The sequence below is a fragment of the Trichechus manatus genome, unplaced genomic scaffold (genome assembly GCF_000243295.1).
Source record: "Trichechus manatus latirostris isolate Lorelei unplaced genomic scaffold, TriManLat1.0 scaffold00016, whole genome shotgun sequence".
Lineage (NCBI taxonomy): Eukaryota > Metazoa > Chordata > Mammalia > Sirenia > Trichechidae > Trichechus > Trichechus manatus.
Window position 1 is genome coordinate 14,813,160 of NW_004443952.1, and position 72,089 is coordinate 14,885,248.

Here is a 72,089-nt window from a genome sequence, read left to right on the forward strand (position 1 = left end):
AACTATAGGCATGATAAAAAGATCAGTGGTTCATGTGGAGGAAGGAAGGGAATGAATAGGTGCAGAGCACATGGCATTTTTAAGACAGTGAAACTATTCTGTATGATACCGTAATGGTGGACACACAATTTTCGCATTTGTGAAAAACCATAGGACTGTACAACACAAAGAGTGAATCTTAATGTCAACTACGGACTTTTATTAATAGTAATGTTTCAATAATGGTTTATCAATTGTAACAAAGGTACTACACAAACGCAAGATGTTAATAATAGGAGAAATAGTGGGCAGGGAGAGAGGGAGTATTATGGGAATTCTCTGTACATTCTGCACAACTTGTCTGTAAACAAATATGTGTATCTAAAATTTCTCTAAAAAATAAAGTCTATTTAAATAATAAATTGCTGTATAACAAGAAAGAAAGAAACATTGTAAGAATCTCACCATATATTTATCACACACACACACACACAGATTGTTTATAGCAGGGCTAGTCGTAATAGCCCCAAACTGGAAACTACTAAATGCCGATCAGCATTACAATGGATCAATACATGGTGGAATATTTACACAACGGACAGCTGTAAAGCAATAAGAATGAATGAACTACAAGTACATGAAACAATATGGATGCATCTCATAAGCTTGAGCAACATAAGTTAGGTATAAAGAAATGCATATTGTATAATTCTACGTATAGAATTTTTAAAATTTTAAAATGCTTTAAAGAGGAAAAACAAATCCACACTGTTAGGAGCTGGAATCGTGACCGGAGGGCAGCTTGAGAGCAGCTTCGGAGGTACTGCAGTATCCTGGTTCCTGATCTGGGTACTGGTGTTCATTTTGTGAAAACCACTGGGCTCTACGCTTGATTTGTGTACTTTCTGTATGTATGGTATACTTGGATAAAAATATTTAATAATAATGATAAGTACAAATTGTCTCCCCAAATGAAAGCTCTAGACTGGCCAAACATAAATGTTAGCTGGCAGTGTTTGTTACGTATTTATTTTTCCCACTACCTTCTGTGTCCCTTGAGATTCTGCTCCCTCAACACTGGTTATAGAACAAGACAAAATCTCCCCATAGGTCTTCTTCAGAATCCCCTAAAACAACCTCCTAGGCCTTTTTGTCTTATGGGTTTTCCCAGTAAGCAATGAGGAGGCACAGACATGGCAGGAGTGCAGGGTGGATGACTAAATATCACATTCAGGAACCAAGGTTTGAGAACTGTTGTCTGGATCTCAGCTATCGCTCTGGCTCTACTGCTTCCGTGGTCCCTGCAACATTGCTGTACTTGGCTTCTTTTTGTTACTCTGAGTGTGTGTGTGGTGTGGAAACTGAGCAAAGGAAAGATGAGCAAACTGCTCCCTCCCTTGGACCCCAACCTTTATCCTTGGACCATGCTCAAGAAAGTCCTGGATTCTCAGTCAGGAGCAGCATGGGGTGGTGGGGTGTGTGGGGAAGGCTGTGAGCAGGTGGCTGTCCAAGCGTCCCCGAGATAAAAGTGGGTTGTTTTCATCCCTGAGGAAGAGGTTTCTACAAGTTAGTAAAGCATCACATTCAAATCAAGAATTTCAGTCAATGCCAACCATAGATGCTGAGGTTGAGATCATATACCTGTTTCAAAGAAAAGGAAGCTATAGGGAAATAAGTGCAATATTTCACTCCGCTACTTTCTGCTGAGTGGCAAGGTCTGGATTTTAACTCAGATCTTCTGAACTCCACAGATAATAACCCGTTGCCGTCAAGTCTATTCCAACTCATAGCGAGCCTATAGGACAGAGTAGAACTGCTCCATAGGGTGTCCAAGGAGCGGCTGGCAGATTCTAGCTGCTGAAGTTTTGGTTAGCAGCCAAGCTCTTTACCACTGCACCACCAGGGCTCCCCTACAGACAATAGGGGACAGTAAATGAGACTGGAGGCCCTACCTTGGGGCATTTTCTCATTTCCTCTCCTTCTCCCACTCCCTCCCCCTCCCCCAGCCTGAAGCTATTCAGGCTCCACTTTCCTACCATGCCAGCATTTTGAGTGAGTTAGAGAAAAGCCCAGATCCTGCTTAAGGTACTGACAGATCTTCAAAGGACTTCCTGCAGCTGCAGGAAGGGCAGCTGCTAAAGAGAAATTGGAGGCCATACTTTATAATTTCCTTTTCTGGGACTAACCAGCAGTGACAGCCTCGGTTGACTGGGTCCCGCTGGTCTACAAGCAAAAGCCTTTGCTCATTAGAGGAAAGCCACTGGGGCTCCATCAATGCCCTCTCAGGGAAGGGCCATCTGCTTCTCTGCTTAGCAGCCATTCTGAGGCTCAGACCTGGCCCTGCTTTGCTAACAAGAGAGGAGGAAGTGTTGGGGGTGCCAGGGCCCTGAACAGTAATGAGGCGGATGGGGCTGATGCAAGAGCATATGCTTTGGAGCAGGCAGAACTGAGTTTGAATCTTGACTTTATTATTTCCTCACTGTGTGCCTTTAGCTATGATTCTTACCCTCTCTGAGCCTCTGATTCCTCATTTGTGAAATCAGAATTCTAATAAGTAACTGTGCAGAACTGTTCAGGGGATTTCATAACACTTGATATATAGAGTCTGATGCATAGGAACAACAATTTAAAACTGTGGTCCATAAACTACCTCACTCAGAGTCATCCAGGTTAAAATGCAGCTTTTATGTGCTTTTGATTATGGCAGCCTGGAATTCCCATAAAACGTACCTGCTTAAATAAAACTTTAATGTCAGTTAAGTCATATGGCATGGATCTGTTTGTCTATTAAAGTAGAGGTGGAGCCCCATGGGGCTATATTTAGAAATATAAAATCCATCTTTCCCCCAAACCTATTCATCTTATGTTTTTATAACTTCTAACTCCTATGCCTTCTATCTCAGCAAATGACTTACAGTGGGCAAAAACCTGGAGACAATCATAATTTCCTGTCCTTCCCTTACTTTTCAATCTAATCAGTGTCTTAAACCAATAGTTTTGACAAATTGGTGTCTTCGAAGTCTTCTCTATGTTCTTAATGAAACAGTATTAGTTCAGACCATCATCGTTTCTTTTCCTTGGGTCCTGTAGTGACTTTCTAATGCCTTTTCTGCTTCTTGACTTCTAACCTTTCTCTAGTCAGGTGCCAGGCCAATCTTTGTAAAAAACGTTACTCTCACCATTTCCCTCCCAAGTTAAAACCCTTCAATGGGTTCCTATTGCCCAAGGGATAAGCCAGGAAACACACGGAACCTTCTTGTCCAAGTCCTGCTTAGTTCTCTAGTTCTCTGTACCAGAGAGCCATGACTTGTGGTTTTTAGCTGGATCACACTCATATATGTTTCTGTCTTCAGACAAGCTTCTCCCTTTGTCTAGAATGCCCTAACCTCTGCTGATTGCCACTTCTTTAATGAATCAATTCTTACTTGTTTCAAGCTTCAGCTCAGACATCACATTCTCTAGGATGCAGTCTTTATTACTCCCTGGGGGATGCTCCCTAACTTTTTCAATGGCTGATTTTTTCAGAGGTAGATCACCAGGCTTTTCTTCTGAGGCACCTCCCAGGGACTCCTAGGCCAGAGATAGCAAACTGTTACAGCCTCAAATATTCATTCCTATCAGTGGATAGTGGCTGCCTGGAGCATGAGAGAAGGATTTTGAGGCACATTCACACTCAGAGATAGAGCCTGCTATGCTTGATTAATGACGTCTGATATGAGCACAGGTAGTGAGGGAGAGAGAGTGGCAACTTACACACCACATATTAGTCTCTAGTACTCTATGCTTTGGACACTCTTCACCCACAACCTTGCTTTTGCGTCCAGAAGAGTGAGTTTGGTTTGGCTTTGACACTCGATTCTGGTAGAGGTTCCACAAGGAGGAACACCCCTCTGGTCATGTAGGGAGTCCTTTTAAACTCATGTCAGATGATACTCAGAAAAGTTCAAATGCTTGCTTAAGCTCCCTCTGCTAGGAAATGTCAGATCTGAGATACACATCAAGGCTCCGGAGACCAAATTCTTCCCTCTTTCTGCTGCCCTCAGATGTCACTCCATAGGCCTTATTATGGTTTATAAACCAAGAATTCAAACACTTGATCTGACAAAAGATTTTTTTTTTCTGGACTGTGACTATTTTTATATAAGAAGCCAAGCAAGATTATAAAAATGGAATCACATGTAGTTACACATTTAATGACTCACCTCCTAGATTGAAAAGAATCATGTTACATGAAATCAGGATGGTCCCTGAACACCAAGAACGTATCTTTTGCATAAAAAAATATGTGAAAGAGGAGAACCAACTTACATCACCCACTTGACAGTGGTTGTGGGGAAACTGGAGCAGGTTTTCCCTCTTTTTTTGCCTCCAAGGTATTTTCTTACATGTCTTTCCCCCTGTCTTCAAGTCCCTCTGTAACAAATTCCTAAGTTTTCAGTTATACTTTCTCTGCAATGTCAATCACTTTCTTCTCCTTCAGTGAAGAGTTTGAGTCAAATTTACAACTTCTAGCTCTGAAACTTCCAGAAAGCAGTTTAGTGTCTACGAACTGAATTCTTCTACCTTTACACCAGAGAAATGTAGCTGTTCATTTACCTACATTATATAGCATTATATTTGTTAAGCCAGTGGAAAAACGGAGACATCTGTGAATATAGGGTGCTTACAAGCATGCTGAAAAAGATAAAGCCTTAGACGGCTGCAACCAGAAGGAAGTGGAGAGGTCGTAGAGTCTAGCCCATTCAGTTGAAACGAGAGCACAGTGAGGCTGAGTGAGTTAAGCAGAATGCTGATGAGCATCCCGCAAGTAAGTGGCAGGGGCAGAATTCAAACCAAAGTCCCCAGATCAAAGCCCGGTGTGCTTTTCTCTATGTTATCCTATCTGCAATGATCCCTGACATTGTTCTCTATAGGATATATATTATAAATCTGTCTTTCCTTTTAGAGTTACAGATTGAATATTGCTATCTCAAGATTAGGTTGAGCTATGAGTTACATTAAGCAATGACTGAAAGAACACAGAAGTTTATCTCTCATTTAAAGAAGTCTGGAAGTAGCAATAGAAGGCTTAATTGGCTGCTCCATCATCCTCAGGAACTCAGTCTTCACCTCACTGCTTCATCTACCCTAAGGAGTGTTCCTCATCCTCATGGGCCAAGATGGCTATTCTAAGCCTAAATGGCATTTTATAAATAAAATCCAACCCTGGTGGCATAGTGGTTAAGTGCTACAGCTGCTGACCAAAAGGTCAGCAGTTTGAATCCACCAGCTGCTCCTTGTAAACCCTATGGGGCAGTTCTGCTCTGTCCTATAGGGTTGCTATGAGTTGGAATTGACTCGACGGCAATGGGTTTTTTGGGTTGATAATATGTAAGTAGATGTTCAATTTTCTAAGAAATATTTTATGCCTTGGTGCGTTTAATCCTCAGAACGATGTTATGACGTAGATACTCTAATTTATCTCATTCTACAGATAAGGAAACTGGGGCTCAAAAAAGCTTAAATACTTGCCCAAGGGTTACACAGCAAATAACTGGAAAAGCCTGGATTGGAGCCTAAGTTTATCTAATGTCAAAATGCAGTGTTCTTTCTGCTACACCAAAGCACAGACAATGGAGTTAACAGAGACAGCTGAACATACTTGCCACCATAGAGTGGTGGAAGGTCAAGGAACTTGGTGTGTCTCTATCTACCTCACTGTCCATGTAGAATTACTGGCCTACTACTTCTCCAATCTGCAATCAATATTTCAAGGCCTCTGCCACATTCATTACGGACTTCATTGTCTTGTTGTTTCTAACGGAACTAGTGTTCATTTATAAGTCAGGACAGCACCTCCTTGCCCACTAAGCAATGTCAAAAACAATGCCTGTTCTCGGCTGCGAAGGGAAAGGGAAAGCGGAAAGAGATGACGGGGCAATAATTGTGTTGATAAAGCTCTCAGCACAATGTTTTCTCTTATTTACTCATTGCTGCATCAGATCATGTCCTTCCAGCATTAAAACCCTAGTGGACTTTCTCTTTACCTACATGACTAAGTCCAGTTTCCTCATCGCAGGACACAGGCTATGCACAGTACGGACCCTGGCTACCCCTTTAGCTTCATTCCCTGCTGTCATCGCATATTTATATTACCCTGCTGCAGTAAATCATAGTCATTTGTGGTGTGTGCTACTTCTCTTTGGCTTATTGGCAATAAGAAAGGGTTGGTAGACATATTCATCAAATCCAAGGAGGACTGATCAAATGATCTCTCATAGTTACTTCCTGCCTTAAAAGGCCAGGTTCCATGTTTCCTTTTTTTGCATCAAGAAGATCACATTAGTATTCTTGTTGACTATGTCATTTACATAGTGCTCCCTTGAGCGGTCTGTAGCAGTCCAATTACGAATTGGAGGGCATTACCCCTGAAAAGTGAGTTTTTATCATTGGTCTGTGGTTGCTGATTCTTTTCTCCAAGCCACAATGTATACTATTCAAAACACAGTAGTTTTACCTTTGTGATGGTCAGATTTATGTGTCATCTTGGCCAATCTATCATCCCCAGTTATTCAATTAATCACTAATCTAGATGTTGCTGTGAAGGTATTTTTGTAGATGTGATTAATGTTCATAGTCAGTTGAAAGGGCTTAAGAGCAGAACTGAGGTTTCCTGGGAGAAGAAGAATTTCCACCTGTGGATAGCAACTTCAGCTTGTGCCCAAGAGTTCTAGCCTGCCCTTCCTGAGGGCTTACTTACAGATTTTGGACTTGCCTAGCCAGTCTCCACAATTGTATAAACCACTTCTTAGCAATGAATCCCATAACACATATCTCCTACTAATGCCATTTCTTTGGTTGAATCCTGACTGATGATACCTGTTTATCACAGGAAGTTGAAGTATGTACGTTGTTCAAATTACCTAGTGAAATGACTACACAGAATCCATAACATTTTGTGGACTTGACCTTTCAGAAGTAGTCCTCTGTTACACAATTCACAATGTTCCAGACTTGGCTGTGCGTGTGTCCTTTAGCATAGTGATTACTAAAGCGTACTAAAGTATCTCCACAAAAGAAAGATGGGTTTCTCATGGTGCATTTATTCTTGACCTGCAAACATGTGCCTTGAAATATTTTTTTCCCTAAAACAAGTCCTCTTTTCCTTTAAACATTTTCTTTATAGAACAAAGCCATATCATGACTCATTTTCCAGCTCTCTTTCCTCTGTCTAGTTTCAGACAACACTTTTATTTTCCTTCCATTTATCAAAAGAATCTGAACCTCTTTGCATTCTAAAACACTCCCCATATACAGCAGACATCATAATTAATGGTGAATCATTAGAAGCATTCCTGTTAAAGTCAGGACGAGGGCAAGAATGTCTATTATTAATATTCTTCTATTCAACATTATACTAGAGTCCCTACACTATGACATAAGGCAAGAAAAAGAAAGATATAAGGTTTGGAAAGGAAAACAGTCTTTTACCATCAAGTATAATGTTAACTGCAAGTTTTTTGTAGATTTTTTAAATCAGGTTGAAGAAGTTCCACCTCTGTTCCAAATTACAGAGAATTATTTTTTATTGTACTTTAGATGAAGGTCTGCAGAACAAACTAGCTTCTCATTAAACAATTAGTATGCATATTGCCTTGTGACATTTGTAGCCAATCTCATCACATGTCAACATTCTCCCCTTCTGGACCTTGGGTTCCCTATTACCAGCTTTCCTGTCCCCTTCTGCCTTCTTGTCCTTGCCCCTGGGCTGGTATGCCCATTTAGTCTTGTTTTGTTTTATGGGCATGTCTAATCTTTGGCCAATGGGTGAACCTCAGGTGCGACTTCATCGCTGAGCTAAAAGAATGTGTCCGGGGGCCATACTCTTGGGTTTTCACCAGTCTCTGTCAGACCAGTAAGTCTGGTCTTCTTCTTCTTCTTCTTCTTTTTTTTTTTGTGAGTTAGAATTTTGTTCTACATTTTTCTCCAACTATTTCTAGGATGCTTTATTGTGATCCCTGTCAGAGCATTCAGTGGTGGTAGCCAGGTACCATCTAGTTGTGCTGGATTCAGTCTGGTAGAGGCTGTAGTACTTGTGGTCCAACAGTCATTTGGACTAATCTTTCCCTTGTGTCTTTGGTTTTCTTCATTCTCCCTTGCTCCAGATGGGGTGAGACCAGTGGCGTATCTTAGATGGCCACTCACAGGGTTTTAAGACCCTAGATGCTCCTCACTGAAGTAGAATGTAGAACATTTTCTTTATAAACTATGTTATGCCAATTGAGCTAGATGTTGCCCCAGACCATGGTCCCCACCACCCTAAGCCCAGTAATTCAGTCCCTCAGGGAGTTTGGATGTGTCTATGGAGCTTCCATGATCTTGCCTTGGACCAGTTGTGCTGGCTTCCCCAGTATTGTGTACTGTTTTACCCTTCACCGAAGTTACCACTTATCTATTGTCTGTTTAGTGTTTTTCCATCCTCACGCTTCCCCTTGCTTGTAACCATCAAAGATTATTTCTTTTTGTGTGTAAACTTTTTCATGAGTTTTTATAGTAGCAGTCAGAATTCCTTTTGTTTGTGGATTTTTTTTTCTCATTTCTTTTGTTTTTGTAGATTTTGTGTTTACTGAGACTTTATGTTTTTTTTCTTTATTTTGATGAGTACGTTTGTTACCTTTGTGGTTACCTTGAAATTTACCCTTATATTCCTAAGTCTGAACCAGTCTTTTATTAGTTGGTATTGCCTTGCCTTCCTCTCTGTTTGGAAGTTCTATACCTACACTGTTAATTCCCTCTTTTATTGTTCTGACATTGTTGTCATTTACAGAATAACCTCTCTGGTTCCCTGTTGTAAATCTTTAAGTTTTGTTTTATCCTTGAGAGTTCATTACCTAGGTTGGTATCTAGCTGATGTGGTCTTGCGTCCTAGGTTCTGGCTGTTGTCTGATGTTGTTGGTTCTCTAACTGATGGAATTCCTTTAATAATTCTTGTAAGTTTTATTTGGTTTTTATATATTCCCTCAATTTCTGTTTATCTAGTAATGTCCTAATTTCACTGTCCTATTTGAGCAAGAGTTTTGCAGTATATATCATTCTTGTTTGGCAATTTTTTTCTTTCAAGGTTTTATATATGTCATCACATTGCCTTCTTGCTTGCATGGTTTCTGCTGAGTAATCAGAGCTTAGTCTTATTATTTCCCCTCTGTATGTGACTTTTCATTTTTCTTGAGCTGCTCTCAGGATTCTTTCTTTGCCTTTGGTTTTAGCGAGTGTCATTATGATGTATTGGTGATTTTCTTTTGGGGTCTATCTTATATGGGGTTCTTTGAGCTTCTTAGATGTTCAGCTTTTCATCTTTCATGATATTGGGGAAGTTTTCTGCCAGCAATTCTTCAATGATCCTATCTGTGTTTTTCATTTTCTCCCCCTGTTCTGGAACTCTGATCACTAGCAAATTTTTGCTTTTGATCATATCCCACATCGTTCTCAGAGTTTCTACATTTTTGTTAATTCTTTTCTCTGATTTTTTTCTCAAACAAAGTGGTATCTAAGGATTTGTCTTCAATTTTGCTGATCCTGTCTTCCATTGTTCCTAACCTGCTCCTCAAACTTTCTATGACACTGTCCATTTCTGAAATCTTGTTGTTTATCTTTTGGATTTCTAATTGCTGTTTTTGTATGATTTCTAGTTGTGACTTTATTTTGACATTTTGTTCCTGTATTATTTTCCTGAATTCTGCCATTGTTTTGTCTGTCTTTTCCATGATTTTATCTGTTTTTTTCCTCATTTTTGTCTACTTTTCCCTTCATCTCTTGGATAGCCCTGAATATTAGAGATATAAATTCCCTATCAGGTAGTTCCACTGCATGTCTTCTACTGGAAGGTCATCTGCTGTTTTATTTTGGACGCCTACTGGAACAATCTGTTCTGTTTTTTAATATGTTTTGATATTGCCTGCTGTCTTTGGGACATTCAGTAGTTATTTTCCTTGTTTACTGATTGTAGATTTGTTTATTTCATCCTGCTTTTTTGTTTTATTTGGTATGTCTGAGCAGGGGGGCTGTGTGTTCTTTGTTGTCTGCTCGTCTGTGGGCATGATACTTTTCGCCTCCTTGTCCAATGGGCAGGGTCAGTCATTCAGCTATGGTGCAGCAGGGCAGGTCCAGCAGAGGAGGAGGGGCTGGGATGGGTTGGTTTGGCACATACTGGGGCTGATAGGGTGGGGCTAGGGGCAGAGCAGGGCAGGTTCCAGTAGACTATGCCTGTGCTACTCGGGGGTATGATGCTCAGTGCACGGTGCAGATAGGCAGGAGGGAGGGGGAAGGGTGGGCTGTGTAGAGCTAAGTTGGTGTGGGAAAGAAGACAAAGAGGAGAGAGAAACAGAAATCAAAAAAAAAAAAAAAAAGAGCTGTGGGAGCCTACCATTGGAGTGGCACAGACCCAGGGAAGCTGTGTGCCAGTGGCTTTCTAGCCAGGTAGTGTGGCACAGTTTGTCAAGAAGGGACAGATATGGCACACCCAGCTAGGTAGGCAAGAGAAAGGAAAGGAAGGAAGAGAGAGAAAGATAAGAAACTAGATTTAAAAAAAAGAGAGAAAGGCACACACGGCCAGGGGATCGGGAGAAAGGAAAGGAAGGAAGGTAGAGAGAGACAAGAAACCAAATAAAGAAAATAAGAGAAAAAATCTCCAAGGGATCCCATTGTTGTGGTCACATGGACTGGGGAAGGGGCTCCTCAGCCGAGCAGTGCTGCACAGACTGTCAAGAAGGAGCAGAGATGGCACACAGCCCCAGGTGTCTGGGAGAAAGGAAAGGAAGGGAGGTGGAGAGAGACAAGAAACAGAGAAAAGAAAAAAAAAATGCCCCGAGGGAGCCCTCTGGCTTGGCGGTGTAGACCAGGGACGGGGCTCCACTGACACTGCATAGCCTGTCAAGAAGGATCAGAGATGGTTCAAGGAGCCAGGTGTTCGAGAGAAGGAAAGGAAGGAGGTGAGAGAGAGAGAGAAGAAACCAAAAGAAGCAAAAAAAAAAAGCAACAACAGCAATAAAAAAAAAATGGTACTGAAGGAGCCAGCCAGTGTGGGCAGGGTGAATCCAAGCGGCAAGGAGCCTATGCCTCCCTGGCGAAGTGACCATAGCTCACTGGTAAGTGGCAGAGGTAAGCAGGGAGTAGAAGGGTGGGAGGCGGTGGGAAAGTGCATATCACTGGTTACCTGGTGCTCTGTCTCCTGCTGGGAGCTCTGTGAAGCTGCCTTCTGGTATTCCCTGTCCACCATTCTTGGTGGCTGAGGGGTCCAAGATGGTGAATCAGTGCCATGTTAGCTGATAGAGGACCTCCACTTTATCTCTATCCTTGCTCTCTGCTCTCTGTCAGTTTCTTATTCCATTTGGTGCTTGGATGAGTTCTTTATCCCTTCATTCCAGGATTGATGTTTACCTCTGTTTTACTTAGTTTGTCAGATCTTTGCTGTGGAGGGATGGCATGGTGCTTTGTCTATAGCGCCATGTTGGCTCTGCTTCTACAGTTTTTATCATGAATTGGTGTTAAATTTTGTAAAATGGTTTTTCTGCATCAATTGATGATATGATCACATTATTTTTCTTTTTTAACCTGTTAATATGGTGGGTTATATTGATTGATTTCTGAATACTGAAAAAGCCCTACATCCTTGGAAAAAAAGAGCACTTGCATGATGTCTTAGTTATCTAGTGCTGTTATAACAGAAATACCACAAGTGGATGGCTTTAATAAACATAAATAAATTTATTCTCTCACAGTTTAGGAAGCTAGAATTCCAAATTCAGGGCACCAGCTACAGAGGAAGACTTTGTCTCTCTGTTGATTCTTGGGAAATGTCCTTGTCATTAATCTTCCCCTGGTCCAGGAGAGTCTCAGTGCAGGGACACCGGATCCAAAGAATGTTCTCCACCCGTGGTTCTTCCTGCTTGGTGATAATGGGTCCCTCTTCTCTCTGCTTGCTTCTCTTTTTTATATCTCAAAAGAGATTGCCTGAAGATACAACCTGATCCTGTAGATCGTGCCCTGCCTCATTAACATAACTGCCTCTAATCCTGCCTCATTTGACTTCATAGAGGTTAGGATTTACAATGCATAGGAAAATTATATTAGATCAAAAAATGGAAGACAATCATACAATACTGGGAATCATGGCCTAGCCAAGTCGACACACCTTTTTGGGGGATACAGTTCAATCCATAACACATGTTATAGAATTATTTTTGTGTATTGCTGAATTTTGTATACTAATATCTTGTTAAGGATTTCTTTGTCCATATTCATGAGGGATATTGGGCTGTAGTTTTTTTTCATTGTATCATCTTTGTCTGGCTTTGGTATCAGGGTAATATTTGCTTCATAAAATGAATTGAGGTGTATTCTCTCCTCCTCTATTTTCTGGAAGCAGTTGTGTAGATTTCATGCTAATTCTTCTTTAAGCATTTGGTACAATTCTCCAGTGGAAACATCTGGGCTTAGAGATTTCTTTCTGAGGAGTTTTTTTATTCTACATTCAACCTCCTTAATAGTTATAAGGCTTTTCAAATTACGTATTTCATATTGAGTGAATTGTGATAGTTTTTGTATTATGAAAAATTAGACTATTTCATCTAAATCATCAAATTTATGTTTGTAGATTGTTTGTGGTATTCCCTTTAATAGCCATTTGAGGTATGCAGGGTCTGTAGTGATATACCTTGTTTCATTTCTTGTATTGGTAATTTGTATCTTCTTTTTTTTATTTTGCAAGTTTTGCTAGAGGTTTGTCAATTTTATTGATATTTTCAAAGAACCAGCTATTTGTTTCATCATTTTCTCCTTTGTTTTTCTGTTTTAATTTTCATTGATTTCTTATGTTACCTACATTTTTTCCTTACTTCTTACTCTGCATTTATTTTGCTCTTTTCCTCCTAGGTTCTTGAGATATGAATGTCAATTATTTATTTGAGATTTTTACCTTTCCACTTTTCTAATGTAAGTATTTAACACTATAAATTTTCCTCTCAGTGCTGCTTTAGCTGTGATCCATGAATTTTAATATGCCATATTTTTCTTTTCATGCCATTCAATGTTTTTCTTTTATTTCCCTTAAGACTTCCTCTTTGACCCATGGCTTATTTAAACGTGTGTTGTTTAGTTTCTAATTGCTTGGATATTTCCTGTTGTCTTTCTGTTGTTGATTTCTTGTTTGATTCCAGTATGGTCAGAGAGCACCCTCTGTATAATTTCAGTTTTTTTAAAATGTTGAAGTTTGCTTTATGGCCCAGGAATGGCCTATCTTGATGAATGATCCATAGCGCTAGAAGAAAATCTGCCTTCTGCTGTTGTTGGGTGAAATGTTCTATATATGATACTATTAGATCCTATTGTTTGATTATGTTGTTCAGTTCTATATTCTTTCAGATTTTCTATTAGTTCTATCAGTTGCTGAGAGTGGGGAGATTAGATTCCCAACCGTAATTGTGAATTTGTCCTTTCAACTCTATCAGCTTTGCTTCATATGTCTGAGGCTCTGTTGTTTGGTGTATACACATTTAGGGTTGTTTTCTTCTGGTGGATTGATATTTTCATCAATATGTAATGTTCCTCTTTGTATCTAATAATTTTTTTTTGCTCTGAAATATATGTTACATGAAAAATAAAATTAATATTTGCATGTATACCTTTTATCACCCTTTTACTTTCAGTCTACCCATGCAATTATATTTGAAGTTAGTTTCCTTTTAGACAGCACATAGTTGAACCATGATTTTTTTTCTTAAATTCACTCTGCCAGTCACTGCCTTTTAATTTGTACATTTAGACCATTTGTATTTAAGGTAATTACTAATATGTTAGGCTTAAATCTTCGATTTTATTATTTATTTTCTGTTTCCTCTCTTTCTTGTTTCCTTGTTTCTCTTTTGTTGTCTTCTTGGGGGTTACTTAAACATTTTTTTAAGGATTCCATCTTGATTTATTTATTTATACAGTGTATTAGTTTGCTAGGATTGCTGTAACAAAGTACCACAAATTGAGTGACTTTTATGAACAGAAATTTATTGTCTCAGAATTCTGAAGGCTCCTACTCTGAATTCAGGGCATCAGCAGGGCTACGTTCTCTCCAAAGCTTCTAAGGAAATATCCCTTATTTTCTCTCTCAGCTTCTTTGAGTCCTAGGCATTTCCTGACTTGCAGCTGCTGCATAACTCTGCTGTCATATAGTCACCTTCCTTCTGTCTATCTCTTTGTGTGTGTAAGTTTATAACTTTTTAAACACATAAAAAATATTTCTATTTCTTTATTCATTAATATGTAGTAAAAAGTAAAACAGGCATAGGAAGGACAAACACTAAGTTCAAGAGTTTACTTCTGGAGAAGGAATAACAAAAAAGGGACTGAGGAGGGTTGCAACTCTATCTGTGTTATTCTATTTATCTTTATCTACTACTTTTTAATGCATCTTGGAAAATATGAAAAATTGTTAATATTTGTTGCTTATTTTGAATGCTTAAAATATTTCTTTAAAATAAATTGTTATAATAAATTCACAATTTTGGTATCTTGGAGGTTTAAGATGAAAAAGTGTCAGTTTGGTTGGGAGATAGTTTGGCAGGATTTTTTTATTTTTTATTGATACTGACATTTTTGTAGGATTATTAATTCATTTATTTTTTCATCCATCACAGTACCAAAGAAACAGTAGGCTCTGTCCCAGTCTAGAGGATGACATAATGGATCAACATCTGAAGCCAACCTTTGTAAGCATTGTCTCCAAGGTGGTGTGGGCCCATTTCCTTCCACCTTAAGAGAAACTTCACCACTAACTTCCCAGTGTGGTTTATTAGGGAAATATCTTATGTTCTTAATAGGCTCTTAAAAGCTCCCACTCTGTAGTTCCTTTCTTCCTTTTTTTAAATCTCTACTTTTTCAACTTCTTAAATGGTCTGCCTGCTAGTGCAAGTAAAAATAATTTGGCAAGGTCTGTTTTGTTACCTTTCTCTTTCTTTCACTTCCCTCTTGATTACTTTTTGAGTCTGATAGGCTAATGTTTGAGAAACCACATCAGTTATATCTAGAGTTTTGAAATTGTGCTCATGTATGACATACATATACAGGCACAGAGACATGCATGACTCCGTTCATGTAGTAAAGAGATCATAGAAAGCTCATAAGCTAGCCAGAAGTTCTTTGGTGAGCAGTCATGCATGGCATGCTGAGTCCATCCCAGCCTGTGGTTGGGATGCTACTTCAGAGCCTGCACAGACTCTCATCTCTACAGAAACCTGGTATTGCTGGTTGCTACAGTTCAGTCCAGTTGAATTGTTGAGTTCCCAGCTTTAAAACTGCACCAAGGGCTGAGAATCAGAGAAGAAAAAGGTTTTCTAAAAAGGGACAAAGAGCCAAGAAATGTGAGTGGCTTCAAGAGGCTGGAAAAGACAGGTAAATGATTCTCCCCTAGAACCTCCAGAAAGGAATGCTTTGATCCAAGCCTGTGTAAGACTTCTGAACTACAGAAATGTAAAATAATAAAATAAATAGTAATTTATTATTGAGTTTGTGGTAATTCATTACAGCAGCAATAGAGTATTAATATGCCATCTTCAAGTTTGAAAGTAATAGTAAATGAGCTATTTTCGAAAGCATTTATTTAAGGTACTCATTCTCCAACCCACTAGCACTGTCTTAGTTCAGGCTTCACCATCTCTCATCTGGACTATTACAGCACTCTCCCCTGCCTCTGCCCCACTCCACCTGTGAAGTCTCTATGTTGGCACCAGAAAAATCAGTCTTAAACCAATTATTCTAGTGTAATTTATGCAATAGCCCATCTTTACTTTTTATGATCAGTTGTGTATTGAGTTTTCATTTATTGAGTTTCACCTGTTTCTGGACTATTCTGTTCCATTGATCTCAGTGCCTCCTTCTTAAAATCCTTCAGTAATTTATTATTTCCTAGACACATGATTTTTAACATTGTGCATGTTTGCAGGGGCAGGGGCATTGTCAGGATGCACTGAAGAATAAGTAGATACAAGGAAACCCCTCCTACTAATATTGGCTTGCACATAGACATATAAAAACATATGTGTAATTTCCAGAGACTATGGACACTTGGGAGCTCCTCCACTGACTCAAAGATAAGATACTTTGGTCACAGAGATAAAATACAAATTCCTTTACTGGAAATGATAAGGACTTTGGATACCTCTTCATCATATCCCTCTCAACTCCAACAGTACCCTCTGTCACACCAACTTCTTTCAGTTGCCCAAATGTACTAACCTGATTTAGGCCTCAATGCTATTGCATTTTCTAGTATAACTCTCCCTCCCCACACTCATTACCTAATAGGCAAAGAGCTATTTGCCTTCAGCTTAAGGGTCTGTTCTTTTCCTGATTAACTTCTTCCCTTCTTCCCACCCACCCCACAAGTATGACAGACCATGCCTTCTTTTGTGCTTCCACAGCATTCTGCCCACAGTCTAGCAGTCAGACCAACCCTTCAGTGTGCTGATCTGTTCAAACATCGCCCCCTTTCTCAACTACGTGGTGCACACTGAGTTGCAGGGGAAGGGCCACACCTCACTCGCTCTGCAATCTTTAGCACTCAAGCATGGCTCACAGCAAGAGCTGGAAGCACGTGGGTAGATGACTGATTCTGGAATCAACAGCTACATCAGGGTGTTTCCTTAATTTACTCAACCTCTTCCCTATACAATGCATCTCTCTATGGCCACCTACCTTTGTTAAATTGCTTAAGTATTTGTCTTTCAGAACAAAGCCATTTAATTTCAGTGTGGAGGTGCGAAGGATGAGAATCCATTTGCTTCTCCTCAAGTTTGGTTCATTTAGGGTAACTAATATCCATTTTGCCCAATGCTGTACAGTTGTGTTCTCAATTTTCAGCTCCTTCTCACCAAGGATTATCTCCCCACTGACTGGAGTGTCTATTTTCTGCCAGGAACAGATCTATTATCTGGAACATAACACTGTGCTCTAGATTATGAAATCATCTTGTGTTAACTGTGTAAATTTCATCTGAGGATCTTAAAAAACGTGGCAGAAATAACACTAAACTGGTGGGCAACAGATCTGAGTTCTAGTCCAGGTGGCTACCACGTGCCCTCAGACCGGTCATACACATTTTCTTAGTTTCAATTTCTTCATCTGTACAGTGGAAGGTTTGGACTCTGTTAGTGTAGAGACCCTCCAGGTTGAATTGCATGATGTGTAAAGTCATATATCTTCTTAACTCTCTCTACATGTTTGCTAGTCTAATGTATTTTTCCTATTAGCAATCAGGAAAGTTAGAGCTCTGAAGGTGATGTAAATTGTCATATATTTTTCAGACACCAGAATATTATAAATGTTTTACACCTCATTCATTCATTTATGTAGTCAGTCAACATGCATTTATTGAGCGTCTATTATATGACTGGCACCACATCAGGGGCAGATAATTCAAAATGATTAGGAAGAGACCCTTGCCTTCAGGGAGCTGATAGTCTACTGTGGGAAACAGTGACATAAATACCCCGCACTATGGTAAACATTATGTCAGAGGGAAGCTCTAGGTGCTTTGGGAGAAGAAGAGAGAGCCACTAACTGCCTGGTAAGTGGTAGATGGAGTCTGCTGTTTACAAAATCCTTTCATACCCATCATCTTTCTTGATCTTCACAACTATCCCATGAGTTAGAAAGGTTTTATTTGTTTCTCTTTCTTAAATTAGAAAACTGACATGAAAAATGACTTCTTGGAGGCCACACAGCTGGGAAGGAGCAGATTCCAGGAGTGGAAGAGTGCTTTTGGATGCCTGATGTGGTGTTGTCTCCATGGCACTGAATTGCGGCCTCTTTTTGGACAGTAACTTCAACGCTCAGACAAGTTGTGACACGGTAGAAATTCATCGGCTCTACCAGATGCTTTGAAAGTTGGGATCAGGTCTTATATTTATCTTTGTATTGAGGAGTTCCAGTGAGAAACAAGTTGTCTTCACCAGAAGAATTCCACTGAGGCAGGGTGTATCTGGTGGGCTGGTGACAATATGCGTGAGCACTTTGAAGGAAGAATAGAGAAGTTGGTGAGGAGGGCAAGTAGGAGAGCATAAGATTTGTCCCAGAGGTTGGTTCTCCATTATATCCCTATGAGCAATTTCCAGAGTCTTCCATAAGCAGAAGATGAAGTAGCTATTTTTAGTTAGAACTTCATGAGACTTCTTTAGGTCTGTCTTAGTTATACAGTACTGGTATAACAGAAATATCACAAGAGGATGACTTTAACAAAGAGAAATTTATTTCTTCACAATAAAGTAGGCTGAAAGTCCAAATTCAGGGTGTCAGCACCAGGAGAAAGCTTTGTCTCTGTCGGCCTTCTCATCAATCTTCCCTTGGACTAGGAGCTTCGCTGTGCAGGGACCCCAGGTCCAAAGGATGCACTCTGCTCCGGGTGCTGCTTTGTTGGTGGTATGAGGTCCTCGGCTCTCTGCTTGCTTCCCTTTCCTTTTATCTCTTGTAAGATAAAAGGTGGTGCAGGCCACACCTGAGGGAAACTCCCTTTACATTGGATCAGAGGTGTGACCTTAGTAAGGGTGTTATAATCCCACCCTAATCCTCTTTAACATAAAATTACAATCACAGAATGGAGGGCAACCACACAATATTGGGAATCATGGCCCAGCCAAATTGATACATACATTTTTGGGAGGACATAATTTAATCCATGACAAGGTCCTAGGTTACAAAGTGTGGCAAAAGATCATGGTGGAGTAGGGCTTTCTCTTCACTTTTATGAGGAAACCAAATGGCTTTGGCACATGAAGACTGCAGGGGCCACTGGCCCTTTAGGAAACTCAGGAGATGTCTTATACAAGCAGAGGAGATGGTGCTGTTCAGGGTGGTTATGCTCAAGTCTTATAGGGTCTTATGACAAGTCATGTGCCAATGGTGGGTACAGGAGGCAGAAGTAAGGTATGTTTCACAAGGTAGCAGGTAGAGGACGCTTGCCAAGAAATATCACTGAGGTAGGCCAGAATAAGACATTCATGGGCCCCTATAAGATACTACCTAGGTCATGCATAAAGAATTAGGGCAAAATTTGTTGGTTCACAGAGGTCAGTGAAACATGAATACATTTGTATCCTCAGCACCTATCACAGACCTGACACATAGCAGGAGCTCAATTAATGGAGGTATTTTTTCACCTTTGACTCATACCCCTCACTCCACCAAAGGGTACCCCACACATGCCTCCTGGGGGCCTTTCCCTCTCCAAGATGGATCTTCACTTCAATCCTTTTTGTTCTCATCCACTCTTCTTCTCTATCAAGGATTCTCTAGAACTCCCACATCTCTTTACATTTCAGTTTAGAACTTTGAATTCAAAAGGCATTTGAGACTCAGTAGTTAATTTCGTATGTAGTAAATGCATGAAGATGAATCATAGCATGATTTGTTACAGAGTTGAAGTATCCTGAGTGCCACTGGTATCAACTGACTTTATCTTCTTCAGGTTTTCAACATTTTTTCTTGCTTGCTTAATCAACTAACTTGAGAAACATGGTACAGTTGTCTGAATCAGACACTGAGTTCTTGAGCAATTGCCTAGAGAAGGTCACTGAACAAGAGGGAATTGGAGGCTTAGTTTCATTCTTTCTTTAAACAAACATTCATTGAGCCTCAGGTACTCTGCTGTAATGTTTTATTGCATTTGTTTGTTTATCTGTTGTTCTCCCACCTTCTGCCTCCTTGCTATTGGCATAAGTTCTTCAAGGACTTTGTATCTGCAATGCCTTCCCACAGAACTAGTGAGTGCTTAGTTTTCTGACTTCTCTAATTCACAAGTGGTCAGGCTTCTGGAAAGCTCTTCAGATGTGTTATAGCCCTAAATTCTCCCTTTGGCATAAGGCCTGGTATTGTTGCTGTGCGCCTTCAAGTCAATTCCAATTCATAGAGATACTATGAGACAGAGTAGAGCTGCTCCATAAGGTTTCCTAGGCTGTAATCTTTACGGGAGCAGATTGCCAGATCTTTTCTCCCCTGGAGCTGCTGGTGGGTTTGAACCATCGACCTTTCGATTTAGCAGCCGAGCACTTAAACATTGTGCCACCAGGGCTCCTTGGAATAGGCCTAGAAATACATTTTTTGTTAGACAATGACCTTCAGAAAGTATTTCAGTTCCTCTTTTGCATTTGATTCAAGAGTTTTTTGTTTTGTTTTTTACTCTCCCCAACCCCATTTGAGGTTTGAAGGATTAAAGAGGAAAGAATTACTACTCAAGAAAAGTTGGGCTCTTTTCATTTTACTGTCTATACATGACTCTGATTAAATAAGTATAACTATTCATATAAACAATTATTGATTGAATTTGTTCTGAAAGATGAGAGGGATTCTAACTTAAGAACCCAAAACCAAACCAAACCCATTGCCATCGAGTTGATTCCGACTCATAGCAACCATACAGGATAGAATAGAACTGCCCCATAGGGTTTCCAAGGCTGTAATCTTTACATGTTGCATTGGGCAAATCTGCTGCAAAAGGCCTTTTTAAAGGGTTAGAAAGCAAAGATGTCACTTTGAGGACTAAGGTGCACCTGACCCAAGCCATAATATTTTCAATCGCCTCATATGCATGCAAAAGTTAAACAATGAATAAGGAAGACCAAAGAAGAATTGATGCCTTTGAATTATGGTGGTGGTGAAGAATATCAAATATACCATGGACTGCCAGAAGAACGAACAAGTCTGTCTTGGAAGAAACACAGCCAGAGTTTCCTTGGAAGAGAGGGTGGTGAGACTTCATCTCACATACTTTGGACGTGTTATCAGGAGGGACTAGTCCCTGGAGAAGGACAACATGCTTGGTAAAGTAGAGAGTCAGTGAAAAAGAGGAAAACCCTTGAAAAGATGGATTGACACGGTAGCTGCAACAATGGACTCAAGCATAACAATGATTATGACGATGGCTCAGGACTGGGCAGTGTTTCATTTTGTTGTACATAAAGTCACTATGAGTTGGAATCTAGTCGACAGCACCCAACCACCACCACCACAACAACAATATTTCAGAAGCAGACTGTCACATTTTTCTCCCATGGAGCAGCTGGTGGGTGTGAGCCTCCAACCTTTCCATTAGCAGCCAAGCACTTAACCATTGCATTAACCAGGGCTCCTTAACCTAAGAAAGGGGTATCAAAATCTGGAACCAGGCTACCTAGCTTTGAATTCTGGTTCTACTACTTAAGGGCTGGATGACTTTGAGCAAGTTACTTAAACATTTCATGCCTTATTTTCCTTAATGGTAAATAGAAGGAGATAATAAACGTATCTACCTCACAAGGATGTTTCCAGGATTAAATGAGTTTACAAATGAAAAGTTATTGTTACATTGTCTGGATAATAGTAACCCCTCTATCTGCTTGCTTAGTAGTGGTAGTGATAGTAGTACTAGTAATAGAAGTAGAAGTAATAGTAGTAAAAACAAGATGTATATTTACACACTAATAATACAGAATAACAAATGAAATGGATCTTCAGACTAAATTTTCCTTTAAGAGCATTCATTGCTGCGTGGCAATTTCTCCACAGATGAAATTTTCAAAATTGCTCACCTCCTTTTGCTGTGTTTCCATGCCCTCCAAGCAATCTTCTGAGGACTAATTCAACTTTCCAGGTACCTTAATACTGGGAAAATGGGTGCAGTAGACAGAAAACACGATGGTTTGGGCCACAGGAAAGTGGTAGATGAGCATTCTAAAATCAATGTTGTGTGAAATTAGTATCAGCATGTTACAGAGAATCTATCATCTCTAGGTGTACTGATAAAGGTAATTTCTGGACATCCAGGGCTGTGAATCCAAGACCCTAGACCATGGTGAATTCATGAAAATGATGCTCTCCTGGGGGTTCATTGTCACCCTTGCCTCGGAGTTATTGCTTCTGCTTCGCCATGTGGTAGGCTCCTTCATTGCATTCAGACTTCCAATAGGTGGAATCTCTAAACTCTCTAACACACAATGAAATAATCTTTCTTCATGGTAGGCATGCTTTAGGTGGTAGGATTGGAAGCTCCAGAAGATCAAAGGCTGCATCTGTCTTTTTCACCTAGCAGTGCCAAGCATATGGTAGGTACTCAATTAATATGTGTTGTACAATTTCATACAATCTTAACAAGGCCTTCCAGGAAGATTTGGCTTACCCTCCTCTTTCAAACAACACGAGCAAATTGTAATTAAACAATCTACAGACATTTTAATGTGCTGCATAAAGTCTTTACTTTGAAAAAACATTAAACTCCCAGTCAGCTAAAGCAAGGATGCTCCTTTGCACGTATCCCATTTCCAACACTTTCAAATCATTTCAATCTACCGCTGGGGTGGAGAAGGTCATGAAATATCTCATTCCACAAAGCCAATTTAAAAAGAGAAAAAAACAGAAAGTACATTCAAAATCACGGATATTCTGATATCTATTTTGAGAAGGTCAGCTCAAGGTTAGAAGACAATCTAAGGAATTGCCAAAAATGAAAGACTACATTTCCTGCTCTTTAGGGATTATGCTAAAAATATGACCTGCTTGAGATACCCTTAGACTTCCGGGGCCTCTGGTCCACCTAATCAAGCACAGTGTTTAGTTAAAAGATGCCATTTTTTCCTCAACACCAAACCACAAAGCAACTCCACAGACCCATCTGAGTCTCAGACTCCACCTGGGAGAACTAGCAAGACACTACCAGCGACATTGGACAGGTCCTCTGTTTCATTAATTTCTGCTTTTATATTTACTAATTCTTCCCTTATATTTTCTTTAAAATTATTTTATTATTCTTTTTGCATTACTTTCATTAGACTAAAAACAGTTTCCATTTACATTTTTCTTTAATCTAAAAATTACATAGAAATGTATGTTTATATTTGTATAACATATAAACATATAGTTTTAAAGGATGTATAATCTGTTTTCTTGGAACAAAGTTCTCTGTATATTAAATCAAGCCATTTGATTTTGATATTCATATTTGCTTTGTCTGCTTGATTTTATTTCCTGAGAGGCTTATTCACGTTTTTCACAGTGACGTTTTATCTTTCAGTGTATTATCGTCCTTCTCATTTTTGCCTCAACTAATTTGTAGTTATATTTGGGTATATACAGTTATTTCTTCTTTGCTGCATTTATCAATATGAAGTGTATGTATTTTTTTATTAAAAATCATTTATTTTATTTTATTGTTGTTGTGTAGAATATACATAGCAGAACATACACAGTTCAACAATTTCTACATGTACAATTCAGTGACATTGATTACGTTCAAGTTGTGCAAACATTCTCACCCTCCTTTTCTGAATTGTTTCTCCCCCATTAACATAAACTCACTATCCTGTAAGTTTCCTGTCTAATCTTTTGAGTTGCCATTGTCAATTTGATCATATATTTGTTTCTTTTCATGTTTTCACCTTGAACTTTTTAATGTTAAATGATACTAATATAGTTATATCTACTTTATGTTTGTTTAGCCATCTCTAACTAAGTACTTTTCACTACATTAGTCTCACTGGAAATTTTATTTTGTCTGACCCTTGCAAATAGCTAATTGCTAGATTTTCAAACACAATCTGAAGGTCTACCTCTTACTGGTAAGTTTAACCCGTTCATGTTGATGGTGCTTACTAAGTTTAGATTGTTCTTGCCTCATAGTTTGTGTTTTCAATTTACCATGATTTCTAATTGCTTTTCCCTGCCTTTAGTTCTTGCTTTGTTTTGTCTTATCAAGTTTTATTTCCTTTAAAAAATATAGTCTATTCGTTTGAAAATTATTCAGTCTATATATATTCTAGTAACTATCATTAAATTTTTAAGAGCTTTACTGATGCACAATTTACACACTATACATTTCATCCAATTAAAGTGGGTAATTCTGTGGTTTTAAGTATATTTACAGAGCTATGCAACCATCACCACAATATAATTTTAAAACATTTATATCACCCCAAAAAGAAACCTTGTCAGCAATAGCAGCCACTCTCCATCCACACCCATCTTCCTTCTCCCTCAGCTCTAAACAACCACTAATCTACCTTCTGTCTCTACGGATTTACCTATTCTGGACATTTTGTATAAATCAAATCATATATTATGTGATTTTTGTGACTGCCTTCTTTCATGTAGCATAATATTTTTAGGGTCATGTTGTAGCATGTATCAGGACTTCATTATTTTTCATGGTCAAATAATATTCCATTGTATGGATACACTACATTTTGTTTAACCATTCCTCAGTTAACAGGTAGGCTGTTTCTACTTTTTTGCTATTATGAATAATACTGCAATGAACATTCATGCGCAAGTCTTTGTGTGGATCTATATTTACATTTCTTTTGGCTATATATCTAGGAGTAGAATTGCTGAGTCCTGTTAATTCTATGTTTAATCATTTAAGCAACTAGCTAACTATTTTCCAGAGTGATGGTTGCACCACTTTACATTCCCACCAGCAATGTATAAGCATTCCAGTTCCTCCACATATTCCCTAATGCTTGTTATTGTCTTCTCCTTTTTTTTTCCTTCTCCTTTTTTTTTTTTTTTGCTAATAGCCATCCTAGTGGGTGTGAAGTTGTATCTCATTTTAGTTTTGATTTGCATTTCCCCAATGACTAATGATGTTGATCATTTTTATGTACTCATTGGCCATTTGTGTATCTTTTTTGGAGAAATGTCTATTTAAATATTTTCCCATTTTTAAGATATCTGTTCCTTTGTCTTTTTATTATTAAGTTGCAAGTGTTCTTTATATATTCTGATACAAGCCCCTTAGAAGATATGTGATTTGCAAATATTTTCTTTCAGTCCGAGTTGCGTTTTCATTTTCTTGATGACGTCCTTTAAAGCACAAAAGCAAAAGTTTTAATACTGATGAAATCCACCTTACCAATTGTCTCTTCTATCACTTAGGCTTTTTGTTTTGTATCTAAGAAATTATTGCCTAGCATTAAGTCACAGAAATTTACTTCTATGTTTTCTCTTAAGAGTTTTATAGTTTTAGCTCTTAAACTTAGGTTTATGATCCACTTTAAGATCATTTTTTTTTGTATATGTGTGAGGTAGGGAGTCCACATTCATTCTTTTGCATACAGATATCCAGTTGTCCAAGAATCAGTTGTGGAAAGGGCTATTCTTTTGTCATCGAATTATCTTAGCCACTTTGTTGAAAATCACTTGACTTTAAATGTTAGGATTTATTTTTGGACTCTCAATTCTATTGCACTGGTCTATGTGTCTATCCTTGTGCCACTACCACATTGTCTTGATTACTATAGCTTTGTAGCAAGTTTTGAAATAAGAAAGTATGAGTCCTCCAACTTTGTTCTACTTTTTAAGATTGTTTTGGCTATTGTGGGTTTATTGTATTTCCATATAAATTTTAGGATCAGCCTCTCAATTTCTGCAAATTAGCCAGCTGAGATTTTGATAGGGATGGCTTTGAATCTGATTTGGAGAGTACTGACAGCTTAACAATATTAATTCTTTCAACCCATGAAAATGGGATATTTTTCCATTTATTTATATAGTCCTTAATTTCTTTAAAAAATGCTTTATTGCTTTCAATATGAAAGTCTTACATTTCTTTTGTTACATGTATTCCTACATACTTCTTTCTTTTTTATGTTATTGAAAATGGAAGTATTTTCTTAACTTTATTTTCAGCAAATTTAATGCTAGTATATAGAAATACAAATTGATTTTTGTATGTTGTTCTTATATCCTGCAATCTTGCTGAATTTTTTTTTTTTAATTCTAATAGTTTTTTAGTGGATTCTTTAGGATTTTTTTTTTTTTTAATACACAAGATGGTATCATCTGTGAATAGACTTCTTCCTTTCCAAACTAGAAACCATTTATTTCTTTTGCTTGCCTACTTGTCCTGGCTAGAACCTCCAGGACAATGCTGAGTAGAAGTGGCAAAAGTGGACATCCTTTTCTTGTTCCTGATCTCAGGGAGAAAGGTCTTTCACCATCAAGTATGGTGTTAACCATTGGCTTTTCCTAAATATTCTTTATCAGATTGAGGATGTTCCTTTTTTACTTCTAGTTTGTGTGTGTGTGTTTCATCATGAAAGGGTGTTGAATTTTATCAAATGCTTTTCTGCATCTATTGAGATTATCTTGTGGTTTTTGTCCTTTATTGTATTAATATGGTACATTACATTGATTTTTGCATATTAAAGTAACCTTACATTTTTGAGATGAATACATTTGTTCAAGGTATATAATCCTTTTTATATGTTGCTGTATTCAGTTTAACCCTTTGCTGTTGAGTCAATTCCAACTCATAGTGACCCTATAGGACAGAGTAAACTGCCCCATAGGGTGTCCAAGGAGTGGCTGGTGGATTCAAACTGTCCACCTTTCAGTTAGCACCTGTAGCTCTTAACTACTCGGTATTCAGTGTGCTAGTATTTTGTTGAGAATTTTCACATCTATATTCATGAGGGATATCAGCCTGTAGTTTTTTTGCGATGTCTTTGTCTAATTTTGGTATTGTGTTATTAGGTGCTGTGGAGTCGCTTCCGACTCATAGCAACCCTACGTACAACAGAACGAAACGCTGTCCAGTCCTGTGCCATTCTCACAATTTTGATATATTTTTAAATGTATTTTTATTAGGGGAAAATATATATAATAGTATATTTTCCATTTCAACCATTTTTATGTGTACAATATCTAACATATTTTTTGAAAAACCATGTAAGTATTTATATGCTGTCCTTTTGCAAACAAAACAAGATCATTAGTATAATTTTACTTCCTCCTTCCCCTCTTAAACCATCTACCAATCTACAATCAATGTTGAAACAATCAAAACATTAGGTTTAACAATGTTGTTGTTGTTGATAGTTGCCATCCAGTCAATTCTGACTCATGGCGACTCCATGTGTGCAGAGTAGAACTGCACTCCTTAGGGTTTTCAAGGCTGTGACGTTTTGGAAGCAGATCATGAGGTCTTACTTTAGAGGCACCTCTGGGTAGGTTTGAACCACCACCCTCTTGGTTAGTAGTCTAGCATTTAACCATTTGCACAACCCAGGGACTCCCAGTTTACTGATAAGTTTTACTTGTTTCTTATTTCTTTTATTCATCATTGCTTTGTGCCTCTTCCTTCTCCCTCCTGGAATATTTTTTCTCCTTATAAGACATTCTCTATTGATTACTTTTGTTTTTTAGAGAATATGGCTTGTAAATTTTTCTGAGGCAACGCATCTCTGAAAATATTTTGTTTTGTCTCTGCGCTGGACTAAAATTTTGACTGGTCATGGAATTATGGGCTTGAAGTCATTTTCACCTGGAACGTCTTTTCATTTTTCATTCAGCTAAAGCAATGGCTGATGGCAATGTATGTGGCTGTTCTCTCTTTGTAGGTTAATTTCCTTTTCTTTTTCTGGATGCTTTTGTGAGTTTCTTTAACCCTGGTGTTCTGAAATTTGTATGTATGCGGTTGTTTGAATCTCGGTGGGCATTTTCAATCTGTGAATTCTTGTCTTTGTTTAGGTCTCAGAATTTATACTATTCTTTAAATATTCATGTTAGAAATTTTGTATCCATTTTCCATGACTCTTAAAGTTTATTAAACTAGTTTGTTTAAATTTAATTAATTATTAAACTTTTTTAACTAGTCTAATACTTTTATTTCTTCTCGCTGCATTCTCTGAGAATTCCTTGGCATAATCTATGAGCTTAATAATTCCCTTTTGACTTGTGTCCATTCTGCCTTTCAACTATCTGCTGGGTTTTTCTTTTTATATCAGTGACTAATTTTTTAATATTCATGATCTCTTGTTGATGTTTTATGGATATAAATTCTTTTACCTCTAACTGGGTGATTTTAATTTTCTTTATTCTAAAGATCTGTTCTGCTTACTCTTGTTCCTCTTATTTGCTAGGTATATGCTTTCTGGATTGCTGATTTTGAGGTTCTCATTCTTGTGTTAGGTATCCTCAAATTATTTGCTGGGAGTGGATTGTGCACTCACCTTTGTACCGAATTTCTCTGTTTGACTCTGCTCTACTTGTTTGCACAGCCTATTTGGGAGAAGGAGTGGGACACGCTTTGCGGCTTGTACGCTGTCCTTTTCAGAGATGTTTGGAAAGGGTGGGACTGCCTCTGGATAGTGTATGGTGAGTTGTCTTCTGGGCATGGATGCTGTCCTTCCTCTTGGGTGTTGTCAGCCATCTGTGGTCCTGCCTTATTTCTCCGATCCAAATTCTCACGACATCCCTTTTCCCTGGAGGCAAGCACCCCTGTAGTTGCTGGCTGTCCTGCAAGGGGAGAAAATGGGAATCAGATTGATGCACCTGACTGCATCAGGTCAGTCACCCTTGGTCTCCTCTTCTTTTCTGTATCTGCCACTTCTGGGGGAACAGAACTTTTGCAATACAACTTACACCATGCCGTTTGGGTTACAGTTTTCCTTTTCAAACCAATCCTGCTTTATAAGAATTCTTCATTGCTTCCAGATCCACTGAGAGCTTCACTTCTTGCTTTGGGGGCCTCATTTTGGATTTATTTTTTCTTTTATAGCTTGTCTATAATTTTCAGGGGTTTGGTATGAGAAGAGAAGCTGTAGCAAAGTTCAGACTGTCATCCTGAAACACAAGTCAGTGACACTTTATTGGAACCACAGAGTTCTGTGGTCACCACTATCCTCCTTGTTCAGTTGAATTCTCTGATTGAAAGAACGAGGCAGAGTGAGAGAGAGAGGAACTTGGAGAGCTGTTTGAGACTCATTTGAGGAAGGGGCATCTCTTAAGTAGCTCAGGGCTGTTTATCCTATTTATATGTCCTGTAATGACAGGTGCCACCTGCAGCAAAGGAACAAAGAGGACATTTTTCAGGAGTAGGGGACAGAATCAGAAGCTCAGCTATAGACAAACCCCAGCTGGCTTCTTTTTACCCTCTCAATAAAAGGCCCTGTGCTTGCACTGTGGCTCCATTATCCCCTGCAGCATCAAAGCCGGGACAGGCTCCTCCTATCTCGGATGCTGACTACAGCTCTTCAGCTGAGCTCTGCTTCCTAGTGCAAATGCAGCTGCACATTCTCCACATGTTCTTTGAGTGTCTTCCTATTCTTTCTGCAAACTTACCAAGGGCAGCAAGACATTTCTTCCAAATGAGTTGTTTCGAGGCTGATACAGTATCTGAATTCCCAGCCTAACACATTATTATTCTTTTTCTTTAATCCTCATATTTTGCTTTTTTAGATATGCCAAAATAATCACCAGTAAACATTCAGAGGAGATTCTACATGCAAATCCTCCTGGATGAAGAGAAAGTCAGGAAATCCCTGGCATTCCCAAAGAATCATCCAAGGTATTCTGGGAGGAGGGGAATCCACAAATGAGGTAGACATCTGTAGTTCTGTCTGTCTATAACCTTTTCCCATCTTATGGCTGCAGTAACCTACCTTCCTTTGAGGAACTGCTCCTCCCTTACCCTGACCATGTGATTTGGGAGAGATCAGTGATCTTGGAGCCCTGCCCTAGGCTTTTACCCAAAATGATCAAACATAGTCCTCTATAGTGGTGACAAAGGGTTAGTCCTTGAAGTGGGCACATGACATAAACAGGCCAACCCAAGTCCTTCCTCTTGATTGGCATACACTGAAGCACTGAGAAAGAAACTCTTTCCTCAGAGTTCCTTCAGCTGGGATGATGTAAGCCTGAAGTTGCCTCTATATATGCCACCTTCTTCCCCTACTCACTATCATGGAAGAAGCCCCTCTGTATAAGAGAAAACAAGACCAATGTCAAGGAAGAAGAGACAAGAGAGATGGAGAGAGAGAGAGAGCTGACCATACTACCTAAATTCTTGTATCTGCTCAAATCTCTTACCTCCCCCCACCCACTCTAATTATACCTTTTTTGCAAACATTCCACATTCTGTCATCTCCAAGCCTTTATACATGGTTCATGACACCCCGAAGGCTCTTTCTCTTTTCTTCTTCCTAGGAAATGCCTATCATCCTTCAAGGACAAGCCCAAATATCCTCAAGTCCTCCACATATAGTTAGTTTCTTCCCTTCTCCTCCCCCTGGACCTCCAGCACTTTAAGCAGACTTACAGACTTCTTGGGTAACATCTACTTCCTTGTCATAATTGTTTGTTTCTACTTATTTTTCCTCCATCAGGCTGTGAACTCCTTGAGGGCAAGGACTGTGATCAATTTATCTCTAGGTTCTCGGTGCCTCAGGTAGGTCTGGGAGAACTGTTTTTAGGCTCATTTGAGGAAGGGGTATCTCTTAAATAGGTCAAGGCTGTTTCTCCTATTTCTATGTCCTTGGTTATGTATTATATACCTTCAGTGTCTCAAACATTGTGTGCTGTCTTGAATTGACTTTTCTGTGAGAGGAAAGGGGTGTGTGGGTGGGTAGGTGTAGGAAGCAGGGTGGTTCTTTTAGAAAGAAGGCTCACTCACTTCTGCCATTAAACCAACCACTTCTGTCTCCTAATTCTTTTCTTTGACAGAGCTTCTCTGGCCCACTTAGTGAGTAAAAACAAAATCTCCTCTTGTGGGAGAAAATGGCTACCTTTGAGCATCAGGAAGGAGCTTAGGGAAGTCTTGCATGCCATCTGAGGTACTTGGATTTTATACAAAGTAACAGGGAGACACTGATGGATTTTAATCAAGGGCTTTTGATTGATTATGAAAAGACCTTCTTGATGGCAAGTGTGGATACTGGACTGGGAAGAAACAAGGCCGAAGACAGCAGGGGAACCAGTGGGGACAGAGGTGATAAGGATATGGACAGTGCAGTAGCGATGGAGTGGAGGGGATGGTGACCTTCTTCATCATTCCCTTTCCTTGCTCTTCCCACTGAGCAGCTGATACTTCCTCTCTGGTGGCCCGCAGCCCTGGCTTCTCTCATTCCTCTCTGTCTTGTCTGCAAACCCCATAATGCCTCTAAATCAGGAGAGAATGATGCTTTCTCCTTGCCCCATAGAATCTTTGGGAGTTACATCTTTGTCAGCACTTCTGCTTCCAGCTCCCATTGGATCGGTTAATGTTTCTTTTATGAAGTGAGGACACCTGATTTTTGTCAGTGCAGGACTTAAGACTGCCTTGTCAGCACTGTCTTCCTGGCCAGCCATATCAAATACACAGAGGAAGAAAGCAACCAAACTGGTGATCAGATTCCAAGGCAACAACCAGGGCTGCAGGCTGTGATGCCACTGTTTAGGAGAGTGAAGCTAGACAGAACTAAGAGGTCCCATAGTGCTAGGATGATAGGGGTTCAGCTGGTGTGGGAAAAGCTCAGGACCAGCTGCTGGTCATTTGGCCTTCTACAAGCCTCTTGCTTTATCTGATCTCAGTTTCTCATCTGAAGGTGTCAGTGATCCCTGAAGGTCTCTTTCAGGCTCTTCAAGTTCAGACTCAGCGATGTAAGGGGCCTCTTCATTGTTACAACTTGTGGCAGTCTCAAGAGCTAAGGCAATCCTCACTACTTGGTACATTCACTTGCTCACTCATTCATTTACCAAACAAATTACTCATTCATTCATTCATTCATTCAATAAATATCCATTGCACTCCTACTCCATGCCAGGCTCAGTGCTATGGACATAGACAAATAAGAGATGTTTTTTCTTAAGGAGTTTACAATCTAGAGAGAGATAAGGAAGTGCAAACTGATAACACCATGAAGTGACAAGGTTAGGACCATAGTGCAGTGGAGTACAAAGGCCAGAGTCATTACTAACAGATCCTGTTTGAGTTATCTTCCAAGCATCTGACATTTTTCCTGGAATACTGGTTGTTGTTATTGTATGTCAAATGGATTCTGACTCATAGAGACCCTACCTGGCAGAGTAGAACCGTCCCATAGGGTTTCCTAGGCTGTAATCTTTACAGAAGCAGAGCGCCAGTTCTTTTATCTCAAGAAGCCACTGGTAGGTTCGAAACACCAACCTTTTGGTTAGAAGCTGAGCATTTAACCATTGTGCCAGCAGAGCTTCTTGGAACACAGTTTAGGGTCTCACTAAATGAATGGAGAGACAATTTGGCTGAGAAAAAAAAAAACCAAACCGACTGCGTTTGGGTTGGTGCTGACTCATAGTGACGCCATAGGGTTTCCAAGGCTGTAAATCTTTACCCATGTAGTGGCTGGTGGGTTCGAACCACTGACCTTTTGGTTAGCAGCCAAGTGCTTTCACCACTGCACCACCAGGGCTCCTTACCTGAGCCTATAGGATAAGTAAAAGTTTCCCAGGTAGAGAAGGCAAGGAGAAAAGGGGAAAGCATTCCAAACAGGGAACTACATGGATGAAGACTTGAAACATAAAATAGCTTGACCACCTTTGGAAAGAGTGAGCAGCTCTACAGGCTTGGAGTGCAGGGTACTGAAAGTCCTATTGGAGAATCAGGTGGAGGGAAAATTGTAAAAGATCTTCCTCTCAGGTCAGGGAACTTGGCTTTATCCATGGCAATGAGGAGCCTTTTGAAAGGTTCTTATGGGCTTGATAGGTGTATTAGGGCAAGAAATGCCTCAGGTAGGGAGTCCTGTTAAGGAACTATCATTAAAATGATGTTGTTCCTGGCTCAGAAACAGCTGGAATAAACAGGCCATCTCTAAATCTGATTTCCCCTCCATCTCAACAGAGCAGGTTGGGTCATTGATTCTCAGAGACTTTAATGAGGGAGAAGTGGATCATTTGGAGAGCATCTTGACCTCAGAAATATCCCTAAGGACTGAATGTAACAGTAAAGTAACTGAAATCCAGTCAGAGACCAAAGAAAACAAGACAACAATGACTCTTAGAAATTCCCTGGCTCACTCTTCCCAACCTCTTCTAACCTGGGTGCCTTTGATTAACAGAAACCTTGCTATCTCTTTTTATTTTGGCTAAAAACAAACCAAAGTAATGGGACAAAGGTCTGCTTTGTTTTCCCACCACATACATTACCTCTACACTCCTAGTAGTTGCTGCTGTTGTGTGCCATCCAGTCAATTCCAGCTCATAGAGACCATATAAGACAGAGTAGAACCACCCCATAAAGTTTTCTAAGCTGTAATCTTTATAGGAGCAGATTGCCGGGTTTTTTCTCCTGCGGAGTGGCTGATGGGTTCAAACTGCTGACCTTTCAGTTAGCAGCCATTCACTTAAGTATTGTACTGTTTGTTCAGTTTAATTATATGGATGAGGAGCTGAGGTCCAGTGAGGGAAAGGATCTGGCCCAGGTCCCTCAGCAAGTTAGTACCTGCAGTAGGATCAGAACTTGGGTCTCCTGATGACCAGGCCACTGGTTTCCCCACCATGACATAAGGCCTCTGGCTGTGTGTGCCAAAGGAAGAGTAAAGTCATGTCTTAGTAAGCACTGGTGGTCAGTCCCTCTGAGAAGATGAAGCCAGCATTCTCCTGAGTCTTATACTACCACAGTTTCATAACTATGCTGACTCATTTCCAGCATAAGGCTACTTCCCTGCTTAAAATCCTTATATGCCCACAGGGGAGGTTCAAAGTGCTTAGAGTGGCATCCAAGACCTTTTGTCTTCCTATTGTTACTCTCTGGACTCCTCTCTCCCTCTGGCCCCAATATACTTGGGTAGCACACCAGTGGGTCTCAACCTGAGTTACACATGAAAATCACCTGGGGAGATGTAAAAAAAAAAAATGTACTGATGCTCAGATTGTGCCTCCAGAGGTTTGAGAGTTGGGCCTCAGGCATCTGAATGTTTTAAATCTCCCCATATGATTCTAATGAGCAGCCAGGATGAAGAGCCACCATCAACACACAACTAACTACTTTCTATTCCCAAATCTGCCTTGCCCTTTCTTTACTCTCAGGCTTTGTGTATGGCTTCCTTCCTCTGCCTTGTCCTCATTTTTCCACCTGGCCTTTCCTGTAAGCCCCAGGATGGATCCCTCCTTCTGCTTTGAACCTCTAGCACTTTGCATACACCCCCATCATAGCATTTATACTCCTTTGCATATGTCTTTCGGACACCTTAAGGAGACAGTGGAGTCCTTGGGTGATTAATGCGAACAGCTGCTAACTAAAGGTTGAAGGTTTGCGTCCACTTCGAGGTGCCTTGGAAGAAAGTCCTAGTGATCTACTTCCAAAACATCAACCATTGAAAACCCTATGGCGCATATGTCTACTCTGACACACATGGGGTCACCGTGAGTCGGAATTGACTCAATGGCAACCGGTAAGGAAAGACGCTGTATTCTATTTATCTGTCAATATCACAGGGCTTGACACATAGTAGGTGCTTAGTAAATAAATGGGGTCTGAGAAAGAGTTTCTGAGCCCTAGAGTTCACTGTGCTCAGAAAGCTGCACACACTCCTAGGACATTGAATCACGGGACAGATCTTCTAAGAGGTCCCCAGGGTGCTGTGGTCTAAGAATTGCTCCTTTCCATCTTGTCTCCAAAGAAGGGAAATGATCGAAAAACTTCCACTTACCTGTAATTGAAAATGGGAAGCTACTTTCATCTTTGGGTGGCTGGGCAACCAGCCTCATAGTTACAAAAAGGAGGCAAAACTAGTTAGGCCCAGATAGACCTTGGTTGAATACCTTCTTCCCTTTATAGCTGTGCGACTTATGTGACAAGTTACTGAAAATGTCTAAGCCTCTTTTCTTCTCTTTGAATAAAAGATAGCATCTACTCCCAAAGGAGTGTTGTGAGGACAAAATGAAATAATGTATACGAAGTCCAGTACTTTGTCTGGAGTATAGTGAATTCTCCATATTTGTGAATTCCCTTCCTTTCAGAAGAAGTGGGCTCAGAATTATCCAGTGTTTTATCCAACTGTTCCCTTCTAAGTATACTCAATCTCTGCTTTTCCTCACTATCCCTTCCTCTTTCCTTCCCTCTTTTCCTCCCTTCTGATCCCTTTTCTTTTTTTCTGTTCCCTTCTCACTTTCTTTCTCTATTTCCCAGCTGGTTCTGTTAGGATTCATTCCAGGAGAAGTAATGGATTCCTCTGGCACCTTCTATTTTCATCTCTGTTATTTGGAGATGGGCGTACCCAACAAGTTGGGAGAAAAGTCCAACCCCAAGTTTTGTGACAACCCAGTGCCAGAGCAGTGAGGGCCTACTTTCTCTGCACCGGGGCGGGAGGCAGGGAAGGAGAGAAGTGAGGCCTCTGACATAAATACTGTGCAGTGTGTTTTTATTACTGCATAATCCATGCTCGTGCCACTTGTTCACATACCAACCTTTAATGGAAACCTCATGTTCTCCTCATCTGGGCTGGCTTGTGGTTAACTCTTACAGAGCCAGGTATGCAGCTAGGCCAAAGGAAATCCTTTCCAGAAGGAAGTCAGGTTATCAGACAGGCAGGCGCTGCCTCACATGTTGAAGGAAGTCACCATGGGGTGCGGTTAATGATAAAGGCAGGAATGTGGCAGGCGCACACTCGCCTGGACCTGTCTGCAGAGCGGCTGGTGAAATGCCACACATGGCATTCAGGCGCATGCAGCCCTTGGAGCCTGAGCTGCCACTGGACAATGGAACTGGCTGCTCCTCGCTCGCTGCTCATGGTCTTGGAGCTCTGGGATGAGAGCACTGTATTACAATACATTGTATACAGTGGGGTTGTGCAAGGGATTGTGAGAGCTCTGAGAGAAAGCTACTAACTCTGCCTGGAGGTACCAGGAACAGCATCCCAGAAAAGGTGATGATCTTGATCCTGAAGGCCTTGGTGTACAAAGAGCTATTTTTTTTACACCAGGCAAAATAATGGGAAAGGCCATTTCTATGTGGAGAAAGCAGTGTGTGCAGGGTCTAGAGGTGTTTTCTCATACAGAAAAGGAGGCCTGGGTGGTGAAGTGGTTAAGAGTTAGCAATGGAGTCACATTGCTTTCTAATCCCAGTCTTCTTAATAGCTTTGTGACCCAGTTTAATGACCTCTTTGCTTTTGCTTCCTCATCTGTAAACTGAGGACCACAATAGTGTCTACCTCAGAGATTGCTCTGAAGATTAAATGATAAAATGCATAAAGCACTTAGCCAAGTTCCTGGCATTTTAAAGGCCTGGATAAATGTTGGCTATCATTACCATCAGGGAACAAAGAACAGTTTGGAATGGTTGGGACACATGTTGTTTGGGGACAATGGAAAGACCTAAGGTTAGAAAGGGGCCAGATGATGAAGGAACTAGAATGTTGTACTAAGGATTTGGACTTGATCCTGTGGGTCATGGGAAATCACTGAAGGTTAATTCATTCAAACACTGTCCTTCCAAGGAAGTCCTTTTTACCTTCCTATAGGGAATCCAAACTCTCCTGGGTGACACCCACCTCCCTCTGAAGGGAAACATCAGCCCCATTATGGCTCAGCCACACTCACTAAGCTCCTGGCCACAGTCAGACTGCCTTATTTTGACATCTTTGCTTTAGGGTGTCAGATTCCAGAGCCTGCACCTACGTTTTCCTTCTCACCACTTTCAGTGAATATCTATGATTTCAAAACAAGGAGCAGGAACCAGGTCTGGCTCTGTCCAAAGTTCTAGGCCCCAAAGCAAAGTTTGTAAAACAATGTCTCCTTGTCCTATTTAGGACGAGCCGCTTGGCATGTGAAAACCTCTGGAAATTTGCCACAAAGTAGTGATGCCTCCTGCAAGTAACGCTGATGGGATTTGAGCAGCAGCTCACCAATGGAGGCTGCCGGTCTGTTTGTGGGGTTATCAGGGTAATGGATCCTGGCATTCTGCGCGCACCATCTTTACAAACGTCACTTTCACTTTATTGTACATTAACTCCAATCTCTTCACAAGCTCCGAAATAAAATTTATTTGCAAACAACCAAAGCCCATCTGCTGTGCTGTTAAAAATACCCCAGCATGAAAATACTGAAGCATTAGATAAATCCATGATCAGAGATGTTATGGTGGACACATCTGAAAACGCCTGCCTTCGACTGAGAGACATCAGTCATTCTCTCGTAGGTGAGATTGATAAAACCCCTGATGGTAACAATAGAGCCCAAAATTTCCAAGACTGATCAGATTTTCATATTGTATCCCATTGTCCTTATGAGCCCATATATACCTGCTACTATGTACCCTCAGTGGAGTGCAGCCTATCAGCTGCTGACAGGTTAACTCTCTAGTTGGGAATGAACCATCGAATGATTAACAGGTAAAGGTTCTATGCTGCCACTTGGAGCACATGAATTTTATTCACTTCTTGCTTCATTCCTTGATCAATTATTCATTGCAGAGAGAGAACACTTCTGCACGTTATTATCAACAATCTGCAGATTGGGCCTCGTTTCCTCTTCTAAAAGAGCAACCCCCAACAGTGGGTATTTAAATTGATCCAACTCTGCTGCCATACTACACAGCCCATCTATCACAGCAATTTGTGCAAATGCCACTCTAGGATCCCACTCTATGTATCATGTATTTTGAGACTGCACAGTTCCTGAGGCCTTTCATGAATAAATCAGGAAACACCCTGATGCATGCTTTATATAGAGGAAGATATTCTATTTAGGTCATGGAAGGAAGTTCTGCCAAGTTTGCTAAAATGAACAAATCCCCTGAGTGCAGTCTACCTCTGCACATTCCAAAACACAAGCAAGTATCTTCTAGGCCCCCGCGGCTGTACTCTATAGACGGCGAAGACTCCCAGACTATAAAGTATTAGTTTGATCACCTGAAGCTCCAAAGACTTTCAAGTCAGGAGCCAGGCAAGGAGTTTTACTAGTCCATGGGAAGAATTTTTCAGATGGAAAATTTGTCCACTGTGGAGCCTCGGGCAATGGGGTTTCTGCAAGCAAAAGAGGAAGGAACAAGAAAAGTTACAGTGAACCCGTTGTCTTAGCCTGGTTTATAGAATCCACTTAAGAAAGTCCCTGACTTTATTTGAGACCAAAGCATTGCAGTTGACTCTTTCCAGTCTCTCCCAGAACACAGGATGTGGCCTAGTGCTCCCTCCCCTTCAGCAATGGAACTTTTCCTGATAAGAATAAGGATTTCCAGATTTCCAGCCAACCTCGAATTAGAGAGGGTTATCTCAGGTAGAACAATGCAGAACAAAATGCTGAATGATTCCCTTCCTCTTAACAAGGGAAGGCAAGCCCATCCACTTTTGCCCAGAAAAAATTGTGTGAGATTAAAGCAGGGACGGATTACCCAATAAGCAAGGTACACATGGGTGTACTTGTGCTTTCTTACTAATCTGTAGTGCACAATTTCATATTCTGCACTATAGATTAGTAAATAAAGACAAGTAAACCCATGCATACTTTGCTTACTGGTTAATCTGCCCCTGGATTCGAAGACCTTGGGTGAAGAAATAAAGGGAGCTTTGGATATGGATGCTGTGTGGTCAGAGCACAGAGAAGCCTATATGTCATTGAGAAGGTGGACAGCATACTTGGAAAGGGCCTCTCAAGATAACAGGACCTTGTTTGAATTAGGGGCTGATCTTTGCCTTGTGGTTTCCCAAACTTGTCTTGGGCAGTGCAATTAATGTCATTTAGCCATCTAGAGACCATCTCCTTTTAACCAAAATCAAAAGAAACAAACTCAAAACAAAAATTTTCAAGCAGGTAAGGATGTTGCTAGCAGCATATGGGCCTCTATAACCTTATCCTTTGGGAAATCAAAAGATAATCTGAAGGTTACCTGTGAATATGGAGTCAGAACAAAGGGACTTTGTTCCTAATCTGAGAGGGTGCCTCTTCTGCAATTTTACCCCTTTGATTGTGCTGAATATATAAAGACTGTATCCTCTTTCCTTCTTACTGTTTCCAGTACTTTCTTCCAAACATCTGTCTTTGGTTGAAGCTTACTTGCTTAGAATTGTTAATGCCCTGGCTTTAGAAAGTTGGACTATTCAGAGGGTACACTTTAAGGGTCTCATTTGCTGGTACCAAATCCTTTTAGCCTCCATGTCATGGTAAAGGTTGTGTGTCAGCTTGGCTGGGCCATGATTCTCATTGGTTTGGCAGTTATAATGTAGTTTGACAGCTATGTAATGATGTAATCACCTTCATAATGAGATCTGATATAATGTAATCACTCCATGATGATATCTGCTATGAGCAGCCAATCAGTTGAAAGTGGGTTTCCTTGGGGATGTGGCCTGCATCCAATATATGTGGACTTTCTGGCAAAGTTTGTGGGCTTTTGCTTGCTCTGGATCCTGCATCTGGTTCCTGTTCACCTGATCTCTGGTTCTTGGGACTAGCAGCTTACCTGACAATCTTGGGATTCATCAGCTTCTACAGCCTGTGAGCCAGCAGCCTGCCAGCTTACTTGTGGATCTTCAGTTCATCATCTCCTGCAGCTACATGAGTCAGGAGAAGCCTCTAGCCTGACCCACAGACTTGGGACTTTCTAGCCTCTACAACCATGTGAGCCGTTTCCTTGTTATAAATTGATCCATCAATCTATCAGTGATCCATCAATCTATTATCGATCCATCGATCTATTGATCCATCGATCTAGTGTTCTATATATGTATATACACATACTTGTTTTGCTTCTCTAGAGAACCCAGCCTAAGACATTTGGTACCGGGAGTGGGGTCTAGAGAAATAAAACATAAGGATGAGTTTTCTAAATTGGTTCTCAAGTCTGCTTAGCCTTAAAGATGTTGATGACTCTGCTTCCAGTAGTAAAGAGGGCACTGATAAACCATGGTGTGAGGTGACAATAGAAATAGGCAAAATATCACCACTATTACCCTAGTGACCCACTCACTAAATTTTTGCTTCCTGTCCCCACAACCCTATCCTCTGTGAGTCTAGGGGTCTTAGTTCCCAAAGGAGGAATGCTTCCACCTGGAGACACAACACTGATTCATTGAACTGGAAGTTAAGAATGCCACCTGCCACTTTAGGCTTCTTATGCCTCTGGATCAAAAGGAAAAGAAGGGAGTTACTGTATTGGCTGGTGTGATTGATCCTGATTACCAAAAGGAAATTGGATTGATATTACATAGTGGAGGTAAAGAAGAGTATGTCTGGAATACAAGAGATCTCTTGGGACATCTCTTAGTACTACCATGCCCTGTGATTAAAGTCATTGGAAAACTACAGCAACCCAATTCTGACATGACTACTAACAGCCCAGACCCTTCAGGAAAGAAGGCTTGGGTCACCCCACCTGGAAAAGAACCATGACCAGCTGAGGTGCTTGCTGAGGGTAAAGAGAATACAGAATGGGTGCTGAAAGAAGGTAGTTAGTTCTAAATACCAGCTGCGACCATGTGACCAGTTGCAGACATGAGAACCATAATTGTTATGAGTATTTCCTCCTTGTATGTATGTATCAAATATTTTTGTTTTCTTCACTTATAAAATATAAGATGTAAATGGGGCTAATGCATTTTCGGTTGTACGCGCGTTAGTTGTACCGTGTTAGGCACATGACTTCAGAATTGTCTTTATTTACAGATTGTGTATGGTTTAGGGAGATGTGCATGGGTGCCAAGTTGACAAGATGTGGATTGTCATGGTTAAGGTTGTGTGTCAACTTGGCTGGGCCATTATTCTCAAGTGGTTTGGCAGTTATGATGCAGTTTGGCATGTATGTAATGATATAATCACTTCCATAATGAGATCAGATATAGTGTAATCACTTCCATGATGAGATCTGCTATGAGCAGCTAATCAGTTGAAAGGGAGTTTCCTTGGGGGTGTGGCCTGCATCAAATACATGAGGACTTTCTGGCAAAGCTTGTGGGCTTTTGCTTGCTATAGATCCTGCATCTGGATCCTGTTCATCTGACCTCCAGTTCTTGGGACTTGAGCTAGAAGCTCACCTACTGATTTTGGGATTCGTCAGCCTCTGCAGGCTGTGAGTCAGTGGTCTGACAGGTTACCTGCTGATCTTGGGTTTCTCAGCCCCTACAGCTATGTGAGTCAGTAGAAGCCTCCAGCCAGGCACAGGGACTTGGGACTTTCCAGCTTCTACAATCGGGTGAGCTATTTCCTTGATATAAGTCTCTCTCTCTCTCTTTATATATGTATACACACACACACCCACGTTTTACTGGTTTTACTTCTCTAGAGAACCCAGCCTAAGACACTCCACTACCATTTGTTACTAAGGTGAAGACTTTTCCTCATAGTTGGTCACAGTCATTTACAACTTGATTTCCTAATATTACCTTCTCAAAGCGTCACTGATTTCCAAGTTTTTAGGGAATACTACTTTCCTCCTATTATACCACTAACATGATTCAGAAGACCTAAGTTTGAGTCACAGTTTTGCCCCTAATGAGCTGAGTGACCTCAGGCAAGTTTCCTCATTCATAAAATGTAGACCATAATGTACACTCTCCCGATTTAGACAGAAGGACCAATTGAGAGAATTTATGTTGAAACATGGTATGAATTATATGTTGTTATACAAATGGGAAGTGATTTTGCTGAAGATTTCTCAAACATCTCTAGGTTTTTCTTTCTTTCTTTCTTTCTTCGTTTTTTTTTTTTTGCTTTGCATCTTTGGCAGCGTCTGGTAATATAGTAGGCAATCAATAAAAGTTTGCTGCTTGATAGTTGGCTTGTAAACGGAAGCCTGAATCTGGGAATCAATTCTCTGAGGAGAAGGAAAATGGAGAGGGCTTAAAGAGTAGGAAAAGAATGACACACTTTTTTTTCTTCATTACAAAAGTAATTTAAGCTCAAAAAAGAAAATTTAGAAAATGCATGAAAAGTAGTAAGAAAAAAATTAAAATAATTTTTATTTGCAAACTGTTAGCATTTTGTTACGGTGTACATAACACTGGAGTCTCTCTCTCTGACTTGCACACACACTTATGTCCTCAAAGCACTGCACTCATTGTCCGTTTATGTGCTGACTACACTTTGGACCCAAGAATTACATTTTCACAGCAGGCAAAGGGACAGAAGACTAGTTCCCTGGCAAAACTATTAGTTCATTAATTAACATAAATCTGAGAAATGTCAGTGAGGGCCTGTGCAATCCCATTCTCTAATGGTTTTATTCTTTAAAGTAATAAAAATGATAACAACAGAAAAAAATGAAACCCGTTGCTGTTGAGTCAATTCCGACTCATAGCCACCCTATAGGACAGAGTAGAACTATCTTATTTGGTTTCCAAGGAGAGGCTGGTGGATTCAAACTGCTCACGTTTTGGTTAGCAGTATATTTATTCAGTGCTTACTATATGATATTGTATATGGTCTAAGCTCTTACACATATTAAATTATTTTATCCTCATGACGACTTTTCACAGCAGGTACTGTTGTTGTTAGGTGCCGCTGAGTCACTTCCGACTCATAGCGACCCTATGTACAACAGAACGAAACACTGCCCGGTCCTGCACCATGCTCACAATTTTTGTTATGCTTGAGCCCATTGTTGCAGCCACTGTGTCAGTCCATCTCACTGAAGGTCTTTCTCTTTTTCACTGACTCTCTACCAAGCATGATGTCCTTCTCCAGGGACTGATCCCTCCTGACAACATGTCCAAAGTATGTGAGACGTAGTCTTGCCATTCTTGCTTCTAAGGAGCATTCTGGTTGTACCTCTTCCAAGACAGATTTGTTGGTTCTTTTGGCAGTCCATAGTATATTCAATATTCTTCGCCAACACCACAATTCAAAGGCATCAATTCTTCTTCGGTCTTCCTTATTCATTGTCCAGCTTTCACATGCGTATGAGGCTACTGAAAACACCAAGACTTGGGTCAGGAGCGCGCCTTAGTCTTCAAAGTGACATCTTTGCTTTTTAACACTTTAAAGAGGTCTTTTGCAGCAGATTTGCCCAATGCAGTGTGTCTTTTGATTTGACTGCTGCTTCCATGGGTTTCGACAGTAATGGGTTTTATAAACATTCAGGTTGCACTACAAAAACATTAATGTGCTTAATTACAGAGTGTTGTCCCACAACCTCCTCAGGATGTTACAGAGTAGACAATATATATACTTTTATTTACATTTATAAATTTTTTAAAATTCTGCATTCCAAAACATAGTCCAATCCAAAGATTTTAATCCTGAGATTATGAACATATGTTATTATCCCCATTTTACAGATGAAGAATTTGAATCATAGAGGCATTAAGGAACTTGCCCAAGGTCACGTAGCTAGGCCAAGTTGCTAATCTGGACTGACTGGTTTTAGAATCTGCGTTAAAATTCTTAACATATATATAGCTCTCAAAAGCTTATACAGTTCTTGCCAGCATACTAGCTTTATAAATTCTGCTTAAGAGATTTTGCTCCATTTTATAGTCGAGACAACTGTGATTTAGAGAAGTTACATGACTTGCCCAAGGTCCCGTAACTCTAATGCAGCAGGAGTAGACTCAAGCGTAAATCCACTGGTTCTAATCTCGGTGCCTTTATTGCTACCCTGAGATTACCTGGATATTCATCAAACTTCCATCACAGCACTGTGCAATGTTTTCCTTTATCCCAGCGTGGCTACTCAAGCAAGCTGCACAAAAAGGATTCTACCTTCAAACATCAAAGTGGGTCCATGTGAGAAAAACCATATGTGCTGTATTACTCACTATGTGCTAGGCTCTTTAAATACATTATTTCATTTCAAAGCATTCTTACCATCCAAATACACAGATGAGAAAACTGAAGCTCATAGAGGTTATCCCCAATGTCTCACACTCTAATGTAGAAAAGCCTGGGTTTGAACCTAGGCCCCACTGCTTCCAGGCTTGTGCTCGTTCCATTGTATCATCCATTCATACAACAAAGACTTCTCTCAAGAAATTTACGGGTAAGAGGAAAGAATGATTTGTGCTGAGAAGGGAAAAGTCAGAGAAGGCTTCTTGGAGGAAGTGAAAATTCATTTGGGACTTGGAAGATGAATAGGATTTCAGTGGGAAATAGGAGGGTAATGACATTACTGGCAGAGGGGAACCAACAGGAACAAAACCCAAAGGAAAATGGTGCACTCTGATGTGTTGGGGTGGGTGTGTACTGTGCAGTTGGCTCCATCAGCTTTATTCCTCACTTCTTGCATCACTCCTTCAAAAGAGACTCCCTTCCTCGGAGTCAGTAACATTCTTCTCTCCAACTGTCTTCTTACCCGCAGCAAAAATCTCTTAGGCATTCTGAGCTACTGTCCTATTGATGTCAGGGGAAGTTCTACACGTCGATCAAATGCCAAACGTGCAATAGAGAGCTCCAACATAGACAAGGGAAGTAGGCTCTCCCTGCATGTCAGACACAGCATGTGTGCTTGGGCATGTGCATGCAAACACACATACACATAGACAGCAGTGAGCAAAAGACCAAAGGATTCAGCTGGGCTCAGCTCCTGCTCTTCAAACACTATCATGGAGACTCGGTTCATTTTTCTTTGCTAACCAGACTCCAGGTCCCATCTGCTCTGTGCAAAGCAGCAAGGTCAATGCCAATTTCCCTTTCATCATCCATGTCTGTGGCTGAGCTGTCTGCAGTGGCAGAAATGAATGTTCTCCATTGCTCTCAGCTCCAGGGTGGCCACTTCCAGCCTGCCTACAAAATGCAATTGTGCTACGTTACAGCCAAGCAAAACACACACTGCTGTGTCAGTGTCCTTTGCATGGCAAGGCCACAGAGGGGAGAGCCTCCTTTGGAGGAAGCTATTCCACCACCCAAGGTCTTCTTGAGCCTGTTGAGAATTGCAGTTCAAAAAAAAAGCCTAACATATGTAATATGAACTCTGTGGTTTTCCTCTGGCACTTGGCATAGCTGAGGCTGTCACATTTCAGGTCTCCAGCTCTACAGAAACAAAAAGACCATGTGTGTTAACCATGTCGCCCCAGAGATTAGATCAAAATTCTGATTGGAGAATAAGGTTAATCATGAGTTCAGCACACAGTGACCTTTGCAGGCAAGGCTGCAACTCAACGAGGTTGCTGTTGCGCAAAGGCCAGATTCAGAAGGAGCCCCATAGGTTTCAGCAGCTCCAACTGCCTGAATTCCAAGGGGAGGGGGTCCCAGCTCCAGACTGATGCCCGCTAGGCGAGGGGGGGCGGGGTGGTCCTGTTATAGGAAGTGAAGTTTATAAACTCAGTCCCCACAGAACTTCCTGTGGCCAGTCCAATTTAGTAATGAGAAGGATAAAGGAGCTCTTAGCAAGTTGGTTCGTGGGCTTGTTGTTGCAGGAAAGAAACCTGGTGTCTCCTCTTTGGCTGAAAGGCTTCAGCTCCACTTGGAAGAGCGCAAAGAAACACAACCTTTTAACGCAGGGTTAAGAGGCATCCTGATCAGGTAGAAAAATACTTCCAGAAGTTGGCAAGGTGGAGGTGCAGATGAAATCTGCGACTTTGTTTACAATCATCTGGGATCACATGACTTTCACCACAAACCTAAGCACTTCCTGAGTGCTGGTTCTAGTCAGTTTTACCCAGTTCTCACAGTGGAGAATCAGCACCTGGGTTCTGGAAGCCCAGAGCCAGGTGTGAATTCAAGCTCCTCAATTCACTGGCGCTGTGATCTTGGGCTGGTAATTTAACCTTACTAAACCTTAGTTTCTTCATCTGTAAAATGGAGTTCATAACAGGGACCGTGTTCTATAAGAAAACATTTGTAAAGGCCTGATACATAGTAAATGCTCATTATGTTTAAGCTATTATTATTTTTCCAGGACCTCTCAAACAACACTGCTGGATTCCTCCTCCTCCATCCACTGTCTCTTCTAACCTTTTAATTCTTAAGTCACACAGTATTTCTGAGGGCCTTCTGCCATCCTTTCTTCTTTGCCACTCTCCTGTTAGCACAGGCAGCGAGAAAATGCTGGTGTGAAGCTACAGAATCTCTATGCCTTGACACATACTGTTTCCCTTGCCTGGGGGAAAAAAAATTCCTGTCGAGTTGATTCCGACCCATTGTGATCCCGTGTGTGCCAGAGTAGAACTGTGACCAATAGGGTTTTCAATGGCAAATTTTTCGGAAGTAGATCACCAGGCCTTTCTTCCAGGGTGCCTCTGGGGGAACTCAAACTTTCATCCTTTTGGTTAGCAGCAGAGCATGTTAATCACTCACACCATCCAGCCCTCTCTTATTCCTGAATGCCTTTAAAATATAACTCGGGCTTTGTGTCTTCTCTGAACTTTCTTTGAGGCTTTATTCCCTCAAAACAATATCCTCTCCCAACATGACAGAGTTAACCAGTCCTGTTTCTGTACTATATCTTCTGTACCATAATAAAATATGTCTATAATTGCATGGATCACATTCAGTGATATTTATATGTGCATGTATCTGTCTCCCCCACTAGATAAGAAACAGCTCGAGGGCAGGACTTACGTCTACTCTGTATTCCACGATCTTAGCATATTGCCCGGAACATACTAAATGCTCATAGAATATTTATTAAATTGAACTGAATTTCGCTCATTGGGGCAACTGAGAAAACCGTGGCTTTGATTAAAACATTTTTATAATACTTGAAGGTTAACCAAAAGCTCTTTCATCCACTGTCTCATTTAATTCTCATAATGATCCTCTGTGGTTGGGAGGGCTTGAGGTATTGTTCTCATTTTTAGAGATGAGGGAACTGAAGTTCAGAGTGTGAAGTCTGTGTGCACAGTCAGACCACTAGTAAATTGTAGAGACAGGACCAGAACCAAGGTGTGTCTATTTCTAAAGCATTTTTTTATCACTGAGATTTGTAAATCCAAATAGCGATTAGCGCGTACATCCATGTGTTTCCATAGCACTTGGTTGATGCCTCTATCAGATCATGTCCCAGATTGTATACCTTTATATGTTTTCCCCCAGTAGGTTACTAGTCTTTAACCTGTGGTGCACCAGGATGGGCAGGAGAGATGACCAAAAATGAAATGGCACATAAACAAGATGAACTGTGGATTATGCACAATTTTCCTGGCATCAAGTGAAATTCCACCTATTTTCCTCTATTTAAAAAATTATAAACAAGTGCAAGCAACCAAAAGTAATATTATAGAGGTAAATTTTGTTTTTCTTTAATTTCAATAAAGTCATTTACATGTGATATTTTAAATGTTAGCAATAAATGATTTGCCATTCACCTCACAATTATTCACATCACATCAATTTATCATTGAGCTGCAGTTGAGAATTGTTAAATTTCCAAACATATTTACAGATCCCAGAGCTTCATTAATGGCTGGGGATAAATGCTGAAAAAGACAGACAGTGGTTTCTACCCTTCTGGAGTTAATAACAACAGGGACCATATTCTACAAAAACAAAGTTAACAGATAAGTAAATAATTGCAGACATGTAAATATATATATTAACATAAAATATAAATATCACACTAATTCTGAAGGAAGCATACAGGGCAGACACAATGAATACCACAGGTAATGAGACATGTATCCAGGAGCGTGGTTATGGACGGCTTCTCAGAGGAGGTGACATTTAAACTGAGAAATAAAGTAGTGGTCTCCAAAGTGGAGTGTCCACACCCCAAAGGCTGTGCTGAAAGATCTTCTAAGATATAGAAAAAATGTTAACTTGTTGTAGTGGGTTGAATGGTGGCCCCAGAAAGATATACCCTAATCCCCAGAACGTGTGAATGTTACCTAATTTGGAAAAAAGGCCCTCACAGATACAATTAAGTTATGGACCTTTAGATGCAATCATCCTGGATTACATAGGTGGCCTAAATCCAATGACAACTGTCCTCATAAGATGCAGATAAGGAGAAGGCACAGATACACAGAGGGGAAGGTGATGTGAAGACGGAGGTAGAGACTGGAATCATGTGGCCACAGCCAAGGAAACCAGTACCCAGCTGAGCTGCAAGGAGCAAGGAAGGATTCTCCCCTAGACCCTCCAGAGGCAGTGCGGCTCTGCCAACATCTTGATTTCAGACATCTGGCCATTAGAACTGTGAGAAAACACATTTCTCTTGTTTTAAGCTACCCAGTTTATAGTAATTTGTTGTGGTAGCCCAAAGAAACTAATATACCTCTATTGATATTTCTTAATCTAAAAATAAGAAAAAATATAATTCTACTCATATCTACTAATGCTTCCTCTCAGTCCATTTTTCAGGTGACCAGACATCCCACACAGTGGGTTGAGTCTTTTGAGGGGGAAAATGGAATTCCTTAATGAGGAGGGATAGTGAGTGGCACCTCACTTATTCTTTCCTTTCTCCTGGGTAGCAGTGCATTACAATTCATGAGTACCTGGTTAAGTGGATTTTTAGATTGTATTATGTAGTTTTAAATAAATGAACACTGACAAAATTGACAAGTGGCTTTAAAAGTTTCCTGTAAAGTAACTACGGATAGAAAATAACAGTAACGAGATAAACACAAGCAAACAATAAGAAAACAGCAACTGATATATCTACTCCTAATGTAAGATCTTTGTTTGCTTCATTATGCAGTTAAATATAGTCACAATATATCAGATATAACAAAAACAGCTGTTGAAAATTGAAATTCTTGGGAAAACTTGAAATATGGATTTATATAAACTATCATTAACAATGTACCATTAATAAAATGAAATAATTATTTAAATTATTATTTAATTTTAATATTTCCTATAAATATCTATATTTTGTGTATATTTTAGAATGTACATAATATATTAGCAAAGTAGTACTTGTATATAACTTATAGATAAGTAAATACATTAAATTGGAGGTGCATGTTCAATGTTTTCCCCGAAGATGGGGAAGACCACTGATGTAAGCAATGAGAAGCAATTAGCCATGTGACAAGTGGGGAAACAAACAATCAGGCAATTGAAGTAGTATCTGTAAAGACCTGCTCAAAGAATTGCAGGAAGGTCAGTGTAGCTGGAGTATAAACAGTGGAGAGGAAAAGATGATGTGCGATGAGGTTAGAGAGATAAGCAAGGGCAACATCATGGAGGACCCTGGAGACTATGATAAAGAGTTTACAGTTTTATTCTAGTGAAGTTACTAAAGCTTTTGTTAGGAATTAAATGTATCCTTCCCAAATATGTGTTAGAATCCTAACTCCTATACCTTTGGATATAATATTGCTTGGAAGTAAGGCTTTCTTTGTTATGTTAATCATATCTTATCCAACTAGGGTAGGTTATAAATCTAATAACTTCTGAGTTATAAGAAGAACATATTAGACACAGAGACATGCACACGCAGGAGGAAGATAGACACCATGTGAGGACTGTCTACATGCCAAGGAACCAAGGAATGCCCAGGACTACCTATAAGTAAGGAATCATCATGACTGAGACTCTGATTTAGACTTTTAGCCTCTAAAACTATGATAAAATAAATTCCTGTTATTTAAAGCCATGCATTTCTGGCATTTCTATTATGACAGCAGAAGATAGCTAAGACAGCCTTTAAGTGTTTAAAGCAGTGGAATGATAAAATGCAGTATAAGTTTTAAGAAAATTGCTTTAACTGCTTGTTGGACAATGGAGTCATGCTGAACAGATGTGGAAGTGAAGTAACCAGTCAGGAGGCTGTCATGTAATTCAGGCAAGGGATGATGGTGGTGTGAACTAATGTGGTAACAAAATAGATATAGAGAGGTAGATTTTAAAACCATGTTGTGGACATAAACTCGATAATACTCGCCGATGGATAGGATGAGGGTGGAAGGTTGGTGAGGGAAATGGAAGCATGAAGAAAGTTTTCTAGGTTTCTTGCTTGAGCAGCATAGTCAAAATTGGTGCCATTGATTAATATAGAGAGTCGGTTTGATGATAGAATCAAGATCTCTGTTTTAGGAATACTGAGTTTGAGATTTCTGTGGAAATCCTAGAGAAGATACTAATCAAGTGGTTAGCTACACATGTTATATAGAGTTCACAGAAGAAATATAATTGGTCATTAGCTGTGAGTACCTTTAGGACGAGTATTGACATCTCGGAAGCCTCAGGACTTAGCTCATTACAATGAAAGCTAAAACCCTGAGTAAATGTCTATTGAATCCAGAAGTTTGGGAGAAGGGGATTAAAGGAAGAGCACTTGACTAGAATTTTCAGGTCATAGTGGCAGCCATCACCTCAGAACACACTAGACAGACCTTAAGCAGGAAACGTTCCATGGCTGATGGACAAGCCATTATCAAGTGAGAAAGAGCAAGGAGGTAGACCAAGGTCAGTGTTAGAAGAGAAAAGAGCCTGACCCAGGTCTGAGTCCACCTCTGAGGAGCCCAAAGGTAAAAGTGGACCTCCTCCTTGGACAAGTCATTTTCTTTCTTTGTCTATCTTTTTTCTATTTTTGCTATGGCTGATGAAATGAGACATGAAACAGAACAAAGAGAGAGAAAAAATTTTTTTTATATTTTGGCATACGATCTGAGCATTAACTTAAAAAAATACTAAGATCAATTAGAAAGTTTAATAAAGTGGCTGGGGATAAAATAAATTGTTAAAATTCAATAGCTTTCTTACAAACAAAAAATTAATTATATGTAAATTCAATACAAAAAAATACTCAATTTACCATAAGCAAAAAAAAAAAAAGCACCTCAAAAGAAAAATCTGAATGAGAAATGTTTGGGAAGAAAACTATAAAAGCTTACTTAGAAATTAAGATGTAAATAAATGGGGAGGCATACTGCATTCCTAGAAGAAAACGCTAAGTATTTTAAGATTATAGATTCTTTCAAATTAGTGCATAGGATTAAGAAAATGTCAATATCAAAATTACAATGGAATTTACTTTTGGAACTTGAAGAAATGATTCAACAGTTCATCTTAAAGGATATATGAATAAGTAATTAGCCGGGGGGTAAAGAAGGCTAAGGGCTCAGGATCAGACTGGCCCAAGGTAAACTCAGAGGAGTTAGGATAAGATGAGGCCTTTCTCTGTGTACATCAAGGGTACGTACATTCTCTCTAGGTGCGCAATACTACACACCTCCAAGCACACATCTGAGGAAGGAAAATCTTGATAAGTACCCAAGGCCGATACCAAAATTTCCGTTAAATGTACCACCAAAACCCAAACCTAAACCCATTGTCATTGAGATGATTCCAACTCATAGTGACCCTATAGGACAGAGTAGAATTGCTCCATAGGGTTTCCAAAGCTGTAAATGTTTACAGAAGCAGACTGCCACAACTTTCTCCCTCAGAGTGGCTGGTGAGTTTGTACCATCAATCTTTTGGTTAACAGTTCAGCGCTTAACCACTGTGCCACCAGGGCTCCTAAATGTACCTCCATCTTCTCCATTATAGTTAAATCTTTCATTCCAGAACTTATCCCATTGTTTTTACAATTACAGTAAAACCTGAGAAAGCCGGAACCTGTGTAAGGAGGAAAGCTGTCAGAGAAGGAAAACTCAAATATTTTCCACTAAAATGAGTGATAGAAAAGATTGCACCCTGTCAAAGTGGAAAACTTGTGAGACCCAGAAAAACCAGGCAGTCCCATCAAGTTCCAGCTCTCACAAGTCTCACTGTATTTTAAGCTGATACCCTCACTCGAATATTTTTTAAAATCTTTGTACTACTTTGCATTCCGACTGTCTAACATAGTGTCTAATATTTGAAACAATTTGAAAATATTTTTTAATGAACAATAAAAAAATAGTCCAGGGAGTCTCGTGCCTTTCTGCTCCATTACTAGATGAGGATTTAATTTAAGCCAATATTTACTATGCACTAACTAATACAGTCACTATGAGACGGAATAGACTCAACGGCAACAGATTTGGTTTTTTGGTAACTAATACAGTAAGGAGCTCTGCCTGAGCAGTGGTTAGAGGGATCAACTGCTAACCAAGAAGTCGGCAGTCCAAAATCACCAGTGGCTCTGCAGGAGAAAGATGTGGCAGTCTGCTTCCATAGAGATTTACAGCCTTGGAAACCCTATGGGGTCTCTATAAGTCCGAATCGACTCGACGGCAGGCAGTGGGTTTGGTTTAACTAATACAGTGGGGGACACCAGAGAAGCCAAAACCCATTCCAGTGGTGAGAATTATCAAATCTATTAAGGGAATTATTTCTAGTACTTCTAACTATAGACTCTTCATTCCTCCAAACAACTAAATACTTGTTTCTCAACCCTTTGACCTTTTACTTGGGCCCTCTAAACATCAATGATACTCAATATTTCGTGTCCCAACGATGGTGTGACTTGAAAGAGACTCTCAAGCCTAATATCTCCCATGTTTTCTAGATATAAAAAAAAATATATATTGACTTGTTTTATTTTACGAAAAGTGTTTTTAAAAGATCACGAGAGTTCGAAAATTTAAAATAATGATAAAAAATTCTAATATTTCTTCCCAGCGAGAAACCTGGATCAGAGCTTAACTACCAACCCTACTATTCCTCTTTTGCCATAAGGATGGAGAAGGTATTGCTGTTTATTGCAGCTGGTGCACCAGGCAGTCGATTTCAGGTCCATAATAGATAGTTATTGATTGATGTTCATTTTCAAAATCATTTAAAATCCTGACACTGCAATGTCTACCTGTGAACTCAAAATGCTGTTGAATGAACCTCAATTAACTGCAAAAGCAGTTTGGCTGTGTCTGCTGCATGCCACATTCACAGGTAAAGATATAATTCAAAAGCAGACATTTTGAGACTATTGTAAGTTCCCTGGCCCAGATGCTGTTTTTTAAAATATAACAACCACAATTTATTGTCTAGTTATGCACCAGACATTGTGTTGGGTATTGGGGATATAAGATTAATAAAACTGCAATAGCTCCCCTGTTTTCACTCTGATCCCTATGGACTAGTATCCACATAGAAGCTAACATGAATGTTTAAATGCAAAAATCAAATCACAGCTATCCCCTGATTAAACTTTTTCAATGCTTTCCCATCAACCATGGCCAACAGGCCCTATAAGAGTGACAAATTGGAAGTAGCCTAAAGGTTCTCAATATCAGGGAATCGGTGTAGTCAACTGTGATATACTCATTATAGTGGTATATTGTGTAGCCCTTGAAGGTTGCATTTAAAAGTGTTTAATTAACATAGAAAAATGCTCCCAATATATCATTTTGTGTAAAATGTATGCTACAAAATTAAATGCAAATCTTGTATTTCTAGCTCTAAAGGAGTAGCTTGTATCAAACTAACCCTCCCACAACAAACAACTATAAAAACTTGATAATATGCACAAAACAGATGTTTGAAGGAAAACAGTCAAGGTATCCAGGACTACAGGGGTCAAGATCACAGAGAGAAAGGAAAGGAATTGAGGTAAAATGTACATTTTTTGATATTATTTCCCTTTGGACCATTTGCCAATGCACAATGAGGACATAAAGTTAAAAAAAAAAAAAACAGAAAAAGAAAGAAAGAGGCAGACTAAAATTTATGGCAGTATCACTGGGTTGGGAAAACAAAATTGAAGTTCAGACCTACCAATGCTGCCAGCATTTGAGGAGCCAAGATTCTGGACAAAAGAGAAAACGAGAAACTGGACGTAACATTCTGAGCATTAGTCTTAAAAATTAAAGTTCAAACTTTGCCAAATTCTCTTGCTCCTTGATTAGATTGAGGTAATCTGTCCAGTGCTCAAAGAAGAAAATTATGTCATTTCTGGACAAGATAACATCATTCAATGCCCCACAGTTTTTCATACAATATTTTCAACATTGAATCCAAAATTACTAAACGTGTCAGGAAAAGAGCCAAATCGCCCAATGAAAAAAAAGACAGTAGTAAGAAACCTACAGGTAATCTTGTTATTGAAGTTATCAAACAAAGGTTTTAAAGTAAATGTGCTTATGATGCTTAAAATATACAAAAAGCAGAGGATTTTAGTAGAAGACTGGGATTTATAAAGATAGTCAAAAGAAAATTCTATGACTGAAAATAAAATAAGATTACTTTAATAGAAAATAAGACACAGCAGAAAAGAGATTAGTAAATTGGCACATAGATCAGTATAAAATACACAGCTTAAAGAACAGAGAGCTAAAAGAGAGAGAAAATGCAGGAAAAAGCATAAGAGATATATGGGATATGCAGAAAATATTTAATACATACAGGTGAAGTCTCAAAAAGGAGAGAAAAGAAAATGGCTGAATCAACATTTGAAGAAATACTAGCTGAGATTACAAAACTGACAAATGATAGCACGTCATAAATTCAAAACACTCTATGAACCTGAAGCAAGATAAACACAAAGAAAACATAAGTAAGTATATCATAGTAAAACTGCTGGAAAACAAAAACAAAAAGACAGTGAAAAGCAGCCAGAGGGAAATAAGACATACTACTTTCAAAGGAGCAATAATAAGACTTACAGATGACTGTTCAATAGAAATAATGAAAAGCAGAAGGCAATAGAATACAATCTTTAAAGGGCTGAAAAATAATAACTACCAATCTAAAATTCTATGCCAAGGAAAATATCCCTCAAAAATTAAGATGAAATAAACACATTTTTAGACAAATAAATACTGAGAGGATTTATCACCAGCCAAACTGTACTAAAAATACTAAAGAAAGTTCCACAGGCAGAAGAAAAAGTATCCTAAATGGAAGCATTAATTCAGGAATAAAATGAAAAGAACTGTGAGTAAAGTATATGACAATAATATCACAAAGGTTGAGAGAGAGTAAATGAAGCTAAAGTTTTGTACAATTTTTGCGTTGTTCAGGAAGTGATAATAGTTCAATTTAAGGGAAACTTTAATAGGTCAATAATGCATATTTAAATTTATAGGATAACCACTAAAATTAATGAAACAAAGTATATTGCATGGAGAAGAGAACATATAGTAATTTTTAAAATAATTAATACAACAGAAAATTTTTAAAAAGGCAAATAAAGGAACAGAAAATAACAAGTCAAATAGAAAATAAATATACGGTATATTTTAACTCAAATATATCAAGTGGACTAAATATTATAATTAAATGTAAGTGGACTAAATACTGCAATTAAAAATCTAAGTTTGTCAGACTCAGTAAAAAAACAAATAAAACCAACTATATGCTGCTTATAAAAGACAAACCTTAAATATAAAGACTCAGAAAACTGATACACTATTACCAAAGTTAGTCTTTAAAGTAAGAAGCATTACTAGAGATAAAATTGGGCATGTCATAAAAAGAAAAGTATTGATTGAAAAGCAAGATATATTAAGTTTATATGCAACTAATAATGTAAGGCCAAAACATATAAAGTGGTAACTAACAGAACTAAAACAAATAGAAATTCTTAATCCTGGAGTTTTAAACACATATCTCTTAGTAACTGATTAAAAAAAAAAAAAAAATACAGATAGAAGAACAGAGAAGAAAAGAAAATTCTAGGTCCAGATAGTTTCATACACAAATTTTAATTAATTAAGGAAAAAGTGACACAAATGTTACAAAATCTTTCAGAGAATAGAAAAAGTCTAATGTATTTTATGAAATCAGCATATTTTTGATACCAAAACCTGACAAGGACATTATAATAAAATAAAATTATAGGCTGATTTCTCTCACAAGCATAATAGCAAAAATCTTAACTAAAATATTAGCAAATTTTCTACACTGATCAAGTTTTAGTTTTAGATGAAGGGAAAAAATGTATATCTATTTTAGAATCATGTGGTAGAAAGTTTGAGTTTTCTATCACCCTGATAGAAGGTAAATAAATATTTTGATACAGCTCATTTCATCTGGAAAGTTTTCTAAAGGTTGTATTACCAGCTGCAACAGGTGAATAATGAACAAGAGTCATACTGTGGAGTGGAAAAAAAAAAAAATACTGGACACAGCCCAAGAAGTGTGCTAGTTCTATTGTCTTTGTACATTAAGGCAAACCAGAGAAACGTGCTTGTTCTTTCAGGAATCAAAATCCATCTTCCTGACTGCACTGGTGACCAGACCTTATTGTTGCTAATGTTTTCTTACCTTCCTACACTTGTTGCCATGTTGGTAACAGCCTCACAAATGCTCAGAGAAATGCAGCTTTTATTCCTCAGAGTCCACCCTGTTGAGATAGGATGGATAATTAAGAAGAGCTCTGTCCAGAATGTAGAGCCACTCAGAAGTATTGGGGGTCTTTCCTTATTCTACCTAAGGGACATGATTTATGCTTCCTTGACTTTTAAAGGGGTATGTCTGGCTCACATGACACACTGCTAGGACCTATCAATATTCATGGGAGAAGGTTTCTGCCCCTTCACCACCCCACAGTAACATAAAGAAAAGGCACTGGCTTTGAAGTGAGTCAGAGATGAGTTTAACTATGAGAGCAATCACACAGCAGCTGTGCAACCCTGGGTTCCCTCCAAGCCCCTCTTGTACTTCAGTCCACTCAGTTCAACTTAATTTTATCCATCAGACATTAATGGAGGACCTTGATTGTATTAGAAATTGTGCTCAATACTGGAGAAGAAAAGTAAAGTAAGAAAATATACAATTTCTACTTTCAATGGCTAATAGTCTGTAAAATGGGCATAAATACCACTCTCCTCACAAAGTATTTTTTCTTTTTTAGAATTAGATGTAGTACCGTTTAAAAGAACATGGTGCAGTATGTGCTCATGGTTAGTGATCAGTGTTAGTTCTCGTCTCCTGTGTTTTCTGTACTGCAGCCTGCCGTCCTAGGCTATGTGCTTTTGAGTCAGCTTTTTTTTCTTCCCCCTCACTGCACTTCTTTAGCCCCACTCGAAAAAAGGGGAAAACAGTAAGGCTCAACTACATCCATCCATCATGATGGCAAGTTTTGCCACAATAACAACTTGAAAATTTTAGTGGATTTACTGTGTAACAAACCACCTCACAACTTAGTGGTATAAAACCACTACAACATTTATTTTGCTCATAAATCTATAATTTGGGTAAAGCTTAGTGGAGGCAACTTGTCTCTGCTCCTCTCAGCATCAGTTGTGGTTGCTTAAAGTCTGGAACCGGACTCATCTGAAGGCTCACTCTATCATTTACGTACTGGCTGTTGGTTGGGACCTCAGCTGGAGAATGTATCTGGAACACCTACACATGACCTTTCCATGTCACTGCTTGGCTTCTTCACTGCTTGGAACTGGATTTCATAAATGAGTATCGCAAGAGGAACAGGCAGAAGCTGTATTGCATTTTATGACTTAGACTCAGAAGTCACATAGCATCACTTCTGCCATAGTCATAGGCCTACTTGGATTTATGGGAGAGAACGTAGACCCAGCTCTTGATGGAAGAATGCTAATCACAATGTAAGAAGAGCATGCAGAATGGAACATGTTAATACTTCCATCTTTGGAAAAAACAAACTGTCACAGGTTTTAAACAACAAATATTTAATTTTTGCCCTCATTATATGACCACTGGAAGTCAGAATGGGAGGCCCTAATCATCATATTTACTTGAAGGCAGTCTGATGGAGTTCAATTTTGACATATGCTACCATAATTGGTGAGGCAGATGAAAAGAATGCAGTGTTTGTTGTAAAGCTTCTACCCCAAAGTGATAGATGTCACTTCATCTCACATTACATTGGCTGAAAAAGTCACATGGCCGAGCCTAAAGTTCAAAGAGGGCACAAAAGGGCAGTCCTACCACATGCCTGGAAGAAGAGAAGAACTGGAATATTTATGACAGTCCTAATGACTAACACAGCCACTACATAGGACTGTTTTGAGGGTTCAGCGGGATAACGAACATGATGTGTTTAGTACAATCCTAAGCAATTGAACATCTTCAATAAATCTTAGCTATTATAACTTATTACTAACTACATAGTTTGTAAAATGGCCTGACATTTTTCTAGTCATACTTTCAAACACCGTGGATGAGTCTTGAGGCTCCTACTATCCTTCCCTGCAAAAGCTGGAGTCAGGGGTTTAGAATATACGGTTGATAGCTTTCACAAGCTTAGGTACCACTCAAAAAGCTTTGTCATTTCACTGAGATTGAGAAAATGGGTGCACCATGGGGATGATGAAAATGGGTGCTCAGGAGCCTGGAGAAGGCAGGACTTGCACAGCTTTTATAGGGACCTGGAATTTAAACCCTTGTCTTCTATTATTGTCACTGACTTAGTGCTATCAAACAGAGACAGCTGGGTAATAGGCATTAGCTTTTAAACAAAACAACTAGACAAACTCAACAGGAAGCAGACTTAGTCTTGGAAGAGGCAGCATGAAACTTCAAAAGATCCCCATATACAAAGAATGATGTTCCCATGAAAATGTCTCTCCAGAAATATTTTGTCTTTCCCCTCACAAAGTAGTACAGTCTGCACTAGTGACCTCTCTTCTCAGTCTGTCCTTTGTCCTAACTTTGATGTTGTCTTAGGCTGGGTTCTCTGCAGAAGCAAAACGAGTGAAGCATATAAATATATATATAGAGACAGTGAGATCAAGGAAAGGGCTCCTGAGGTTGTAGAGACTGGTCAAGCTGGAGGCTTCTCCTAACTTAGGTAGCTTCAGGAGCTGGTGAACTCAAGATCGGCCCTCCAGACAACAGGCCTCTGGCTCAGACTGCAGAAGCCGATGAATCCCAAGATCAGCAGGTAAGCTGCTAGCTCAAGTCCCAAAACCCAAAGGTCAGATGAACAGGAGCCAGCTATAGGATCTAGGGCAAACAAGGGCCAGCGAGCTTTGCCAGAAAGTCCACCTATATTGGATACAGGCCACATCCCCAAAGAAAGTCCCTTCCAACTGACTGGCTGCTCATAACAGATCTCAACATGGAGATGGTTACATTATATCAGATCTCATGACAGAAGTGATTATATCATTACTTACCTGCCAAAATACATCATAACTGCCAAACCACTTGAGAATCATGGTCCAGCCAAGAAGACACACAACCTTAACCATTGCAATCCACACCATGTCAACTTAGCAACCATACACATCTCCCTAAACCATACACAATCTCTAAATAAAGACAATTATAAAGTCTTACTTGCACCTAACATGATACAACTAACACAGGTACAACTGAACATACACTACTCCTGTTTACACCTTGTATTTTATAAGTGAAGAAAACAAAAATATTTGATGCAACACACAAGGAGGAAAAACTCATAACAATTACAGTCCTTGTTTCTGCAACTGGTCACGTGGTCATAGCTGGTATTTAGAACCACCTTCTTTTAACACCCATTCTGTATTCCCTTTACCTTCAGCAAGCACCTCAGCTGGTCATGGTTCTTTGCCTGGGGGGGTGACCCAAACCTTCATTCCTGAAGAGTCTGGGCCATTAGCAGTCATGTTAGAATCGAGTTGTTGTAGTTTTCCATTGACTTTAATCACAGGGCATGGTAGTACTAAGAGACGTCTTAAGGGATCTCCTGTATTCCAGATATACTCTTCTTTACCTTCATTATGTAATATCAATCTGATTTCCTCTTGGTAATCAGGATCAATCACACCAGCCAATACAGTAACTCCCTTCTTTTCTTGTTGATCCAGAGGCATGAGGAGCCCAAAGTGGGCAGGTGGCATTCTTAGCTTCCAGTTCAGTGGAATCAATGTTGTGTCTCCAGGTGGAAGCATTCCTCCCTTTGGAACTAAAGCCTCTAGACCTACAGAGCTTAGGGTCACAGGGACAGGAAGTAAAAAAAATTAGTGAGTGGATCACTAGGAGTAATAGTGAATGGTGCCACTCCCATTTCCACCCCTTGATTCCTGGTCCCATGAATCCTGACTATGGGAGAAACATCACCATATACTGGACACTTCTTTAGAGCATTATATAGCCTCCTGAAGAACATTGACCCAATCCTGCAAGGTATTGCCACCTAGCTGGCACCATAATTGTTTCTTTAGAAGGCCATTCCATTGTTCTATCAAGCCAGCTGCTTCAGGATGATGGGGAACATGGCAAGACCAGTGAATTTCATGAGCATGGGCCCATTGCCACACTTCATTTACTGTGAAGTGGGTCCCCTGATCCGAAGTGATGCTGTTTGGGATACCATGATGGCAGATAAGGCATTCTGTAAGTCCATGGATGGTAGTTTTGACAGAAGTATTGTGTGCAGGGAAGGCAAATCCGTATCCAGAATAAATGTCTATTCCAGTAAGAACAAAATGCTGCCCTTTCTATGTTGGAAGTGGTCCAATGTAATCAACCTCCCACCATAGCTCTAACTGATCACTTTGAGGAATGGTGCCATACTGGGGACTCAGTGTTGGTCTCTGCTGTTGGCAGATTGGGTACTCAACAGTGGCTGTAGCCAAGTCAGCCTTGGTGACTGGAAATTCATGTTGCTGGGCCCGTATATAACCTCCATCCCTGCCACCATGGCCACTTTTTTCATGAGCCCATTGGGCAATGACGGGAGTACCTGGGCAAAGAGGATGACTGATTTCCACAGAATACATCATCCTACCCAATTGATAGTTGCCTCCTCTGTCAAGGTCACACTTTGGTGAGCATTCACATGAGACACAAACATCTTGTTTGGCCCATTCAGAGAGGTCTATCCACATACCTTTTCCTCATACCTCCTTGTCTCCAATTTTACAATCATGTTCCTTCCAAGTACCTGACCATCCAGCCAAACCATTGGCCACAATCCATGAATCAGTATAAAATTTCACATCTGGCCATTTCTCCTTCCAAGCAAAGTGAATGACCAGGTGCACTGCTCCAAGTTCTTCCCATTGGAAGGATTTTCCTTCTCCACTGTCTTTCAGGGAAGTCCCAGAAAGAGGCTGTAGTGCTGCTGCTGTCCACTTTCGAGTGGTGCCTGCATATTGTGCAGAATCATCTGTACACCAGGCAGAAGTTTTCTTTCTCAGTCAATCGATCATAAGGAACTCCCCATGAGGCCATAGGTGCAGACTGGGAGAAGACACATAATGTGACAAGAATGGAGACCATAGGTATTTGGGCCGTTTCCTCATGCAACTTAGTTGTGCCTTCAGGTCCTGCTCTGGCCTGATCTTGTATATACCACTTACATTTAATGATGGAGTGCTGCGGTGCACTTCCAACTTTATGGTTCTGTGGGTCAGACAACACCCAGTTCATGGTGGGCAGCTCAGGCCGCATGGTGACTTGGTGGCCCATGGTTAAGAGTTCAGTCTCTACTAAGGTCCCATAAGAAGCCAAAAGCTGTTTCTCAAAAGGAGAGTAGTTATCTGCAGAGGATGTCAGGGCTTTGTTCCAAAATCCTAAGGGTCTGCACTGTGATTCATCAGTAGTGGCCAGCTAAAGACTCCAAACAGCGTCTCTATCTTCCATTGACACTTCAGGCACCATTGAATCAGCCGGATCATATAGCCCAAGTGGCAGAGCCGCTTGCATGGCACTCTGAACTTGTTGCAGAGCCTTCTCTTGGTCTGGGCACCACTCAAAACTAGCAGCTTTTCGAGTCACTTGATGAATAGGTCAGAGTAGCACACCTAAATGAGGGATACATTGCCTCCAAAATCCAAAGAGGCCCACCAGGCATTGTCCCTCTGTTTTAGTTGTGAGAGGGGCCTGATGCAACAACCTATCCTTCACTTTAGAAGGATTATCTTGACATGCCCCACCTTGGACCCCTAGAAATTTCACTGAGGTGGAAGGCACCTGACTTTTTGTCAGATTAATTTCCCAAATGTTTTACCAATAAGTTCACAGTCATTGACACTTCTTCCTTACTAGGTCCAGTCAGCATAATGTCATCATTTTAACAGACCAGTGTGATGGCTTGTGGAAGGGAAAGGCGATCAAGTTCCCTGCAGACTACATTATGACATACAGCTGAAGAGCTGATGTAGCCCTGAGGTGGGCAACTGAAGGTGTATTGCTGGCCTTGCCAGCTGAAGACAAATTGCTCCTGGTGGTCCTTCAAAACAGGTATGGAGAAAAAGGCATTAGCCAGATAAATAGCTGCATACCAGTTACCAGGAGATGTATTAATTTACTGAAGCAAAGACACCACATCTGGAACAGCAGCTGCAATTGGAGTTACCACAAGGTTGTTTTTGCTAATCCACTGTCATTCTCCAAAATTCCCCTATTTTTTGCAGGGGTCAAATAGGTGAGTTGAATGGGGACGTGGTGGGAATCACCACCTCTGAAACTTTCAAGTCCTTGTTGCTGGCAGTAATCTCGGCAATCCCTCCAGAAATGCGGTATTGCTTTTGGTTTATTATTTTCCTAGGTAGGTGCAATTTTAATGGCTTCCATTTGGCTTTTCCTACTATAATAGCCCTTCCTCCACTTGTCAGGGATCAAGTATAGGGGTTCTGCCAGTTTCTGGATATATCTATTCCAATTACACATTCTGGTACTGGGGAAATCACTACTGGATGAGTTCAGGGACACACTGGACCCACTGTGAGCCAAATGTGAGCTAAGACTCCATTAATAACCTGACCTCCATGTGCTTCCACTCTGACTGCTAGGCCACAGTGACATTTTGGGTCTCCTGGAATTAGTGTCAATTCAGAGCAAGTATCCTGTAATCCCCCAAAAGTCTGATTATTTCCTTTTATCCAATGAACTTTGTCACTCTTGTAAAAGGCCATAGATCCCTTTAGGGAAGGCTGGGAAAAAGATTCACGTATAAATTTTTGGGAGTATAGTGGGATCCTTCCTCAAGAGGAGCCCTTCATTCAAGGGGTTGTGTGTCTGCACAGTGGGCCAAGTCTGGGATTTGACTGAGGACGGCCATGACTCTCTATTCTGGTGATTTGGGTTAGACTGCCATTCACTTGACCTAGAATTCTTCTGCTTGTACAGATCAAGTAAATAGTAGATTTGCCATGTATTTCACTCTTAGGAACACCATAACTAAGTAGCCAATGCCATAAGTCCATATGAGTCAGACTATTCTGATTACTGCTTTGACTCCGCAGTCCATTACAGTAACCAAACCCACTTTGTTGATTGAGTGCTGCCACTTGGCCCCTACCACCATGGGGTCCAATCAGCTCATTGTAGTTAGGTGTCTTAATTCAGTTAGGGCAGTTCCTATTGTCAAATCTGACTTACATAAAATAGCAAACACAGCAGTCTTCAAGGATGCTGGCACCCTTCACAAATTTGTTCCTCACAGTTGTGGTAAAAGGTGTGTCCTCTGGGCACTCTATGTGTGGGCCTGTGGGTATAACTTGATAAATCTACTCTAATTACCAATTTCCCTAAGCCTTTGGACACTTTCTTCTACAGTATACCAAGGCAGATCTTGCACTTCAATTTGATTTAGTGTGGGCCGTCATGTAATCCATGCTTCAGCGAACCAACTGAATAAACTGTTAAATCCTTTCCTAACCTCTCAAGCTGAAACATTGAATGAAAGATCTGTGTTTAGTGGGCCCATATGAATAAACTCAGACTGATCCATTTTACTTTCCTTGCCCCATTATACCACACCCTTAATAGCCATTCCCACACATATTCCCCAGCTTTCTGTTTGTACACATTAGAAAACTCAAGAAGTTTTTTTTAGAGTGTAGCACACCTTCTCCTGGGTCACACTTTGTACTTCACCTTTTGGGGCTCTCTGGCACTTCAGTCTAGTTATAGGTCTAGAAGCAAAAAATGGGTGGTGGGGATGTGTTCTGAGAACATTCAGCAATGTCTTGTAAGGCATCTGCCTGAGGTGATGTCCCAGGCAATAACTCAGACAAAGGCTCTTCAGACACAGCTGGGTTAATCTCATGATGGATGTGGAGGGGATAATGGTTTTATTGGGGAGGCTGGCTTAGCAGACAAAGATGGAGTAACCTCTTCATATGGGAGAGGGCTGGTTCTGTTGGCAGAAGTGACTCAATGGAATTTAGGGGCTCAGTGTCCCCAGCTTCCTGATTATCTGCCCATATGTCCTCATCCTAAGTTTCAGGATCCCATTTCTTTCCAATCAATGCCCTCACGTTAACTTCAGCCATTATTCAAGGTTGGGAATTGGCATTGTAATTCAGGCACTCTTATGATAAGACTCTGGGTTTGGTTTTCTACAATATCAGCTCTGTTACTGCAATAAATAAGGCTTTCTTTCAAGACACAAGTAAAAACTTTGAGGTCATTTATATGGTGCTTGAGCTGTGACTCTGAAGCCCTGAAATTTCTTTCACCACTTTGTCTAGAAAGTAGAACCAACCAACCAGCTTCCTTATACTTCTCATTATGACAAAATGGTAGGAAGGTATCAAACATGTGATCACCCAGAGACGTGCCTCTCACCAATACCTAATCTATTGGTAGTGATATTTTGTGTACATCTATTGCCACCTCACACCATGGATTAGCAGTGCCCTTTCTACTACTGGAAGCAGAATCATCAACATCTTTAAGACTAACCAGACTTGAGAACCAGTTTAGAAAACTCATCCTTACAATTTTGTTTCTCTAGAATCACTCTCTGTACCAAATGTCTTAGGCTGGGTTCTCTAGAGAAGCAAAACCAGTGAAGTGTATAAATATATATAGAGAGAGTTTTATATTAATGAAATGGCTCACACAGTTGTAGAGACTGGAAAGTGCCAAGTCTGCGGGTCAGGCTGGAGTCTTCTCTTGACTCACGTAGCTGCAGGAGCTGGCAAACCCAAGATCAGCAGGCCAGGCAGCAGGCCTCTGGCTCACAGGCTGCAGAGGTCAACTAATTCCAAGTTCGGTAGGCAAGAGAGCAGACACTGGCTCACAGGCTGCGGAGGCTGATGAATCCCAAGATCGGCAGGTAAGCTGCTAGCTCAAGTTCCAAAGGAACAGGAGCCAGCTACAGGATCTGGAGGGAGCAAAAGCCAGCAAGCTTTGCCAGAAAGTTCACCTATATTGGATGCAGCCCACATTCCCAAGGAAACTCCCTTCCAACTGACTGGCTGCTCATAACAGATCTCATCGTGGAGGTGATTGCATTATGTCAGATCTCATTATGGAGGTGATTACATAATTACATAGCTGCCAAACTACATCTTAACTGCCAAACCACGTAAGAATCCTGCCCAGCCAAGCTGACACACAACCTTAACCATCACAGATGTCTTGGTGACCTCTTGAAAAGTTGTGGAGTAGGCAGGTCTCTCTTCAAATCTCAGTTCCACAATTTACTACTTTAGCGGTCTTTCAGCAAGTTACCTAAAGTCTTTGAGCTTGATTTCTTGTCTGTGCAAACGAGGATGAAAGGACTGTAGTGATTTAAAGCCTTTAAAGACAACTTATATAAATCTTTTGGTGTGATCCCAGCTGAGAATACACTGAAATGCTACCTCCTGTTTTCACTATCCAGCTTCTGAGATTCTCTGAGATGCACTTGAACAATGATGCTCTCCTCCCCTCTTCTTACTCCTTTTTTCTCCGTACATTTATTGCTAATGTCCATCCTGGTTTATGACTCCTAAAGAGAGAATCGATTGGGATCCAGGTTTTGTTCATCTTTCTTTTTTACGTAAAAGAGCCAATTCTCAAGCTGGCTGTTATTATAGTAATAGATATTCTAAATTTTAAACCAACTCTACTTAGAGGGAGTAAATTATTCTTTTTTTCCTTCTTAAATTTATTCTTTCTCTGGAGTAATTTACATCAAATGAGAATTATCATTCTCAAAAAGAATCAGAGAATTCATCAGTAAACTTCTTTTAGTTGTGGAGACAATTTTACTCTTAAAGTAAAATATTCAGTCTCTGTGATGTTTATTGCTCAATTCACCTTTTTACTTCTTTAACCATTTTGATAATTTCCCCAAGATTCTTTCACTTCACCGATATTCTCAAATTTTATTAACATAGAATGTATTCACAGTATTATCTTACTTTTGTTTTTTTAAAATAAAATCTCTACCACAGTGATTTTTATAGGACCTTTCTCATTTTTAATTTGATTATTTAGCTTTCTCTACTCACTGGTTACATTTTTAAAAGACTTCTCCATTTTATTGTTTTTCAAAAAAAATAGGACTTTGATTTAAATATCATTAAAAAAATTCTAAAATCAGTGTTTTCTACTTTAATATTATCATTTCTTTCCTTCAGCTCTCCTTAGTATTGTTTTATTCTTTAATTCTTTCATATGTAAGGAAAACAGCATTTAAAATTTTACATTTCTTCTTGAGAACTGATTTAGCTGCACTTAAGTTTTTTCCCTCATTTTAAATACTTTAAAAATAGTCTATATTTATAATTTATAAAATTTCTCATTGTCCCAATAGTAACGTAGAGCAATGTTATTTAAATTTTTGATCTTGAGGAATACTTAAAATTCACACTTATAAAGATATTTCTAGTTATTTGGCATTATCAGCAGATAACATGGCCTCTGCAATATCTGGCTGTTGGAATATTCATTTTTGTATATGTGTTTATGGCCTAGTTAATAATCATAATTTCCAGTTGCTTCATTATGAACACAAAGCAAGTGCTTCTTCTCTTGGTAGGCAAAAAGCTTGATGTATTTATGAACTGTCTAAATATATAATAGTTTATATATTTAATTAATTTTAATAATTATTGTCTTTAAATTATCAGCATCCCTTTTCCTCCATGATAGATCTATGACTGAGAAAGGGAGAAGTACCCTAAAAAATCAAATCTATCAATTTATCTTCTTCTTCACATATAATTCTTTTAAAGACTTGAATCTGTGTTGTTGTTAGGTGCCAGTGAGTTCTGACTCATAGGGACCCTATGTACAACAGAACGAAACACTGCCTGGTCCTGTGCCATCCTCACAATCATTGCAGTATTTGAGCCCACTGTTGCAGTGTCAATCCACCTCATCGAGGGTCTTCCTCTTTTTCACTGACCCTCTACTTTACCAAGCATGATGTCCTTCTCCAGGGACTGGTCCCTCCTGATAACATGTCCAGAGTACATGAGGCAAAATTTCACTATCCTTGCTGCTAAAGAGCATTCTGGCTGTACTTCTTCCAAGACAGACTTGTTTGTTCTTCTTGCAGTTCACCGTATACTCGATATTCTTCACCAACACCATAATTCAAACGCATCAGTTATTCTTCAGTCTTCCTTATTCACTGTTCAGCTTTCACACGCATATGAAGCGATTGAAAACATCATGGCTTGGGTCAGGTGCACGTTAGACCTCAAAGTGACATCTTCGTTTTCAACACTGTAAAGAGATTTTTTGCAGCAGATTTGCTCAGTGCAGAACATCGTTTGATTTCTCAACTGCTGCTTCCATGGGCATTGATTGTGGATTCAAGTAAAATGAAATCCTTGACAACTTCACTCTTTTCTCCATTTATCATGATGTTGCTTATTAGTCCAGTTGTGAGGACTTTTGTTTCCTTTATGTTCAGGTGTAATCTATACTGAAGGCTAGTCTTTGATCTTCATCAGTAAGTGCTTCAAGTCCTCTTCACTTTCAGCAAGCAAGGTTGTATCATCTGCATATTGCAGGTTGTTAGTCTTCCTCCAATCCTGATGCCGCGTTCCTCTTCATATAGTCTAGCTTCTCGGATTATTCGCTCAGCACACAAGTCTGCTTCCATAAACATTCCCATTGCTGTTGAGTCCATTCCGACTTACAGCGACCCTATAGGACAGAGTAGAATTGCCCCATAGAGTTTTCAAGGCTGTAATCTTTAGGGAAGCTGTCACATCTTTCTTCTGCTGAGTGGCTGGTGAGTTTGAACCACTGGCCTTCTGGTTAGCAGTTGATGGCTTAACCCCTGAGCCACCAGGGCTCCTCTTGAAAGATTGCAGGCTTGGAAACCCTATGGGGCAGTTCTGCTCTGTCCTGTAGGGTCACTATCAGTCAAAACTGACTTGATTGAGGGCAGCGGGTTTGGCTTGTTTTTGGTTTAGATCTGCTTTTGTTTTCCCTACATTTCCCTGCTTTATCTTTGCCATTCATTTATTTTATTCTTGTTTTTGGAGTCCTGGTGGCACAGTGGCTAAGAGCTTGGCTGCTAACCAAAAGGTCGGCAGTTCGAATCCACCAGCCGCTCCTTGGAAAGCCTATGGCACAGTTCTATTCTGTGCTATAGGGTGGCTGTGAGTTGGAATTGATTTGACCAGGCAATGGGTTTGATTTTTTTTGGTTTTTGATACATTTTAAATGGTCTCTAAAAAGCAGCAACATATTGTTCAATGCTATGGGTTTGTTTTTCTCTACTCTAGGAGTCTTTTACTTTAATTGGGGCAGCTTAACCTATATATGTGGAGTGTCTTAACAGAAATATTTGCTTACTTCAATCATCTGTATTTCTGCTTTCTGTTTATGTGCTTTTGCAGTTATTTTATGTCTTCCATTGTTTCATCTATGTTTTGTTTTATCTTCTTTATTAATTTATCCAACAAAAGCTCATTGCCTCCCATGTGGCAGGCACTATGCTACAATTTAAGCACAAAAATAAAGAGAAAAAACAGTGCCAGTCCCTGCTGTTGTGAAACTTACAGATTAGTGTGTGAAAGAGATATTAAGTGAAAGAGATATTAATCAAATAATTGCACTAATTAAACTATGATTATACACTGATAAATGCTCTGAAAGAAAGTATTGCTGTTATATGAGATCGTATGACAAGGAGAGCTGACTTATTAACGAAAGTGTTGGAAAATTCCCCAATAAAGTAAACGTGACCTGATACATGAAGGGAAGGTGGCAATCCTAGTGGAAGCATTCCGTCCAGAGGGAATTGTAGATAAAAAGGATCTGTGTTAGGAGGAAGCATTTGAAAATTCTAAAAAACAAACTGATAGCAACATGGAACAAAATACACTGTAGCTGGAGCCTAGACAGCAAGAGCCATCTTGGTGTGAGATAAGGTTTACGGCAGTCAGAGCAGCGTTCGTCAATTCTCGTCGCTTTAATTCTCAAAGTTAGAAACAAAACTAGACATTCTGACTCTTCCACGTGAGGAATCAGGTGAGTTTTCTTCTCACTTCACACTTCTCGGTCTTAAAATATAATTTTGTATTTGGAACACCAGACTGTGTTTATTAAATTGTTTTTTGTGTATCATATATCATCCATGTCAAGAATTTTAATTGACATTTGCATTCAGTTTTGAAACAATGTTTTTAACAATTATTTTAGGATACTCTCAATGACTGGATGTTTCCCTGCTTTCCTACTCATCATTAGCCCCCTTTTACCACAAATTCACCATACTTGACCTGTTAACTTTGATTAATCTTCTTATCAGTTAGAATACGTACGTGTCTTCAACCAATTCTTTCAAAAGGATGGGTGGTGATATATTTTCTGAATCTGCTCATATCATGGAATGTCTTACTGTTGTTGGTTTCACATATGAGCAAAAGTTGGCTGGTTATAAAATTTTTGGTTCACAACTATTTTTCCTCAAAGCTCTGCAAGATTACTTCATTGTTTTTCAGCATTTAGCATTACAGTGGCGAAGCCTCAGGCTGGCTCAAATGTTGTTCCTCTGTAGTTAATGTCTTTTTTCTGTTTTGTTTTGTTTTCAGCCTGAATGCTTGTAAGATTGTTCTTTGTTGATGATTCTCAAATATTTACAGGAAAGTTTTTGGCATGGTTATCTTTTCCTTGGAATCTCTGGGCAGTGCAAATGGTTAATGAGCTCAGCTACCAGCTGAAAGGTTGGCACTTGAACCCATCCAGAGGCACCTGAAAAGATAGGCCTGGCGATCTGTTTTCTGAAAGGTCACAGTCTTTAAAACCCTAGGGAGCAGTTCTACTCTGCACACATGGGGTCACCATGAGTTGGAATCAATCTGATGGCAACTAACAACAACAACAACGATCCAGATACAAAAGCGATCGTAGTGAGTGAAATTCCTACCAGATTCTAGAAATACATTTTTCCTGCTACTATTATTCTGATTGTTGTGAGTTTTCATCTACCGTGTTTTCATGGGGATTTTAGTAGAAATTTGGGACAGGCTGGGTCAACGGCTAGCGAGTTTCCATTTTAATCTGGAGGACAGAATTGCTTTCATTGACTCTTCCATTTCTCAAATGATACGTTCTCTCTCTATTCTTTTTTTTTTTTTTTTTAATCATTTTTTCAAAAAGTCATCTTTAAGTCTAGGGTATATGTCTATACTCAGTGTTCCCACACAGTCACTTTTTCTAATTTTCTATCAAATCCATATTGATATCAATGTTTCCCCTCTTGCCCCCAATGAAGTCTGAAGTAGCTGTTTTCTTTGTGTCTCCCTTGACCTTTTGTGAGATGATGTTGTCAGAAAGAAAGTTACAAGAACGTATAATGCTCTGCTTTGTGCAATAGAGACTCTCAGAAGACATAAGAAACGTTGGAGTCCTCACACTCCCAAGTCCTGGGCCATCTTTGTGTTCCTTGAAGGAGAAAATCGTTAATTTTCTACCTCTTACCAGATGATTAGTGCTATAGTTCTCTAGCAATGTAACCTTATTTCCTCTTTTTCTCTTTCATTCCATCCCACTTCGGGTTTAAAATTTCTTTATAATTCAGTGCTATCCAGACATAACCCATTATTTCATTTGCCTTTCTATTTTTTCTATATTTTTATTTCCTTTAATTAACCTTAACTTACAATTGTCATTTTTCATCCTTGAGCCCCAACCTACCAAGTTTCATTAACACCTATGATATTTTATTTAACAATTTTGTGCTTTCTTCCTCCTTTTTATTGATGTTTGTCCTGAATGTGTTGGCATGTACATACAGGAGGCTGTAAGACATATTCTTGAACATATTTTTATCTGAGAATTCCTGTGACACTTCATATGACATTGTTTCTTTCTCTCAGACCTATTGTCCTCTGTGACGTCTGCTTTTGTAGTTTTTTTTCCAGGATTTCCTTTTCTTCTTCTCCTACAAATCAGCTGTCAGTCCAGAGGCTCTCTTGCTAAACACTTTCTTTCCAACATTTGTGAAGTTCCTTTAGGCCTGTAGGAATCCTCCTTCAGCTGATGGGAGGGGTGAATTTTTCACTGCAACTTGGAGAACAAACTGCTGCATGATTTCCTTGGCTGTCTCAAGTTGAGGTCATATTTAAGATCTCATATTACTTGTGACCTTGATCTCACCCTGAAAACATCTACTATATGTCTTACAGTTAAGGGGCCATTTATACACCGTTTTGCTTTGGGATGGAAAGGAAAACAGCTGCCTTATAGAGCTGAAAATAAAGAGAAAACAAATCAAGATAAACTAAACTTGAGAAAAATTGCATTATAAATGCAGTGTCTACCTCTGTGCTTATTAGCAAAGCCAAATTTTCCATTTTTTTACGCTTTTCCATTGTGTCCTTATATTGATATCATATTTTTATAATTATCACTAAAGTCTAAATAAATTTTTATTGTTTTTTATGATTCCACAAAGATTTTATGAAATATTTAAATAAATGCATCACAAGTTCATTGAGTAGATATGGCATAATTCACTTAAACATTCCCATATATATTGAATATTTACAGCAGGCTTGAATTTTTTTACATTTAATCCTCTTTATGAAAACAGCTGTTTTTTTTCCCTTTGAATTGGTTCCTTATGAAGCATTTTTAAACATGAAATTACATGGACATTTATATTTCTTAAAAGGGATTCCCAAATGGAAGGAGCCTTGATGGCTCAGTGGCTAAAGCTCTTGGCTGCTAACCGAAAGGTCTGTGGTTGGACCCCCCCAGTCATTCTGTGGCAGAAAGATGTGGCAATCTGCTTCTGTAAAGATTGCAGCTTTGGAAACCCTATGAACAGTTCTATTCTGTCCTCTAGGGTCTCTGTGAGTCTGAATCAACTCAATGGCAATGAGTTTGGTTTGGTTTGGTTTTTGGTATTCCCAAATTATATTCTGGAAAATACTGAATATTTTTATCTTGCCATCAACAATGTGTGAGCCACCATCTAAATACTTGCCAGTTCTAGTTAATCATTATATTAATGTTTTGCTAATTTAATATGACCTGTCAGTTTTTCCTACTGTGGGGGCTTGCGTATTGCTGTGATGCTAGAAGCTATGCCATCGGTATTCAAATACCAGCAGGGTCATCCATGGTGGACAGGTTTCAGCTGAGCTTCCAGACTAAGACTGACTAGGAAGAAGGGTCCAGCAGTTTACTTCTGAAAAGATTTAGCCAGTGAAAACGTTATGAATAGCAGGGAACATTGTCTGATATAGTGACAGAAGATGAGCCCTTCAGGTTGGGAGGCACTCAAAAGACGACTGGGGAAGAGCTGCCTCCTCAGAGTAGAGTCGACCTTAATGACATGGATGGAGTCAAGCTTTAAGGACCTTCATTTGCTGATGTGGCATGACTCAAAAGAAGAAGAAACAGCTGCAAACATTGATTAATAATCAGAAAGTGAAATGTATGAAGTATGAATCTAGGAGAATTGGAAGTCATCAAAAATGAAATGGAACACATAAATATCGATATCCTAGGTGTTAGTGAGCTGAAATGGACTGGTATTGCCCATTTTG